The sequence below is a fragment of the Zea mays genome, chromosome 6 (genome assembly GCF_902167145.1).
Source record: "Zea mays cultivar B73 chromosome 6, Zm-B73-REFERENCE-NAM-5.0, whole genome shotgun sequence".
Taxonomy (NCBI): domain Eukaryota; kingdom Viridiplantae; phylum Streptophyta; class Magnoliopsida; order Poales; family Poaceae; genus Zea; species Zea mays.
The window spans coordinates 166783972-166846193 of NC_050101.1; the positions used below are offsets into that span (position 1 = coordinate 166783972).

At 47.5% G+C, this 62222-nt stretch overlaps 1 protein-coding gene and 1 long non-coding RNA gene across 2 annotated transcripts; one reads left to right on the plus strand and one right to left on the minus strand.

The window, feature by feature from the left end:
- The first annotated feature begins 20983 nt into the window (after window positions 1-20983).
- On the plus strand, window positions 20984-22900 carry LOC103630525 (leucine-rich repeat protein 1). Its single transcript, XM_008651583.3, has 6 exons — window positions 20984-21319; window positions 21815-21886; window positions 22006-22149; window positions 22236-22307; window positions 22432-22503; window positions 22600-22900. The coding sequence occupies exons 1-6, from the start codon at window positions 21087-21089 to the stop codon at window positions 22652-22654; spliced, it is 648 nt and encodes a 215-aa protein (XP_008649805.1). The 5' UTR covers window positions 20984-21086; the 3' UTR covers window positions 22655-22900.
- A 9712-nt stretch (window positions 22901-32612) lies between these two features.
- LOC103630529 (uncharacterized) lies at window positions 32613-32984 on the minus strand. Its single transcript, XR_002748556.1, has 2 exons — window positions 32744-32984; window positions 32613-32664 (listed from the first exon to the last, which is right to left on the minus strand). It is a non-coding gene; the product is annotated as an uncharacterized lncRNA (long non-coding RNA).
- Between the last annotated feature and the right edge of the window lie 29238 nt (window positions 32985-62222).

Below are 62222 nucleotides of genomic sequence, written 5' to 3' on the forward strand. Positions count from 1 at the left end.
TGCCTAAGTGTTAAATTGTGCCAAGGACTCAAGAAGTGCAAATCAAGATTAAAGGTATGTTTCTAAACTTAGTACATTGTTTTGAAGACTAATGTATTGTGTCTAAGTGCTAGAAACAGGAGAAACAATTTTGGAGAAGTTGGACGTGTACAGCCAAAAGGCTGCTCGGTCTGGGTGCACCGGACAGTGTCCGGTGCGCCAGGCTGGTGTCTGTCAACTGGCTGCTCTCGGAACTTCGACGGCGGTGTACGACTATAAATCACCGGACTGTCCGGTGGTGCACCGGACTGTCCGGTGAGCCAACAGTCGGCCCAGCCAACGGTCGGTCGCGTAATCCGTGCGCCACGCGTGGCAGAGCCAACGGTCAGAAGGTGGCACCGGACTGTCCGGTGTGCCAACGGCTCTGAATCTCCAACGGTCGGCTTCGCCAAAGAAGGAAAGAAATCCGCACCGGACAGTGTCCGGTGGTGCACCGGACTGTTCGGTGCGCCAGGCGACAGAAGGCAAGAATTGCCTTCCTGGAATGCTCTCAACGGCTCCTAGCTGCCTTGGGGCTATAAAAGGGACCCCTAGGCGCATGGAGGAGGACACCAAGCATTATCTAAGCATTCCTAAGCACCAAGACTTCAATTTCGCGCATTCGATTCTTTGTGATAGCAACTAGAGCTCCATTTGAGTAGAAAACCCTTTGAGTTGTGTTGAGAGCTCGTGTTGTGACTTGTGTGCGTATTGTCGCTCTGATTTTGTGTCTTGTGTGCGTTGCTCATCCCTCCCTTACTTCCGTGCTTCTTTGTGAACATCTTTGTAAGGACGAGAGGCTCCAAGTTGTGGAGATTCCTCGCAAGCGGGATATAGTAAAGTGAAAGCAAAACACCGTGGTATTCAAGTGGGTCTTTGGACCGCTTGAAAGGGGTTGAGTGCAACCCTCGTCCGTTGGGACGCCACAACGTGGAGTAGGCAAGTGTTGAACTTGGCCGAACCACGGGATAAACCACTGTGTCTATCTGTGATTGATCTTCTTGTGGTTATCGTGTCTTGCAAGAACACCTCTCTAGCCACTTGGCTTTATTGTGCTAACTCCTAATCAAGTTTTGTGGCATTAAGTTTCAAGTTTTACAGGATCACCTATTCACCCCCCCCCCCCTCTAGGTGCTCTCAATTGGTATCAGAGTCGTCCTCTTCACGTGAGAGACTAATCGCCCGAAGAGATGGATCCTAAGGGCAAGGGAATGGTGATCAATGATAAGGAGAAGGAGTCCTTCGTCAATGATCCAAAGGATGACAGGCCTACTGACTCAGGCTCGGGCCACAAAAGAAAAGACGGAAGGAAGAAGAAAACAAGGCGCGTCAAGGAGATAGTCTACTACGACAGCGACGAATCTTCCTCTTCCAAAAGGATGACGACAACGACTACGAGAAAAAGAAGACGGTTAATTCAAACTTTTCCTTTGATTATTCTCGTATTCCGCAGAGTTCCAATGCTCATTTGCTTTCCATTCCCCTCGGTAAACCCCCTCACTTTGATAGAGAGGACTACGGATTTTGGAGTCACAAAATGTGTAGCCACTTGTTCTCTCTCCATCCAAGTATATGGGAGATAGTAGAAAATGGAATGCACTTTGATAGTACGGATAGTCCCATGTTCATTAATGAGCAAATTCACAAAAATGCACAAGCTACTACTGTTCTTCTAGCTTCATTGTGCAGGGATGAATACCATAAGGTGAGCGGCTTGGATAACACCAAGCAGATTTGGGACACCCTCAAAATCTCACATGAGGGGAACGACGTCACCATGCTCACCAAGATAGAGTTGGTGGAGGGCGAACTTGAGAGATTCGCAATGATCAGGGGCGAGGAGCCAACCCAAACATACAACCGGCTCAAGACCCTCGTCAACAAAATAAGGAGCTATGGAAGCACGCGATGGACGGACCACGACGTCGTCCGCCTAATGCTAAGGTCTTTTACTGTCCTTGATCCACATCTTGTGAACAATATTCGTGAGAATCCTAGGTACACCAAGATGATGCCCGAGGAGATACTTGGAAAGTTCGTAAGCAGGCGGATGATGATCAAGGAGGCTAGATACGTTGATGATGCATTGAATGGCCCAATCCAAGAGCCTCAAACCATTGCTCTCAAAGCAACGAGGAGCAAGGAGGCGCTACCTAGCAAGGTGGCACAAGTTGAGGCGGTCGGGCTTAATGGTGAAGAAATGGCCCTCATCATCAAGCGTTTCAAGACGGCGCTAAAGGGTCATAAGGAGCATCCCAACAAGAACAAGGCAAAGGGGAAACGCTCATGCTTCAAATGTGGTAAGATTGGTCATTTTATCGCTAATTGTCCTGATAATGATAGTGACCAGGAACAAGGGAACAAGAGGGAAAAGAAGAAGACTTACAAGAAGGCTAAGGGCGAGGCACACCTTGGCAAGGAGTGGGACTCAGATTGTTCGTCGTCCAACTCCGACAATGAAGGACTCGCCGCCACCGCCTTCAACAAATCGTCCCTCTTCCCCAATGAGAATCACACCTGCCTCATGGCAAGGGAAAAGAAGGTAAGCACTCGTGATACTAGTACTTACGCTTCCTCAAGTGATGAAGAATCTAGCGATGATGAAATAGACTATTCATGTTTATTCAAGGGTCTAGATAGAACTAAGGTTGATAAGATTAATGAATTAATTGATGCATTGAATGATAATAATAGGTTATTAGAAAAGCAAGAGGATCTCTTGTATGAAGAACAAGATAAGTTTGTAGAGGCACAAAAATCCCTTGCTTTAGAAATTAAAAGAAATGAAATGCTTTCTTGTGAATTGTGTACATGTCATGACTCTATTTCTAGCTTAAAGAGCATAAATGATGATTTGAATGCTAAGTTAGAAATAGCTAATAAATCAACATCTTGTGTAGAACATGTTGTAGTTTGCAATAGGTGTAAAGATTTTAATGTTGATGCTTGTAGTGAACACCTAGTTTCAATTTCTAAACTGAATGATGAAGTGGCTAGTCTTAATGCCCAACTTAAGACTAGCAAGAGTGAATTTGACAAACTAAAATTTGCAAGGGATGCCTACACGATTGGTAGACACCCCTCAATTAAGGATGGACTTGGCTTCAAAAGGGAAGCCAAGAACTTGACATGTCATAAGGCTCCCATCCCTATCAAGGAGAAAGGGAAGGCCCCTATGGAAAATATTATTCAAAAGAACCATGCTTTCTTGTACAATGATAGGAAATATTCTAGGAATGTTCAATGCAATAATGTTGATTCATATGCTATGACTGCTTCTAGTTCCCATGTTGTGCATGGTAGAGATATGCCTAGGAAAAATATTCATCATGTGCCTAGAAAGAATATTGTTCATGTTCCTAGGAAAGTAATGAATGAACCTTCTATAATATATCATGCTTTAAATGCTTCCTTTGCTATTTGTAGAAAGGATAAGAAGATAGTTGCTAGAAAATTAGGGGCAAAATGCAAGGGAGATAAACCTTGCATTTGGGTCCCTAAGACTATTTGTACTAACCTTGTAGGACCCAACAAGAGTTGGGTACCTAAGACCCAAGCCTAAATCTACCTTGCAGGTTTATGCATCCGGGGGCTCAAGCTGGATTATCGACAGCGGATGCACAAACCACATGACGGGGGAAAAGAAGATGTTCTCTTCCTACGTCAAGAACAAGGATCCCCAAGATTCAATAATATTCGGTGATGGGAACCAAGGCAAGGTGAAAGGGTTAGGAAAAATTGCTATTTCTTCCGAGCACTCTATTTCTAATGTGTTTTTAGTTGAGTCGCTTGGATATAACTTGTTGTCTGTTAGTCAACTTTGCAATATGGGATATAACTGTTTATTCACAAATGTAGATGTGTCTGTCTTTAGAAGAAGTGATGGTTCATTAGCTTTTAAGGGTGTATTAGACGGAAAACTTTATTTAGTTGATTTTGCAAGAGAGGAGGCCGGTCTAGATGCATGCTTAATTGCTAAGACTAGCATGGGCTGGCTGTGGCATCGCCGCTTAGCACATGTGGGGATGAAGAACCTTCACAAGCTTCTAAAGGGAGAACACGTGATAGGTCTAACTAATGTTACTTTCGAAAAAAATAGACCTTGTGCAGCTTGTCAAGTAGGTAAACAAGTGGGAGGAGCGCATCACAGCAAGAATATGATGACCACATCAAGACCTCTGGAGCTGCTACATATGGACCTCTTCGGACCCGTCGCCTATCTAAGCATAGGAGGAAGTAAGTATGGTCTAGTTATTGTTGATGACTTTTCCCGCTTCACTTGGGTATTCTTTTTGCAGGATAAATCTGAAACCCAAGGGACCCTCAAGCGCTTCCTAAGGAGAGCTCAAAACAAGTTCGAGCTCAAAGTGAAGAAGATAAGGAGCGACAATGGGTCCGAGTTCAAGAATCTTCAAGTGGAGGAATACCTTGAGGAGGAAGGGATCAAGCACGAGTTCTCCGCTCCCTACACACCACAACAAAATGGTGTGGTAGAGAGGAAGAACAGGACGCTCATAGACATGGCGAGGACGATGCTTGGAGAGTTCAAGACCCCCGAGCGCTTTTGGTCGGAAGCCGTGAACACGGCTTGCCACACCATCAACCGGGTCTACCTTCATCGCCTCCTCAAGAAGACTTCGTATGAGCTTCTAACCGGTAACAAACCCAATGTATCTTACTTTCGTGTATTTGGGAGCAAGTGTTATATTCTAGTGAAGAAGGGTAGAAATCTAAGTTTGCTCCCAAAGCTGTAGAAGGGTTTTTGTTAGGTTATGACTCAAATACAAAGGCGTATAGGGTCTTCAACAAATCATCGGGTTTGGTTGAAGTCTCTAGCGACGTTGTATTTGATGAGACTAATGGCTCTCCAAGAGAGCAAGTTTGTGATCTTGATGATGTAGATGAAGAAAACGTTCCAACGGCCGCAATGCGCACCATGGCGATTGGAGATGTGAGGCCAATGGAACAAAAGGAGCAAGATCAACCTTCTTCCTCAACAATGGTGCATCCCCCATCTCAAGACGGTGAACAGGTTCATCAAGAGGAGGCGTGTGATCAAGGGGGAGCACAAGATGATCATGTAATGGAGGAAGAAGCGCAGCCGACACCTCCAACCCAAGTTCGAGCGATGATTCAAAGGGATCATCCCGTCGACCAGATTTTGGGTGACATCGGCAAGGGAGTAACTACTCGGTCTTGATTAGTTAATTTTTGTGAGCATTACTCTTTTTTCTCTTCTATTGAGCCTTTCAGGGTAGAGGAGGCCTTGCTAGATCCAGACTGGGTGTTGGCCATGCAGGAGGAGCTCAACAATTTCAAAAGAAATGAAGTTTGGACACTGGTGCCTCGTCCCAAGCAAAATGTTGTGGGAACTAAGTGGGTGTTCCGCAACAAACAAGACGAGCATGGAGTGGTGACAAGGAACAAGGCACGACTTGTGGCAAAAGGTTATGCCCAGGTCGCAGGTTTGGACTTTGAGGAGACTTTTGCTCCTGTGGCTAGGCTAGAGTCCATTCGTATTTTGCTAGCATATGCTGCTCACCATTCCTTCAGGTTGTTCCAAATGGATGTGCAGAGCGCTTTCCTCAACGGGCCAATCAAGGAGGAGGTGTACGTAGAGCAACCCCCTGGCTTCGAGGACGAACGGTACCCCGACCACGTGTGTAAGCTCTCTAAGGCGCTCTATGGACTTAAGCAAGCCCCAAGAGCATGGTATGAATGCCTTAGAGACTTTTTAATTGCTAATGCTTTCAAGGTTGGGAAAGCCGATCCAACTCTTTTCACTAAGACCTGCGATGGTGATCTGTTTGTGTGCCAAATTTATGTCGATGACATAATATTTGGCTCCACTAACCAAAAGTCTTGTGAAGAGTTTAGCAGGGCGATGACGCAGAAATTCGAAATGTCGATGACGGGCGAGTTGAACTACTTCCTTGGGTTCCAAGTGAAGCAACTCAAGGATGGCACCTTCATCTCCCAAACGAAGTACACGCAAGACCTGCTAAAGCGGTTTGGGATGAAGGACGCCAAGCCCGCAAAGACTCCGATGGGAACCGACGGACACACCGACCTCAACAAAGGAGGTAAGTCCGTTGATCAAAAGGCATACCGGTCAATGATAGGGTCTTTACTTTATTTATGTGCTAGTAGACCGGATATTATGCTTAGTGTATGCATGTGTGCTAGATTTCAATCTGATCCAAGGGAATGTCACTTAGTGGCTGTGAAGCGAATTCTTAGATATTTAGTCGCTACGCCTTGCTTCGGGATCTGGTATCCAAAGGGGTCTACCTTTGACTTAATTGGATATTCAGACTCTGACTATGCTGGATGTAAGGTCGATAGGAAGAGTACATCGGGGACGTGCCAATTCTTAGGAAGGTCCCTGGTGTCATGGAGTTCTAAGAAACAAACCTCCGTTGCCCTATCCACCGCTGAGGCCGAGTATGTTGCCGCAGGACAGTGTTGCGCGCAACTACTTTGGATGAGGCAAACCCTCAGGGACTTTGGCTACAATCTGAGCAAAGTCCCACTCCTATGTGATAATGAGAGTGCTATCCGCATGGCGGATAATCCTGTTGAACACAACCTCACAAAGCACATTGACATCCGGCATCACTTTTTGAGAGACCACCAGCAAAAGGGAGATATCGAAGTGTTTCATGTTAGCTCCGAGAACCAGCTAGCCGATATCTTTACCAAGCCTTTAGATGAGCAGACCTTTTGCAAGTTGCGTAGTGAGCTAAATGTCTTAGATTCGCGGAACTTGGATTGAGTTATAGCATACATGTGTTTTATGTCTTGATCATGTTCCTTAAGCATTTTTGTTGTTTACTTATGGTGCTCAAGTTGTACAAGCACTCCCCGGACCTTACAAGTCCATTTGCAAGTGATGCACAAATTTAGGGGGAGATGTGCTACAACTTGACCCTTTGAGACTAACTGTGTGCTTGAGTTTGCTTAATCTAGTCTCAAAGGAGATTTGAAAGGGAAAAGGTGGACTTGGACCATGCAAGACTTCCACTGCACTCCGATGAAAGAGTAACTTATTCCAAGTTCATCTTTGTACTCTTATTGCCATTTTTACTCTCAATTGAAGATTTTGGTGAGGCAATGGGGTTTAGGGGCCAAAATTGATTCCGTTTTGGTGCTTGATGCCAAAGGGGGAGAAAATAAGGCCAAAGCAAGAAATGGATCAGCTACCACTTGAGAATTTTTGAAAACGTAGAGTTAGAGTTTTTGTTTTGTCAAAATACTCTGGTTTGCCTCTTATTGTCAAAAGTTGGTCTCTTGTGGGGAGAAGGTTTAATTATGGGAAAAAGGGGGAGTTTTTTAACTCTTTGATCAATTTCTCTTGAAATATCTCTATTTATGTTTCAACAAGTGTGTTTGACTTAGAGATAGGAAATTGAGGTTGATTTGCAAAAATAAACTAAGTGGTGGCAAAGAATGGTCCATATATGTCAAATTTGAATCAAAATAATTTTGAGTTCTTATTTGAATTGATTTTGCACTTGTTCTACTTGATTTATGTTGTGTTGGCATAAATCACCAAAAAGGGGGAGATTGAAAGGGAAATGTGCCCTTGGGCCCTTTCTAAGTATTTTGGTGATTTAGTGTCAAACACAAGTGTCTAAGTGTTAAAAGGTGGACAAAGTACAGATCAAGTATAAATGTATGTTTCTCAGACTTAGTACATTGTTTTAGAGACTAATGTATTGTGTCTAAGTGCTGGAAACAGGAAAAATCAAGTTGAAATCAAAGAGGGCTTTGTTCAGCCAAAGCCAGCTCTGTCTGGGTGCACCGGACTGTCCGGTGGTGCGCCGGGCTGGCTCAGGCGAACTTGCTGCTCTCGGGAAATGATTAACGGCGTACGGCTATAATTCACCGGACTGTCCGGTGGTGCACCGGACTGTCCGGTGAGCCAACAGACGGCCGGGCCAACGGTCGGCCGAGGAATCCGCGCGCGACGTGTGGCAAGAGCCAATGGTCGAATGGGGCACCGGACTGTCCGGTGCGCCAACGGCTCCCAGGCGCCAACGGTCGGCTTCGCCAAAGAAGGAAAGAAATCTGCACCGGACAGTGTCCGGTGGTGCACCGGACTGTCCGGTGCGCCAGGCGACAGAAGGCAAGAATTGCCTTCCTGGAATGCACTCAACGGCTCCTAGCTGCCTTGGGGCTATAAAAGGGACTCCTAGGCGCATGGAGGAACACACCAAGCATTCCTTGAGCATTGTTGATCACTCACACTTCATTCTTGCGCACTTGTTCGACATTCTTAGTGATTTGAGCTCCGTTCTAGTGTGAAACTCGTGATAGTCTCTGGAGCTCAAGTCTGGGTCTTGTGTGTGCGTATTTGCTGTGATCTTTGTGTCTTGTGTGAGTTGCTCATCCCTCCCTTACTCTGTGCTTCTTTGTGAACATCTTTGTAAGGGCGAGAGACTCCAAGTTGTGGAGATTCCTCGCAAGCGGGATAAAGTAAAGCAAAGCAAAACACCGTGGTATTCAAGTAGGTCTTTGGACCACTTGAGAGGGGTTGATTGCAACCCTCATCCGTTGGGACGCCACAACGTGGAGTAGGCAAGTGTTGAACTTGGCCGAACCACAGGATAAACCACTGTGTCTATCTGTGTCGATCTTCTTGTGGTTATTGTGTTTTGCTAAAGACTCCTCTCTAGCCACTTGGCATTATTTGTGCTAACTCCTAATCAAGTTTTGTGAGTTAAATATCAAGTTTTTTACAGGATCACCTATTCACCCCCCCCCCTCTAGGTGCTCTCAGTAACCCCTACTACGAGCACACCCCCCTGGTGCGGGATAACACGAGTCGCGTTTCTCCCTTGTGTTCCATCTCGCGCCAACCCATCTAGGCTGGGACACACATCGACAAATTTACTCGTCCCTGGACCCCCCGGGGTCGAAATGCCGACAACTATATTTCTAACGCTAACCCCGGCTTGTAGTTGTGCTTAAACTTTATAAATTTCAGATTTGCTTATTCACCCCCTCTAGGCGACTTTCATAACCCAGAATACAAATGTAGACAGTGCGATACAATTTTCTGGTTCAATGAACGCAATAAATCCATGATGGGGCACAACAATTAGGAATTTGTATATTCAAAATGCTGTAAAAATGGGAAAATCATAGCACCAAATTATAAAGAACTCCCACCTTTTTGAAGCCATTATTACATCGATAGATGGATACAAGATGCATATATTTTCTGCAATAGATAAGATAATATAATAGTATGTTTGCATTTACTTTCATGGGTGCAGGGGTGAAAATGGTTGGAAACGATCGGTAAACACTTTCATCATTCTAGTTTTTATATTTTTCCTAGGAAACAAAATTTAAAACGATAAGTCCAGAAACGGAAACGACAATGGGTAATTCAAAAACATTAGAAACAAAAGTTTGGTACGGAAAACACACCGGTTACGTTCGGAATCTAAAAGACACCGGTAAAATCGTAACATGTACCTACAATTGACTTAAAAATTTTACACAAGTCATATGATGAGGACATCACTTCTATATATACAATGAATGGACCGATAACACGATCTCGTGCACGACAGCTAAATCTCCAGGTACGTTCTACCCTAGTCAATTGTGTTTCAGAGCTTACGCTTGGGGCCATGGATGTTTTGATGATTAGGTACCTTGGAGAGGACCAACAAGGACTTGGGAAAGACCAAGGTGTTGAGGAGGAGGAGGAGCAAGGGCGTCCACAACAGGAAGGAGATCAAGTTCGAGTCGGCTGCGACTCTATCTCGGGTTCCAGGACCAGTTTGCACTAAAATGGACTCCCAAGATGCATCCGGACTCCGATTGCGACGGACTGGATATGGTTGGAAAGATAACGATATTATCTAACCAACCCAACTGGTTCCACCCTAAAATTCATCCGGAGTCAACGGGAATCGTCGAAACAAGTCAGCGTTCAGATTCTGTTTTGGTGCTGCGACACCGTCTGTTGGGCCATTGGGCCGTGTATCGCGTCAGAGCCCATTAGGGGCGAGTCCAGGGCTACGCACGCCCTAATACTCTATTTATTCAGCAGCCGCCGCCACATTTAGGTTTGGGGTTTTGCTTAGATCAATTCTGTCATCGAACAGTGTCGCCGTCATCGGCTTGTGAGACCCCCCCTCCCGTAATCAATACAAGTTTGGTTGCGTTTCTTTCCTGTTCTTGCTTGTGTTCTTGATTGCGCTTGCAGGGATAAGCCTTCGTGGCGAGGTCATTCGTGTGTCACGGGTGATAACCAACGGAGCCGTGGTGTAGTGATTGCGAGGAACCGTTCGCTCGGAGCCTTGGATCATCAACGTCGAGATCTCCACTCAATCAAATTATCGTATCTCACGGAAGATCGGGCCGCGTCTACTATCAATTGGTATCAGATTTCCAGGTTGCCCGTGAGGTATAATTCTACCTTTAGATTAGTTTTGTTTCGTCCCATAGTCCACAAAAAGCCAAAAAAAATTATGATCAGTTTATTCCGACCTAAAACCATCGCCTTAGCCTTTGCACAATTCAGTTTTAGAGTCCGCAGTTCTGAGTTCGTGTTCTAGTTGAGTTTGGTTGTTGGATTAGATTTGTTTTGGTTCAGTTTGATTGTATCCATCCGCTTCCATCCTATAAAACCGACCCTATCCACAAAACAGATCCTATCTCTACAATCGATCCTATTTACAAAATAGATTCTATCTCTACAATCGATCCTATTCACAAAATAGATTCTATCTCTACAACCGACAATATCCACAAAACATATCCTATCTCTAAAACCGACCATATCCATAAAACAGATCCTATATCTAAACCAACCATATCCAGAAAACAAATCCTATCTCTAAAACTGAACCTGTGCTCCATAGCCGTCGTTTCGGTTCCTGCCGAGTTGTGCCTTTGAAAACCATAACTTGAGGTACCTTCCATAAAACAGGCATAACTTTTCGCTCGGTGCTCCGTTTGAGCTCAAATTTTTACAGCAGATTCTTGACTCCATTCTGGGGTGATCCAAACTCGCCTACGGCCTGTTTGGTTCGGTCAAAAAATTCAAAAAAAATCGGGAAGATAATTAAAAAAATTGTTTAAGTGTTTTCACGAATTTCAGAGATCCTTTGTGAATTTCTCTAGGCCACAATACAACTCTGTTTCAAGTGAAATTTTGTGTGCTTCCATCCTTTGTGTTTTTGGATCAGTGGTAAAAAATTCAGAATATTTCGAGCTCTTTTGATGGTACTCCTTTTGAAACGCGCCTTTGATTTCTACTAGTGCTAAAAAATCTGCCATATTTACAGAACTGCCATTCCCACTAGATACTTGTACCTCCTTTCTTGTGCTTTGGTCCAACTGTGCTAAATCTCCAGGTACGTTCTACCCTAGTCAATTGTGTTTCAAAGCTTACGCTTGGGGCCATGGATGTTTTGATGATTAGGTACCTTGGAGAGGACCAGCAAGGATTTGGAAAAGGCCAAGGTGTTGAGGAGGAGCAGCAAGGGCGTCCACAACAGGAAGGAGATCAAGTCCGAGTCGGCTGCGACTCTATCTCGGGTTCCAGGACCAGTTTGCACTAAAATGGACTCCCAAGATGCATCCGGACTCCGATTGCGACGGACTGGATATGGTTGGAAAGATAACGATATTATCTAACCAACCCAACTGGTTCCACCCTAAAATTCATCCGGAGTCAACGGGAATCGTCGAAACAAGTCAGCGTTCAGATTTTGTTTTGGTGCTGCGACACCGTCTGTTGGGCCGTTGGGCCGTGTATCGCATCAGAGCCCATTAGGGGCGAGTCTAGGGCTACGCACGCCCTAATACTCTATTTATTCAGCAGTCGCCGCCACATTTAGGTTTGGGGTTTTGCTTAGATCAATTCTGTCATCGAACAGTGTCGCCGTCATCGGCTTGTGAGACCCCCCTCCCGTAATCAATACAAGTTTGGTTGCGTTTCTTTCCTGTTCTTGCTTGTGTTCTTGATTGCGATTGCAGGGATAAGCCTTCGTGGCGAGGTCATTCGTGTGTCGCGGGTGATAACCAACGGGGCCGTGGTGTAGTGATTGCGAGGAACCGTTCGCTCGGAGCCTTGGATCATCAACGTCGAGATCTCCACTCAATCAAATTATCGTATCTCACGGAAGATCAGGCCGCTTCTACTATCATCATACGTACACATAAAATTTCTAATAATATATAAATATTCATAAACTCATTAACGATTAAAGCATATCTCACAAAGCATTAAACTAATATCTCACAAATATATGTGTCGGCGTTTCGAGACCGGGGGGTCCCTGGGCCGACGAGTGAATGTCGCCGCGTGTCCCAGCCCAGATGGGTCGAGCGCGAGGGCGAGCGCGAAGGGGGAGAGCGAGGCGGCCGGAGTCCGGCGTGAGAGAGGTGGGAATCCCGCGGCCTTCGTGTTCGTCCCGCGCCCAGGTCGGGTGCGCTTGCAGTAGGGGGTTACAAGCGTCCACGCGGGAGAGGGAGCGAGCGGCTCCAGGCGAGCGCCTGTCTCGTCCTCGTCCCCGCGCGGCCAACCCTCTCTAAGAGGGCCCTGGTCCTTCCTTTTATAGGCGTAAGGAGAAGATCCAGGTGTACAATGGGGGTGTAGCAGAGTGCTATGTGTCTAGCGGAGGAGAGCTAGCGCCCTAAGTACATGCCGTTGTGGCAGCCGGATAGATTTTGGCACCCAGCTGGTGTGATGTCGTGGCCGTCGGAGGAGCGATGGAGCCTGGCGGAGGGACAGCTGTCGGAGCGGTTGAGTCCTTGATGACGTCCTCTTGCTTCCGTAAGGGGGCTGAGAGTCGCCGTCATCACAGAGTACGCGGGGCGCCATCATTGCCTATCTGGCGGAGCTAGCCAGATGGGACGCCGGTCTTGTTCCCTGCGGCCCGAGTTAGCTCGGGGTAGGGTGATGATGGCGCCTCCTGTTGACGTGGCTGGCCTGCGCCCTAGGTTGGGCGATGTGGAAGCTCCTCCGAAGGCCGAGGTCGAGTCTGTCTTCCGTGGCCGAGGTCGAGTCCGAGCCCCTGGGTCGGGCGAGGCGGAGGCCGTCGGCTGAGGCCAGGGCGGAGTCCGAGCCCTGGGGTCGGGCGAAGCGGAGTTCGTCGTCTTCTGGGGCTGAGCCCGAGTTCGAGCCCTGGGTCGGGCGAAGCGGAGTTCGTCGTCTTCTGGGGCTGAGCCCGAGTCCGAGCCCTGGGTCGGGCGGAGCGGAGTTCGCCGTCTTCCGGGACTTAGACCGTGTCCGAGCCCTGGGTCGGGCGGAGCGGAGTTCGTCGTCTTCTGGGGCTGAGCCCGAGTCCGAGCCCTGGGTCGGGCGGAGCGGAGTTCGCCGTCTTCCGGGACTTAGCCCGAGTCCGAGCCCTGGGTCGGGCGGAGCGGAGTTCGCCGTCTTCCAGGGCTGAGCCCGAGTCCGAGCCCTGGGTCGGGCGGAGAGGAGTTCGCCGTCTTCCGGGACTTAGCCCGAGTCCGAGCCCTAGGTCGGGCGGAGCGGAGTTCGCCGTCTTCCGGGGCTGAGCCCGAGTCCGAGCCCTGGGTCGGGCGAAGCGGAGTTCGTCGTCTTCTGGGGCTGAGCCCGAGTCCGAGCCCTGGGTCGGGCGGAGCGGAGTTCGCCGTCTTCCGGGACATAGCCCGAGTCCGAGCCCTGGGTCGGGCGGAGTTCGTCGTCTTCTGGGGCTGAGCCCGAGTCCGAGCCCTAGGTCGGGCGGAGCGGAGTTCGCCGTCTTCCGGGACTTAGCCTGAGTCCGAGCCCTGGGTCGGGCGGAGCGGAGTTCGCCGTCTTCCGGGGCTGAGCCCGAGTCCGAGCCCTAGGTCGGGCGGAGCGGAGTTCGCCGTCTTCCGGGACTTAGCCCGAGTCCGAGCCGTGGGTCGGGCGGAGCGGAGTTCGCCGTCTTTCGGGGCTGAGCCCGAGTCCGAGCCCTGGGTCGGGCGAAGCGGAGCTTCCTATGGTGCCTTCGGCAGGGCCTGACTGCCTGTCAGTCTCACTCTGTCAAGTGGCACTGCAGTCGGAGTGGCGCAGGCGGCGCTGTCCTTCTGTCAGGCCGGTCAGTGGAGCGGCGAAGTGACGGCGGTCACTTCGGCTCTGCCGGGGGGCGCGCGTCAGGATAAAGGTGTCAGGCCACCTTTGCATTTAAGGCTCCTGTGATTTGGTCGGTCGGTGCGGCGATTTAGTCAGGGTTGCTTCTTGGCGAAGGCAGGGCCTCGGGCGAGCCGGTAATATGTTCGCCGTTGGAGGGGGGCCTCGGGCGAGACGGAAATCCTCCGGGGTCGGCTGCCCTTGTCCGAGGCTAGGCTCGGGCGAGGCATGATCGAGTCGCTCGAATGGACTGATCCCTGACTTAGTCGCACCCATCAGGCCTTTGCAGCTTTATGCTGATGGGGGTTACCAGCTGAGAATTAGGAGCCTTGAGGGTACCCCTAATTATGGTCCCCGACAATATGTGACAAGCATTGTGCACATATACATATAGTTAGAAAGGCCCTTTTGTGACCCTCGTGCAAATTAAGAATATATGTATTAAGAGTAATAGTTGGAAAGAAACTATAAATAAGATCCATAAAAGTTTTAACAACTCTAAAATCAAGATCTACCTAATGATATATATATACATACATATATATATATCATTAGGTAGATCTTGATTTTAGAAAAAAATAATAAAACTAGATTTATATTTTTCTATCAGTTAAGACGAATTTATTTTTAATTTACAAATATTAGTTCAAGTTTAATATTTTTATGAAAAAATACCAAATTCGTTACCGATGACGGTAAAATACCAAATTCGTTACCGACGACGGTAAAATACAAATGTTTCCATCAATTAAGACATAAACAATTTTTGTTTCGTTTCTATTTTTGCTCCAAACCTAAGTTTCCAATATCGTGATAAAATTGCAGTATGGCCAAAATCACAGTTTTGCATAAAGTTTTTGAAGGTGTTACAAAAAACAAATTGTAAAAAATACCATAGTATTACAAATACCACATTATTCTCTAAAAACAGATAAAGTGCGAACGCAAGGTTGACTTATCCCTTCTGGTTTGGGTTGATGATGAGTGATTGTCAACAGGTAGCACTCTAGGGTAGTTAGTGGACTGACTAGAGTGTGAGATTATGTTTGTGCAACCATGTCGGTCGTCTTGTGGTGTATAGGTGTGGAGCACAGAGACGGTGGTTGACGGCTGAGGTGAAGGTCATGCAGGCTCGTGGTGATGAACCAGGAGCGGTGGAGGGAGAGTGTTGGGTCTTGACTGATCGACCAAAATAGCTGGGTGACCAGCCATGGTGGCTGACACATGGGACACGCACTCGCGCGAGGATGTGGTGGAGTGGACCGTGTTACCGACGTGGTCAAGTACTGGCAGCACACGTGTCTGGTCGTGGAGGACGTGTATGAGGTGCAGTGCTCGCGGTGAGTTTGGTGGTTTGGGCCTCAAAACCACCCAGTGCTATGGATGGCGGGTTTTGCTGAGTTTGGGCCTCAAAACTCATCGCCAGCAGTTCCGAAGGGAACCGGTGACGGCACGTGGCGTGATCGCGGACGGTGCGTCAAGGCGAAGCAACTCCGTGTGAAGGACGTGGCCGTCAGATCAAAATTCCAGGAGTTGGTCCATTTCGCCCCGGTGGAGTGGATAGGCTCTATGTAAATAAGGGTAGTTTAGTAAGTGATAATAACCCTCTATAAATAGAGGGGGGACTGGTTAGTCTAGTATCACTGGGCGCCATTTGTTTTGGCTTAGGGCTTTAGCACTCGTATTTCCCATCTCTATACGTCTCTAATTTTAGCCAAGGATTCACGGTGATTTTGTACTTCGACTGTGTTTGTGTTCTTCAAGTTTAATCTGAGGAAGAGTCGTCGGAACGGCCTATAGGTTTCTGTCACTTCTCGATCTCAGTTTTGAATACTTGCTGAAAAATTCTGAAGTTTGTGTTCTTGGTTTCTCCCTTCCATTTCACTTGTGGATTTGTGAAGAAACTTTGAATTCTTGTGACATGGGTATTTGTTGGAGTTTGATTTTGGTGTAGATAGACTGTTTGGATCATTGCATACGCCCTCACGGAGCAGTTCTTTGTCGTGATCTGAGTTGATTCTCGTTTGAGTTCGTTTTGAGAAAACCCCATCAAAACCCTATCTTTCTCGGGATTTTCGATATGCGACTTGATCTCTTGTTTGTTCGGGTTCATACTTCACCAGATAACTTCTTACACCCCGCACAAAATGTCTGTCGAATTTGAGATCATTATGGGCATTTTTGCTTTCCCAGCACACACCGCCCATGTGTGCGGCACTGCCGGACCTAAGGTCGGCACTGCCGCTCTAACTTTATGGTGATTTTGACTATGATAATTTCCAGGAAGTTTGGCTTATAGGTCTTATGGTTTTTGGTGCATACAAACGACACTTGTTTGTGTTGCGCTCTGATCTGCTGCTCTGAGTCCCTAGAGGGTCTTCCGGGTTGATCTTTGGGATTAAAGTCATATACTCACAGGACGAGAATTTTTAGTGGCTCCCATTCATCCCCCTCTGGTCTCCTCACTGGTCCTACATAAAGTGCTCCACTCCCAAACACCCTCTTAAACTGTCTCCAACAACTATCTTATCCCATCCATTATCTCATTCGCTATTTCAAAATGCACTCTGTAAAAAGTGTAACCTACAGTGTAAATTCCTTATTTTACACTATCTACTATGAACAACATTACTTCTTTATTTGTGGCGGTTAGCCATGTTAGATCTATACACTCATATACACATCAATCTTGGCGGCGTACATTGGTTTAGCCGTTTAGGGGAAGGTTGTTGATTCAGTTGCGTTCTTGTGTTATTTATTATTTTTCTCTATTGATTGGCCTTCACTAAATTGGGTAATTACCGTGGAATTTTATAAATTATATTTAAGGGAAACTATCATTATTCTTCGAATTAACTGTACAAATTGAGTTCTACGATGTAGCAAGAAAATAGGATGTAAGGTTGTCTCCAGCAATGACCTGTATAAGGTCTGGTACTCTAAATTTAGCGTTTTTGAGCGTACGCAAGCCCTCCAACAAGAGCCTGTAACACATCCGGTAAAATAGCGGAACCTTGCAGTAACCGGCAAATGTGAAGAATCCATGTACATCCCCTATCCACACTTTTTGTCTCTCTCTACCGCTGTGGCGCGAAGGAAGACAAACAAGTCACGACACGGGAGTCAACAGAGAAGCATCGTACGAAGAGAAAAAAATGCTATTGTGCTACTACGTGAACAAGATGTCAAGTGCAGCTCTACAATATATTTTAAATTTCAAAATAAATTCCTAAATTTTATTATGTTAGTCACGCTTTATATCGGAAAATAGTATTTGTAAATTAATTAAATATACTATGTTCCGCATGATTGTTTTCTGTTTACGTGTAATGCAAACAAAACAAATAAAAACTAAATGAATGGAGAAAAAGAAGTATGTTATCACTGTAGCTTTAGAGGATCGAATTTAGGGTATGTTGCTGGAGATTGAGAAAATATAGAGAACAGAATCTTTTAGAGTGTACTGTAAAGGACAGAGAATATTCTTTTAGGGGATGAAATTTAGGGGACGTTGTTGGAGACAGCCTAAGTGGAGAAATTCAGAGGGAATCTTTGTGGATTGCCTTAGACAATGTGTCAATGGTGTGCCATGCTTTCTAGTTATATGCTAAATAATATCACGACAAATCACGTTGGCGGGGTATATACGACAATCAACGACCATCGAGCGCATCTGTAACGACGTCGTCAATTGACAAAAAAGTGCACCAGATCAACTTGATTTATGTATATCCAATAATCAATTTATAATATTTATTGCTATTTTTACGCTACAATCACCTCAAATCACTTTTTGTTGCGTTTTACAACACTTCTTTATATGTTTTAGAGCAATCCCGTACAAAGCGAGATACCCAACAACTATCCAAATCATGTGCATATTTTACGCCCGGAATAGTGGATCCCTTGCCCGATATAACGTCTGCAGTAATTTACGCTAAGTTAATTATACACAATTTACGTTTCTTGTATATCAGTTTTACTCCAAAACAGACCAAACGCGGTTGGTGCCCTGCTCGTGGACCGTGCCCCTGGGGCACTATCGACTCGCCCGACCAGGGTCAATGCTTTCCCGTGCTTCCATTACCTTGTCCCTATATATGTGTGTTTAATTAGCAAATATTTAGTGTTTTTAGATATGATTTGCAAGCAAAAAGTGAGCAATGCAACCTTACCACGTCCAACAATTCATATATTGGAATGTACTAATTGCCATGCATCGCATCTTAGCTAAAATGTTGATGTCGCCTATGGTCATCGTTGAAAAAAATGCGGATCAAGGACAGATTTAGGGCATGTTTGGTTCGTTGCCTAACTTGCCACACTTTGCGTAACTTTTTTGCCTAAGGTTAGTTCTTCAATTCAGATGACTAACCTTAGGCAAAGTGTGGCACAGTTAGTCACAAACTAAACAGGCCCTTAGCACCGGGTTAGGGCTAGTTTTGGAGGAAGGGAGGCTTTAACACAGGGATGGAAAACTCTTCAAACATAACTAAATGTTTTATTCAAATGTCACTCCCAGAGATTATTCACCTTGGAAAATGAGGGTCCTAAGAGACTTTGGGTTTCCAAAATAGCCTTAGAGCATTTCCATTAGTTATGTAAATTTAGCATCTTAAATTATAGATTTAGATAATTGCTAAAACACTTTAAGAGTAAAAAAATGTTTATACTGCAACAATTCTCTATTTGTTGGTTCAGCGGTTCTCTATTTGTTGGTTGTTAATTTTTAAAGTTGACTACATCAACAGAAAATAAGTGAGTTTTATTTTTATTTTTAATTGAGCTAGCAGTAGAAATTAGTATCAACAACATTCTATGATGTTTTGGAAGATCGAAACTATCGATGGAAGACTAGACGGTTGTGGCGATAGGCACACACCGTGCACGGAGGTCCTCGTGGCGACGAAGTGAAGGCAACACAGGATGTGTTCTAATGGCGCCTCGACACAAGAGGTTGTTGACGGTGGCAGCGTAAAGGCGTCTAGAAGGTGGGGATAGATTTATGGTCAATATGGTGGTGGTACAGCGTGAAACGATGGCTGGAGTATGCTTTTCGCGATGGACTTAGCACCAACGTTGATTTAGAGTCCCAACGAGGTTGGTAAATGTAGGGATGAAATGGAATTTTGTAGTGACTTTATAAATTTAAGGACCTATTTTTACATAACTATTGGATAATTGTTTTTTCTTGAAAACACCTTAAATTCATATTTAAATAGTTGTTTACATAACTATTGAAGATGCTCTTAGGGCGGGTTGAGCTCGAGCGCCACTAGCGCTACTCTAAGCATAGAGCATTTTAAGTCTGGCTATAAATTGGTACTCATTAGGCTGACTCCAACAGAGTACTTATCCAAGCTCCTAAACATAGACTAGCATATACCTCGTGCTAACGCTACGATCTTGTACAGGGGTCAACAGCAACAGTGGCACGAGTGAGGGAGAGGCGGTGGGGTTAGGGGGGAGGGGAGGGACGATGGATGATTCAAATAATATTCTCCATTGAATTTGAGTGAGTAAGAGAGAGGGTAATCTAGCGATCTGAACCATCGGTTTTGACGGTGTGTTAAGACTATGCAATTTGTTTAGTGGAGGTTATGAGTGTGGGGTGATTTGGTTGGTGGGTTTTACAAAAAGTTTAAACTGGTAGATCATATAGTGGTGTAGATATCTAAATAATATTATACCATCTTCACCGGGTAACATATATTCGGTACCCATTTTAGATGTGATATACGAGAGTAACTATATATGGATGACTGTCTTATCAAATGTGTATTTGGATATCGGTTGGGCACAATAATATTTAGGTCTGTTCTTTTGACTGGCTGTGTAACCTAAACATGTATTTGAATTTGTATTATTATTGCAGATTCTTGATGGAGTAAGCTTTGAAGCTTAAAAAAGGGGCTAGAGATAGAGACTATTACCAGGAGCTTACTCATCTTCATCCACATATTCAAACTCTATTATGTAAACAATGAAATGTACAATGCAAAACAACATTGTTTTAAATAATCATATGAGTGAACTGTTGAACGCGGTCTAAGGAGAAAATAATCTCCTAACTTAATTTTCTATCGAATCGCATGCACACAAAAAGTATTTACGTTTATTTACTTGTCTTTTCCAACCGCTTGGTTTGGCAGCACAATTTAGATCGTGTCCAACAATACACGTATGGTTATCCAAAACACCATTTTACATTGTAGACTACACTATTTGAAGGATACAATTTGAATATAGGGATAAGAATTTGTAAGTTGCTGAAGATAGTCTAATCGAACTAGCTCGCCCAAATAAGCAAGAGAAATCTTTGCTCTCATAATTAATGAGGCAAATTATATGAGATTTTAGCTTTTTAGGTACATGATTTACCTAATTATTTTTTATAGTGGCCAGTAACTACTCTATCCGTTCTAATTTATAATTTATTTGGCTTTTTATACCAATTTTAGTTGACTCGTCTTATTAAAAGATTTAGAAAAAATAAAAATTCAAAACTATACTTAAAGTATATTATATGCTAAAAGATATCACATTAAAAAACTTATTAATTATTATAATCATTTTTAATAAAACGAGCATGTTAAAGATGGTATAAAAAAGTTAAAAAAAATTATAAATTGGAACATAGAGAGTATTAGTTGGCTAAATCCTAATATGTCCGATCTTGCTGGGGGGTCTTTGTGAACCTACCGGCTAAATATAGTAGTAATCAATTTCAATTTAAAGCACACAGCTAGTAATATGATATGAAGTTATTGTTTTCTTTGTGCTTATCTGTGGGTAAATACATCATTTACGTTAGTGTGCCAACTGCCACCTGCTGGCTTCAAGCCTTCCTGTCAATTTTAAAAACCGCCTAACAAAGGCCACCAATAAGCACACAACACAAACATCACCACAGCCGGCATTTGCTACAACACTCGTTGCTCGTCTCCCTCCTCATCCTCAGATCACATTGCCAGACGCCATGGAGGTCACAGGCACGAGGAGAGCCTTGCCGATCACCGCATTCGCCCTCATGGCGATGGCTCTGGCGTCCCTGGAGCCGGTGCTGGCAGGCAGGGACGGCGACGCGCTGACGGCGCTACGCAAGGGCCTGGAGGACCCCGACGGCGCGCTCACGGACTGGGACCCGAACCTGGTGGACCCGTGCACGTGGTTTCACGTCGTGTGTGACGGCGATAACCGCGTCATCCGCCTGTGAGTGATCTGTGCTACGACGCACTAGCCGCTTCTTTCTTGCCTGCATGTCTTTTTGATTGCCCCCGCCCTCTTTGATTTCGATCTTGGATCGCCTATTTTCTTCGTGTAGACAGTTGTGTTGTGCGTCAATCGCACATCGACGTGAGATGTACTACTCCAACAGACGAAAATCTTCCACAGTAGATTTTGAGCATAGATTTATAACATTACCATATAACGGTTATAAAATCAACGCTATCTTTAAAAAAACACTTTCTACATAAATCAGTTGGTGCTATTTTTTGCAACCGCATACGTATACATTTTGAATTTACTGATATTCAAAATTTACAGAGTAGTTAGGGTGATTGTATTTGTTTGAGTTCTTAATTTGAAGAAAACATCATAGTTAGAATTGCATTCCTTTTTGCGCTATATAAAAGCATTTTGCGAAAACTACTACTACTACTCGATTTGTTTGCTCTAACCTCTAAACTGCATCTTTGTCGACAGGGATCTTGGGAGACTGAACCTGTCGGGTCCTCTGGCACCCGAGCTGGGACAACTGGATCAGCTGCAATACATGTTTGCTCTTCTGATCCTTCTGCTGTGCTTTGGGCCTGAAATTTTTTCTTGCCCACTGTACTGTACATGTCAATGAACGAGGTATCAGTATCACTGACCCCTGAAATTCTGAATAATAGGGAAATTTTCGGGAACAGCATCAGTGGATCAATCCCATCAGAGTTCGGTAGCTTGGTGAACCTGATCAGCCTGGACCTGTCCAGCAACAGCATCTCAGGAGCTATACCCGCAGCGCTCGGGAACGCCAAGTCCCTGAAGTTCCTGTGAGTCCCCGGGAATACGATGGTTAGTTTCGTTAGTTGCCATTGGTTGCGTTCTTGCGTGAATGTTTCTTCAACTCTGTCGGCAGGCGTTTGGATCACAATCGCCTGACGGGGCCGATCCCAAGGGAGCTTGCTGGGCTGCCCAATCTTGGAATTGTGTGAGTACTATCTACGCGAGCTGCGCAGCTGTATTTTGCTCTCTACGGCGACTGTATCAGTTGCAGCCAACCCAGTTCAACCATGCCTTAACATTCTTCTTCTTCTTCTTTTGTGCTTCTGCAGAGATTTCTCCAACAACGACCTTTGTGGCGCGATCCCGACAGACGGAGCATTCCAGAACATTCCCCGTAGCAGGTAGTCCGAGCTTCCTCCATGAGTTCATGATGTTCAGAGACTGCATCAACGCTCAGCTCTGCTAATCGTTATTATTGTCTCCTGTGTCTTGCGCAGCTTCGACAACAACCCGCGGCTGCATGAGGGAGGCGAGTTTGAACCCAACTGCTAGATGGCTGTCTGTAACTCTGTATGAATAATGATCGAACAATCACGTAGAGCGGTGTTCTGATCCATCCATGCAGACTTTCTCAGGGCAAAACCATGCTCCTTACCCAATGGCCCTTTAGATGGGCCTATATTGTACTTGATGATTTGGTATACTTGACGTCTATCTCTATTGGCCATTTGGCCTATTGCTACTCCAAGTATGCTATTTCTATAAGTTAATGCCAGCTGCTGTGATTGGAAGACTAAACTGTACTAAACGGTTAGCATGGGAGCTTCAGAGCTTTTATTAAGCATGAAACACCGAGAGAAGGGACGTATAAGCTCCATTACTGATAGAAAAACCACCCTCCAACAGTCATGCACACCTAGAGAGGGCATATGAGGTCATGATCTCCGATTCTCCGCGTGGAATCCATCCATTAGATGATAGGGATGGAAAGTTTCTTTCCACGGGGGTAAACGGGGATAGTAGATTATTCCCCATCCCCGTTCCTGGTGAGATTCACATTAATTTTACATGTGAGAATGTTTTTTTATGATAGTTAATTATAAAAATAAATAATTATCTTGTCAAAAGATTACTCAATGCACAAATGTGTTCACTTTAATGTACATATGATGACTTCTTACATCTGACAATGTATATAAGTTATAATGGTGTGCATCAATAAAAAAAAAGTATGTCCGCGGGGATGAAGATCCCCGACAGAGATTTATCTCCGTGGAGAACGGAAATGAGGAAGAAATGTCCTCCCGTAAGCATTCGTGGGAATCCGTGTAGGGAAATTTTATCGTCGCGGGGATGGGATGAGGAGCTATTCCTCAACAGAAAATTTCATGTTGACATCCCTATGCACACTCACAGCAAGCTTCATAGAGTTTTTACACGGGGCAGGTTATAAAACATGTTAAAGCATCCGGATTTGTACCAAGATCCTACACATGCTAATTTGGTCATAGGACCAAACGACAACTTAGGGGATGCCTAGTTGGAGATGAAGTTTGCACTTATCAAGATGGTGCAAACCAATCTCATTCCATAAAAAAGTCTTTAAGATGTGAGTGCACACCTTTAACACTTCATTGAGGCGTGTGACAACTTCATGATCACAGGAGTCACTTCTAACACCATTCGACTTCGCCTTTTCCCATTCCCATTGTAGGGCTTGTTCGGTTAAAGGGATTGAGAGAAATTGGAGGAGATTAAATTCGTTTCTAGTCAAAATTGAATAGACAAAGATTTAATTCCCCTCGACCCTTGTGCAACCAAACAAAGACTACAAGGGAAAGCAAACCAATGGTTCTATGTCAATAGTAAAGTTGTTACCACCTAAGATAGCTACGTTTTCCTCAAGTTATTCTTGGTGGGCAAGACCAATTCCCTTCAAAGAAATATTTATGGCTTCCAATAACAAGCGGATGGGACAATTCTCGAAGCATCAGAATATATCTAGGAGTATATTCGAGCTTGTCTTCATCATGGGATTTAAATTAAAAGTGTCTCCTTATTTGGGAGAAGCTAAGTGATAAGATCTATATGGTTAGACAAGATGAATAGCCTACAAAAATTATTCTACAACCTCACGTATATCACTGGAGCAAGATTGATTAGTACGAAAAGTGGCATATAAGTGTATACTTACTCCAACTCTAGTTTAAGTCACATGGGACAAAAGATGAGACAAAATATATTCCTAATGCTCCGTTTGGATGTCGATATTGGAGGACATGGAATTGAAATGGTTCAATACCAAATCAGACATAGTATTAAAATGAGATGTAATTCCAATTATATTATTTGGATGCCATTGAATTGGATCTTAGAATTGAGCAGTATAATTCCACGCAATTCGAAAGAGTGACACTCTATATTGGGAGAGAGAATTTCCAGTTATAGTCAAATTCTACTAGAGAATTGGGTCTTTGACTCAAAATCTCAATTCCATATGCAACCAAACAACATAATTCAGGAAAGTTGATTCCAATTCCCAATTTCGTACTCCAATTCTCTTGTGACTAACCTACATCCAAACGGGGTATAAGGTTTGATTGCTTGTCACTAACCTACGCCCTTACTGTTGCGACTTCAAGTTAGATGATTCAAATGCTAATTTACATCACACATCAATCCCACAATAAGAACACCATAAAAAGCACTCTATAGAGACACTGCAACACACCATGATTCCACTATAGTTGCTCTTTGCAAACCTCCCATAGGGAATGACCATAGGAGCCGCTCACAGTGACGATCGGTAGGGCTAGACATTTGTTCTTTAATAGCCAGTTCGTTTTTTCGTTATAAAAACATCAATTTTATAGACACCAAAAATCGATCGATTTACTAGAAAATAAAAAACAACGAGTTTGGCTTTGGATTTTTACTTTTTCCAACCTAACACCAAACTTATAATCAAGAAGGTTACATGACAACACATACAACAAGTTTACATGATAAATTACACATAATCTTAATAAGTAAACAAGTATAACCATAAGGATTTAGATATACATTATACATCACATACAAATAAGTGAATAATAAGTTCATTGTGTCACACATTCATAACAGATAAAGTTTGGTATTTTGGTTCGGTATAAGGCGAAGACCGATTATGATACAGAACTTTCGCCATGCTGTCCAGACGGCATGCTTGGTCTCAGTCTAGCACTTCCGTACCGTCCTCGAGATGACCAATAGTATGATGTGATAGTACACGACCTTTGTAGATCGGGCGACTTCCTAACCTCGAAAGCACTTAAAATCGGCGACATCATGATGCACATCGACAAAGCAGGACTAAAGTGATAGAAGGAAAATCAACAAAAGATACACCCTCAGATCTATTATCTCTCTCTTTTCTTATGGGATATGGACTTATTTGTTTGTAGAGATCTCATACGCCTACAACATGCAAATATAAAACTAGGCCTCTTAGTTTTAAGGGACCAAATGCATTCGCCTTGTTTGACCCCTCGGGGCTAGGCTTGCACATCACCGCTAAACAAAAAGTGATTGAACATCAAAGGTGTCATGGTTTCGGAAACCAGTGGATAATAAGATTTGTGTTCAGCAGGGATGCTAGCGCGGGCTCACTCTGAATGGTGAGTCGCTAGGACTCGAGCGATAGATTTGAGACGGGGGATTATACTGGTTCAGATCTGCGTCCTAGTCTAGTGTAGTACTGATCGTAGTATTGTTTTGAAGCATGTTACAACTGGTGTGCTTTGATGTGCTTGTATGTCCCTTGAAGGTGGACTTCTCCCTTTTATATCTCAAGAGAAAAGCCTTACAGTGGGGGGGGTGGGCCTTCCTTGCTGAAGAGAAAGAGAGTAAGAGAGAGAGAGAGACTTGTCCGCATGGGTCAACGAACTAGGGCCCCTTTACTATGCGAGGTTGTACTCCGACTATAGGTGTACACTCGGGCCGCCCGGCCCGGCCCGGCCCAAGCCCGAAAAGGGCCGTATTGTTTGAATTTCGGGTCGTGCCGGGCCGGCCCATGGGCCTAGACCTCGGCCCATAATTGCTTAAACGTGTCGGGCTCATTTCGGGCGGCCCGAAATTATAAAAGCCCGAAATTCAATTTTAGGCCCGAAATTCAGCTTTTGGCCCAAAATTCACATTAGAGCCCTAAATTCAAAAAAAATAATAAAACAAATAAAAGATAAGGCAAATAAATTTGAACAAAATCAAACTTAGTATATGTATTAAAGTTACCACAACTATGCAATGACTACCTCGTTTATAAATTATTTTGTTAGAAGGAAAAAGAGTATAATCAACTCTATACAAAGTTTGTAAGTTCAGTTTATTGTCTAATGTTCATAACAAAAGCAAAATTACATCACACACTCTAATTCAAAGCTACAAAAAACATCTAACTAGCATTATCTCTAGCTTTGTGTTATTTATCAAGTATATGAAAGTGTGGAATGAAGTGTGGTTTTAATAAATATATGGGCCTTTTCGTGCCTCTATATGGGCCATTTCGTGCCTGCCTTAAACGGGTCGTGCTCGTGCCCGCCCATGGGCCGTGACCTCGTCCCAAACTCGGCCCGATATAACGGGTCGTGCCGGCCCGACACTAAATTATTTCGGGTCGTGCCTGGGCCGTGCTTTTTTTCCGTGCTTCGGGCCGGCCCACCAGGCCCAGCCCAAATGTACACTGTCGGGGACCATAATTAGGGGTACCCTCAAGGCTCCTAATTCTCAGCTGGTAACCCCCATCAGCATAAAGCTGCAAAGGCCTGATGGGTACGACTAAGTCAGGGATCGGTCCGTTCGAGGGACTCGATCACGCCTCGCCCGAGCCCAGCCTCGGGCAAGGGCAGCCGACCCCGGAGGATTTCCGTCTCGCCCGAGGCCCCCCTCCAGCGATGAACATACTTCCGGCTCGCCCGAGGCCCAGTCTTCGCCAAGAAGCAACCTTGGCCAAATCGCCACACCAACCGACCAAAGCGCAGGAGCATTTAATGCAAAGGTGGTCTGACACCTTTATCCTGACGCACGCCCTCCGATCGACAGAGCCGAAGTGACCGCAGTCATTTCTCCGCTCCACTGACCGGCCTGACAGAAGGACAGCGCCGCCTGCGCCGCTCCGACTGCTGTGCCACTCAACAGAGTGAGGCTGACAGGCAGTCAGGCCCGACCTCAGGCACCATAGGAAACTCCGCTCCGCTCAACCCAAGGCTCGGACTCGGGCTAAGCCCCGGAAGACGACGAACTCCGCTCCGCCCGACCCAGGGCTCGGACTCGGGCTAAGCCCCGGAAGACGGCGAACTCCGCTCCGCCCGACCCAGGGCTCGGACTCGGGCTAGGCCCCGGAAGACGGCGAACTCCGCTCCGCCCGACCCAGGGCTCGGACTCGGGCTCAGCCCCTGAAGACGACGAACTCTGATCCGCCCGACCCAGGGCTCGGACTCGGGCTCAGCCCCTGAAGACGGTGAACTCCGCTTCGCCCGACCCCAGGGCTTGGACTCAGCCCTGGCCTCAGCCGACGGTCTCCGCCTCGCCTGACCCAGGGGCTCGGACTCGACCTCAACCTCGGAGGAGCCTCCACATCGCCCAACCTAGGGAACGGACCGACCACGTCATCAGGAGGCGCCATCATTACCCTACCCCAAGCTGACTCAGGCTGCGGGGAACAAGACCGGCGTCCCATCTGGCTCGCTCCGCCAGATAAATAATGATGGCGCCCCGCACGCTCCATGACGATCACTACACCATGACACAATATTGCCAATGGATTGTCTGATGGTAAAACACCTAAATAGCGTCGCACAGTCCGTCGGTAAAGAGCTTTGCCGACAGATAATGTGTGTCGGCGAAAGTCCTGTCGGCAATAACCTTTACCGGCATACATAGATCTACCGACAGACTACCTGTAGGTAATGTTTATATTATTGTCGACAGACATATCTTTGCCGTCAGACAAATTTGTGCCGACAGATTCTTGTGCCAACAGCTTGTGTGTCGCTAAAAGTCTATATACCGACAGATTGTCTGATGTTATTCCCTATGTGCAGTTAAAAAAAACATGTAGACAAATATATGCTAATGAAACAAATAATAAACTGATTATGATGCACATTACAGGACAACTTGAATAATATGTAGCTCAGAATATATGAAATTTGATTACTAAAAGAAAGAGATCAATCTTTGACTTTGAATTCCAACGTATATTGTTTTGGAACACAATTTGTGTGATGAACATATAAAAAAATAATAGCATACATGTTTTCTAAATTCTGAAGTGATCTTTCAGTTCAATTACATGCAAAGTCTAAAGATTCATCTAGCTAGCAAACTAAAATCTCTCCATCAGCTGGGTGATGTTACGCCAACGGCTAGCATGCATGCGAGTAATCATTTTTTCACACACTTCAAGCACTCCTGATCCTTGCTTCCAGCACCTCCCCTACAACATATTTTGATAATTTGTCAATTACTATATATATCAACAGATCTATAAACTCCCAACAGAAAATTCAAACTGAAAGTTTAATAAAAGTATTAAATTGCAAAAAGTTCGGTGATACTGCTGATGAAAGTAACTCACAAAGATGAAAGTAAATCACAAAGTTCGATGTACTGTAGATGAAAGTTTAAGGGTGAATGGAGAGATGGAGTTTTATGAAGTCATTTAGGTGGGCACATACTATACCTTGACAACAGCAGCATGCGTACTTTGTCGGTATTAGCAAAGATGGACCAAAAGATCACCGAATAAGTTCTGAAGAGGACAAAACAGAGACATGAATTTGGACATTAAAAATTAAGACAAAATAGAGACAGCATGCAAAAAATATATGAAGAAAATAGTATGAAATTTATGGAATTTCTATGTAAGGACGTCGCTTCAGTTAGCTCACTCATCCAGATCAAACAACTGAACTTTGGTTCCTCTAGAACCTCCTTCACAGATTTTGGAGATTTAGGAGACAGGGGGCGATCTGGCTCAAAGAGGCATGCTCACTGTTGGACACAAAATAGAGCCTCTCGAGCACGACAAGGGACTCCTATATATCCATAGTGCCTCTCAGGAGTATGACAACAGTTAGCTCACTCATCCAAAAGCTATGGTCACGTTTGGTTAGCTCTACCAAGGACAACTAGGCTCCTCCGGTGCAAGCACACATGATTGGTTGGGTGCGCTTGCAATCTAGCCAGGCTGAGCATGTGCAGAAGGTTCCGCCGGGCCTGGCTCTCTCTGTGCAAGATTTTTATCCGTTTCTATGGAGCCTGGCTGATCATGGGAACCAAACAAAGACTCTGTCAGACCAAGCTAATAGTGGGGGGCTGCCCATCGCAGCCGCCACCGATCTTGCCTTTGGTTGGGAATACTCCTTTTTTTGTTTCTTCGATAACTCATTAGGGACAGCAGGAGGATCTCCATCCCCCTCATCATCAAAAAGTTGATTCACCCGAATGGACACTGAACCTGCCGGTACAATAGCCATGTTGTTCATAGGCAGTTGGCTGTGACCCGATGAATTATCCGAACCCGGTTCTGACATCTTAGATTTCCTTTTCCTTGGAAGGCCCCTGGTTCCCTCTGAACTCTTCTTGAACATAACATGGCGAACATTCAGGGGGGTTTGAAGCCTGCCCTTTCCCAACTCTTAAATCATCAAACTGTGGCCCTGGGACCTCCCTATTCCCCTCTTGATTCACCTTATCCTTATGAGCATCCGAACTCCCAGATCCCCCACAGTGCCCAAAAACTCTATGCCACAGCTTCTGTCGTTGACCTGCACACATGCCAGTTGATGGGGAAAAAAAGATGTTCCAGCTAGTTACCGTCAGTAACCAAGCCAGTTGCGCTTGCTGACTCTCCTGTGAATGGACATGTGCGTACAGCCTGTGCAAATTAATCAATAAACAGACAAATAAAATAAAGCCTTGGTGTCAATTATGAGAAAGCAAACAGATTCTTTGCACGAGCGCAAGGGCTACTAGGGGCCTGGCTGGCACATGTAGTCCTGGCTACAGAGGGAAGGGAACCAATCGCGCCCTATATCTTCTCAGGCAAGCTTGGTCAGCTTGCCCAGCTGAAGTGTTTAAAGCACAATCAGTCGCTGCATCAGAGGCTATTCCTCTACTTCAGTACTTGATACAGTCTGGCCCACCGCGATTTCAAGAAAAGGCAGAATTGCTTCTTCAGTGCTTGCCTGGGACTCTTACTGTTACGATAAAATGTGGCAGAATTGCTTCAAGAAAAGGCAGAATTGCTTCTCTATCCATTATCCTCGTTCTGAGGCTATGCTTCCATCCAACACAGAGCACCAATCCTTTCAGGTTCTAAACTTTATAAAAGATCGATCCCAAGAAGGCTAAGTTACAAATCTTGATAAAACAGAACCCAGGAAGATCGATCCCAGGTACATTGATGGATAAAACATCAAAAGAGAAAAGAAACTAACCTAGGTCTAGTCAGGAATTTTGACTTAGACTAAGTAACTTGGACAGGGACCCCTAGACTTGGAAGACCGACTCAGACTTAGCTAGGTTCAAGAAAGTTTGGTCCACACATCATGATCAGAACAAGTGGCGCCTTCACAAAAAATACAAGTCTAAAACTAAACTATAAACTGTTGTAAACTATAAACTATTTACCTGCTGTAAACTAGATGTCATTTATTTCAAGAGTCTGAAAACATATTTTCAGGCAAAATATTTACCTACTGCTGTAGAACCTTGGGTCAATGTTGATTTTTTGTTACGACCCATCTAAAAATACAGAACACTAGAAGCTTGTTCCATTAATTACATAAATAAAAGACAAGGTTGTAGTATTACCTTGTTTGTTGGCCATGCAACGGGCATAAAAAGAGCATCCCCCATACTCTCTACACCTAAGTATGGTCGTGGCAGAGTACTTTCCCTTTTTAGCACGCGAGTCACAAAAACCTGTGTGAACTCCCTTCCAAGAGGAACATCTGCAACCTTAGTGGTTGGGTCGGTTGAGATAATATTTGCTATTGCAACAGGAACTTCTGATCTCATCATAGAATATAATATGACTTCTTTACCAACCTAATAAAATATGCGAAGTAAGATTACAAAGTTCAAATAATGAAACATAAATATGAAGTGATAGATGAGAAATTACATGATTATCGTCTACATTTTGAGGTGATCCATGATTTCTTTGAGGTACCATTGTTGCAATGTCTCGCCTGCGACTTTGCTCTTCAATAGTATTAACATCTTCACGATTCCTTAGACGACCCACAGTGCTTGCAACTCGCCTAGTAAGCTGCAAGTCATCTTCAACCATATTTTGTGAATAGTCATTACCATTGTAATCATGTGCCACCTCATCTGACCGATGCACCCTTGAGTTCTAAAGAAAAATAAAAAGGGAAAAAGTGTTAGTGAGATAAAGGAAACAAGCCTAATTAACTAGATAGACGGCGAACTGCTCGATATATGCTACACTGACTAAACATATGCAATATTATATCACCTGTCGAGAATTAGACCCATGTTGTGATGGGCTTTCTATATGTTTCACCCTTGAGCTGCTACCATCATTTGATAAATTTGATCCATTTTTTCTTTCATTTGATTCATATCCTGTCTTAAGGCTCTAACCTCTTGCTCAGACTGACTGCGAGCTTGCAATGCCATTTGAAGCTTTGTTGATATTTTCATTTGAGTTCCAGGGGTGCCTACATCTTGTGGAGTTGGTCCTAAGCCTAAACCACGAATACGACCTCTTGGTTCTTTCTCTCCAAAAACATGTGCATATAAATCACCATCTTCAATACTTCTGTCTTCAGTTCTGGGTTCTCAGCAACAGCTTCTTCAAATTTATTCTTAAGAGGACCACACATATGTTATATTTTGTTCACTTATATTTTAATTATTACATAAATCAAAAATATGTGTACTCACAATGAATATTTCTGCTCCAGGTAGAGGCACAATATCCCCTTCTTTGTTCTTACGCGTGTGTGTTCTAACATATATTTCATCTCTTCTCGCAGGGCGTCCTTGTTGCTCGGCCTACAAGAAAAAATGATTTGGTCCAGTAATTGACTAGATTTTTCATAAATTAAACTAATGATTATACAAACTAGTGATTATAATTTTTTTACCAGTTCATGCCCCACACGAGCATAACTCTTGCTGCCAGCTGCATGCGACATAGTCAGCTTTGAACGGTTATCTTTACCTCTGTTTGTATGAACCTACAACATAAATATGAATATATCAAAACAATAATACAAATTCATTCTTACAAAAGTTTAATGAAGGTTTATATCTCAAAAAAGAATTAAAAACAAATCAGCATGTACCTCGGCTTCTGGAGACATCCAATAAGTTATCAACCACTCCCAATCAGATTCTTTCACCCTTTCATCCCTTTTAGCAATAAGCTCTTCAAAACTCAATGTTTCATCAAAATATTTGTTCTTTAGGTCAGCCTTAAACTCTCTCCACTTTTTTTCTGCAGATGTTATAACATAATCTATACCAGATTCATCCACTTCATAGTATTCCTGTTTCAACAAAAATGTAGTTGCTTACCAAATCTACTGACAATAGGCTAAGACAAATTATCTCACTAAATCAGATTACCTTCACTTTTGTCCATAACTCAAACTTCTTTTTAGAATCAACTAGTCTCCAATCCTCACAAGAAACCGGGATATTTTTCCTCACCAAAGTTCCTATGAAATTACCAAACTCTTTGTTGTTCCTACCAACTGGTTGTCCATATTCATTAAGGGTAATGCAGATTTTAGGCCCACCACTACTTGAATATATGTTCTTCTTCAAGGTTGGGCCCCTTCCTTTCTTTATATTTCGATGCCCAATAGGTTGCTCTGCTTATTACAGGAGATAAAACAGATGAAAACCTTTGTTCATAACTATTTTCAAAATTGCTACAATAAATTTAAAGTTTGTTTGATTTTTACCTTCATCATTGATGGGGTTTTCAGATTCTTCGTAACTATTTTCAGATTCTTCATCGACAATATCTCTTTCAGTCCTTGATCGCAAAGTAGGTCCATTAGTTGAAGCTGCTAATGTCCTTGTCTACACTCAAAGAAATGAAAACATTAAAACTTAAGGTTCAGAAATTAAAGCAGTCAACCAATTGCCAGTGAAGCAGCAGAAATTTCAAGCAGTAATATAGCTGTAATATAAACTACCCACACAACAGTAATATTAAGTGCCAGCAGTGCATGGCTGACCCACACGGCAAACATGGGTCTTTGGAGAAAACAAACTACCCAAGCTCAAGAAACTGAGCAATTCGACATCAGGAGAATTGTAAATGAGTTTAAGAATACTATTTGTGCATATCAACACCGGAAAGAAGGAATGGACATTGAAGTGTCCCATGTAAAAAGAAAAGAAATCCCTTTGTTTGTTTTTCCTGGTGGGGTGCGTCCTTCTCGTACTTCTAGAACAACGCACAAGAACAGCCGTGCCATTCCAACACGTGATGTTTCAGCTGATGATCAAGTGGGAAACCTATTGGGCGTTGCCAGTTGTAGTGATGCTCAACATGTACCATGTAAAGGCAGTTATATGAAACAACCAGAACCAGATTTTGCTGGAGGCTTTCAGTTGCCAGGAAGTATTTCTCTGTTGTCCCCTAGCTTACCCAATAAAGTAGTTCTGAATGGGTCTGCTAATTTTCATGCAGAATCTATTGAGAGTGAACATCCAGAACACTATCAGGAAAGTAAGTTTGCGGCTGTGCAAAATACCGTGTGCCTTGTAGTCAAGCAACCTAACAGTTTGCTCCCAAATTCAAACAACGATTCACAATTGTATGGATCTGATTCCTCTCTTAACAGTTCAAAAAGGGAATGTGCAGGCAGTGCTGCAAACAACTTGCTGAAGTTATCCCCAGCTATTCCAACCACACCTGATGAACTTGATGAGCTGGTATCCTATCAAACTAATCAGAAAGATGTAAATGCTGAAAATAACTTGGAGATCGGTTCTGAAAATAACTTGGAACAAATATGCAGTCTGAGGCCCCAAGAATCTAATAATAATCTGAAGCGTAAAGTCAATCAAGAGCTCGAGGTATGATATGCTCCGACAAACCAATACCTGATTTTTCTCTGCCCTTCCCTATGAGCTGTGACCTTGCATTTTTCTATAGTTTCAGTTAGAATGCCCAGTTACTGTGATATAGTGGCAATTAATAAAATGTAAATACAATCTGTTTACATGGTTTCATTTTCCAATTACATGCATACCTACATGTTAGAACAGGAATTGGATGAGTCGAAAAAAGAGCAGTACTGGAAAATTCCTGTTCTGTCTCCGCAGTAAGAGGTAATCTGCCGTCATGCTGATCTGTCTCCGCCGTAAGAGGTAATCTGACGTTCTGGTGATCGGTTCCGTAGCAGTACTGGAAATTTTCGTCGTGATGCTTCTATAACTGAACTGGGAGTGATGTGACTTCTATGAGTAGTTGCTTATTAGCCTACAGAAATATAGGGATCCGGAGACTGGTTATGTCTCATGGCAGTTTTTGTTTCACCAATATCGTTTTATGGCGCTGACATAAAAACAGATATTCGTGCAACTGAAGAACGATGTGACTTCTGGTTTATGTTACTGCTACGGCACGACCTCGTGTCCCTTTTTTGACCTAATAATGGTCCATCCTCTGCTGATGAGTGCGCTACTTCGCTTACTTGAAATTACTTGATGTCTTGGTGATGCTTTCTACATTGTGTGATTGGTGGGTGAATTTATAAAATTAACTCAGCAGTTGCCATGTATTGCATCTGATTACAATTGTATATACTAGGTTTGTTTATGAGTTATGCTTCTTGATGCCTTCACCACTTATGTTCCTCTGCTTAGGCACTGTTTGGTCAATTAGAGGTGTGCTCCGTGTTTTTGTTTGTGCACTAGCAATATTTATCTTCTTTTACTACACCCCTCCTCGATTTCAGTCGTCTGGACATCAATTCAGTCAACTGCAGTTAGTGGTGGTGCGATTTTTCCTGGTGAGATACTGTCAATCATCAGCGCCATAAAAAAACTGTTTAGCATAGCAGGGTTGGCGTAGGCAGACTTGAGGATAGCATCACTGTCGGGGATGGGGCGATCTCAGGAGGGAGGGCCTGCAATGTTTTGGCTGACAATGGGTTGAAGAACACAGGGTGAAAGAACAGTAGCGCTGTTAATCTGAACAGTTGGCAGAACGTCAGATTACCTCTTACGGCGGAGACAGAACAGGAATTACACGGTCGTCTTACGCAAAAAGAGCAGGAATTGGATGAGTCGAAAAAATGAACTTTGAGTTATGCAAAACAGTGGAGTTCCTTGAGGTAAAACTAGTTAGTAAATTGGCTATGTCATCTTCAACAAAGCAAATAAGCAACTGAGTCATCTTCAAGGAACATGCCCCACACTTATCTCCTCTCTGCACTCAGGGTAGTTAAAAAATATTTCCAATACTCCACTTTCGAATCCCAAGTTAACTCTATCTACAAGCTGCCCAGAATCTGCTAGAAAGGATAAGGGATCAGGATATTCTTCAGACATTTTGAAAAAGAAAAACTAGAATCTGATCAATCGACTGAAATATTAATTTCCTCCCCACTTCCCTTCGAATTCCACATAAGGACAGACCTTGCCCATTACACCAAACTTGTTCACCAAGTATTGGTCTTCCACTTTGCTATAACATTACATATCTAATAATACATGAATTTTGTGTTACATTGCCCCAAAGTCAAGCATCCTGCCCTGGTTTTTATTTCTGTTATCTGAAACCAACTCCATCTGCACAGTCTGACAGGGCAAATTGGGAATCACTTTCCTCACATTTTGTGTAGCACCAAGCCATACAACCTATAAGAAGTTCTATGGTCTACCAACTTACTACAGAAGCTTCAGCCAAAAACTGCATGGTTTGAGTACCAAAGAGCCCCAATCTAGGTGCCACATGCAGTCCTATGGTTCTTCAGCGACTGAATAACCCTCAGTTGCCACTACCTGTCAGTCCATATGAGCATTGATTTTTCTTTTAAATTTTTTATGTAGTGCCAGGCTTAATTACCTCAGTCCCCTTATTCTTCTTGAATTAAGCTACCACTTACCAAAGATACCTTTGCCCAAATCCCTACAACTAAGCTACAGGAACTCTCCAAGGTTTGAGTCAAACACTGAAATTGGCACTGACTGCTATTTATCATCTGAAAATCACAAGGGCCTAACAGCCCATTTTCAATGGTCACTGGTGAATTTATGTGGCTATGGCAGAAAAATCTAGTTACTTGTGACTGGTGAATTTCAATGGTCACTGGTGAATTCAATGGTCACTGAGTCTGAAATTACAAGCAGTGAAGCAGCAGAAATGAAAGTCTGAAATTGGAATGGAAATATAGCAGTAGCAGCAGAACTGAAAGTCTGAAACTGAAATATTGGAAAGAAAGTACAAGCAGTATTAAATAGATTGTGGTACTATTAAATTAAATGTAAAAAACATGAACTTATTAAATAGGGAAATACATTAACCTAATGTTTCTTATTGGCTTGATGTGATCCATTTGCTTCTTCACTAACCATAGTACTAGGTACATGGAGATTAAGAGATCTCATCCGCTTCAAATTTTCTTTTATGTTGGCAGCCCTTTGTAGTTCATATTCATTGACCTCCGTTTCTTTACCCATTCCTCTTCCTCTTACAAACTTTCCTCCTAAATCAAGACATAAAGAGATTACAATCAAGATTCAAGACAAAGAGATTACAACGTAAAATGAAACATTTTTGCGTAAACAGATATAAACATATCTTACTTGCTAGGTTGGTTTTCAGCAACCATTATTCCATCTATATCAGTCCTAACACAACTACCACCAATAGATACATTCACTTGCGTGTTTGCATCCAAATCTGGCAAGAAAGAACCTATTTCTGTACTATTGTCTAGCCTTTCTTCGATATCATACATGTCACGTTGTTTTGACTTTAAAACAGCAAACCAATCAGCATCAATAGGATCTTGCACATAGTAAACTTGAGTTGCCTGAGATGCAAAAATAAATGGCTCATCTAATTCCTTGTCACCGGTGTTGAATAAATGCTTGAAGTTGACCATTGTCACCCCAAACTTGTCTATTTTGACCCATTTGTCTCGTACTCGGTTATCAATCCAATCACATTTGAACAATACTATTTTTCCCTGGTGATGGTAGTTCAGCTCAAGAATGTCTTTTATAACACCATAATAAGTTTTGCTCATTGATACTGGGTTATTATTGTTTGTCCCATCAAAACTTGTTGCATGTGCAACTAGGGCTACACCACTACACTGCACTGACCTACCCACATCATAAGAATGTGTATGGAAATTTATCCCATTTATAGAATAACTATCATAAGAATGTGCAACCATGTTAGGCTCCTTAGCTAATATTGTTATCTCCTCAGGTACTTCCTCACTCGTTGTTTCCACCTGATGATATTGAAGATTGTTATTGCACTAAAAAATAATGTGGAACTATACTCTATATAAACAGTTTCCTAGATACTTCCGTGTGACTTAAACCACTCGTGAAAAGTCTCATAGTGTAAACGACTGATTGCTCTTTGATTTTGATGACCAGCAGAGTAAATGTATTCTATATGTTTACTAAACAAACATTATAATTTAGTAATCATGAAATAAATGGATGATATTGATTATAAAATATAATGTTCAACTTACTTCAAGTAAGGCTCTATATGGTCATAGTTGAACAAGACATATCTATGTGCTTGAAGCCATGTTTTGTGGTCTAATGTGACACTACGCTTACCAACCAATCCACGACCTATGTTATGGAAGAAAGGGGTGGTATTGATTAAATCAACATTGAAGCCATCATCATTTCTTTTTTTCCGGTTAAATCTAGTTTCACCATGTAAATAGCGAGAACAGAATGTGAGACTCTCATCAAATAGATAACTTTCTGCAATTGACCCCTCTGGGTGACTCCTAGTGCGAACATGGCCCTTACATCTCATTAAAAACCTGTAAAGGAGAAATGGCATATATGTTAAACCTTCCTTTGAGTAAAACTAAGTTTAATTTATTGCTAAAATATTTTAAAATTTACCTCTCCACTGGGTACATATTACGAAATTGAACAGGGCCAGCAATTCTGACTTGAGTAGGGAGATGAACCATTAAGTGTACCATAATATCAAAAAAGGATGGCAAGAATATAGTCTCAAGAATGCTTAGAGTCTCAGCTATTTCTGACTCTAGCTTATGCATATCGCTTATACGAATAACTGGCGAATAGATTTGCTTGAAAAAATTGCTCACACGAATAAGTGCAGCACTAACTATTTCTGGTAAAATCCTTCTCACAGCAAGTGGGAGTAAATACTGTATCAAAACATGGTTATCATGGCTCTTTAGCCCAACAAGATTCTTCTCCTTCACATCCACATTGTTTCTTATATCTGATGCATATCCATCTGGAAATTTTACTCCTTTCAGTACCTCACAAAATAACGTCTTCTCGGACGCACTCATTGTATATGATGCTGGTGGTAAATATAACTTGTCACCCACTGGAATAGGATGAAGCTCAGTTCGAATGCCTAGGGACTGAAGATCCAAACGATATTTCAAGTTATCCTTGGACTTTCGTTGAATGCCTAGGAGGGTGTTGACAATGTTATCACACACATTCTTCTCGATATGCATGACATCTAAATTATGTCGTAACATTAAATCCTTCCAATATGGAAGCCTAAAAAAATAGACCTCCTTTTCCATATGATAGTAGGCTCCCCTTCCTTCTTTTTTGCTTTCTTTTTATGTTGGCAACCTTTCCCATGCACTGTGTGCATATTCTCTGTTTGCAATAAAACTTCCTCTCCAGAAAGTGGTCTAGGCGCTGGCCTGTCCTCAACTTTACCATCAAACGAATCTAGATCAAATCTATATGGATGGTTTGGGCCCAGGAATCTACGGTGTCCCATATAACAATTTTTTGTACCTTGTTTCAATCGTAGAGAACATGTATATGAGTGGCATTCAATACATGCTACTTCACCTGATGTAGTACATGCTGCAATGTACCCTAGGCCTGGATAATCAGATATGGTCCATATTATTGCAGCACGTAATTGAAAACACTCATGCTTTGCAGAATCGTATGTTCTCACCCCTTCAACAAACATATCTAGCAGATCATCAATTAGTGGCTCAAAATAAACATCTATATCACTACCAGGAGATCTACAGCCCGGAATCAGCAATGAGATAATGAAATTTGTTTGCTTCATACACAACCATGGTGCAAAGTTATATGGGATGAGAATAACAGGCCAAATGCTATAGCTAACATTCATGGACCTAAACGGATTAAAACCATCTGTAGCTAAAGCAAGTCTAATGTTGCGACTGTCAGAAGCAAACACTGGGTGCTTTTGGTCAAAATCCTTCCAGAGAGGTGAATCTGCAGGATGCCTTAGTAATCCATCTTGTATACGCTCCTCATCGTGCCACCTCATGTCACTTGCTGTCTTAGATGATAGAAATAACCTCTGAAGCCTTCTTTTTATTGGAAAATAGCGAAGAACTTTGCATGGAACCTTGTGTACACGTTTTCCATTTAAACTTCTCCTTTTTGATTTCCAGCGTGACCTTTCACATGTGGGACATGCATCACAATTAGCATACTCCTTCCTAAACAAAATGCAATCATTTTCACATGCATCAATTTTGATATACCCGAGTCCTAGACACTTAATTACTTTCTTTGCTTAATTGAAATTTTTTGGCAATGCCAAGCCATCAGGGAAAGCCTCCATTAGTAGATCTAGTAGCATATCAAAACTTTTATCTGTCCACCCTCCAAGCAATTTCAAGTGAAGAATTCTTATTAAGAAATGCAACTTTGAGAACTTCTTACACCCTGGGTATAGCTCTTGGGTATTATCTTTCACTAACTGATTGATGGCTTCTAAATCTACATCAGTTTCATCTAAACCATCAGATACTTCAAAATCCCCTTTATCATCTAGACCACCAGCCATGTGTAACGCCCTGAATTTGGGGGTAGAATTTTTTCTTCTTTTCTCTCACCAAATTCAGGCGTTACTCTTTCCTTTTTCCCTTTTCTTCTCGCTAAGCCTTGATCTTTTCCAAAGTCGCAGCGGGTTTCGGCTTTAGACCTCGTGTAAAGCAAAACCTTAAAACACTTTATTTCGTGTGATGCACCATGCCGAACCATGCATACTTTTGATTGTTTAAAAATGTAAAAGCATTCATCCAAAGAAAATTAGATTTTAGAAAAAGAAAACCCTTTTCTTTTTCTCTCCCTCCCTCCCTTTCCCATTTCGGCCCAGCCCCCCCCCCCCCTTCGGCCGGCCCAGCTGGCGGCCCAGCCGCCCCCTCCCCTCTCCCCCCGCGCCGGCCCAGCCGCGCGCCCCCTCCCCCCACTTTGGGCCCAGCCGGCCCAGCCGCCCCCCCCCCACCCCTTTTCTTTTTTCCCAAAAATCCCCCCCCCCCGCGGGCCCCGCCCGTCATCTCTCTCTCTCTCTCCCTCCCTCACCCTAACCCTAACCCTAACCCTAGCCGCCGCCGCCCCTTGCCCCCGCGCCGCCGCCGCTCCCCGGCGCCGCCGCCGCCGTTCTCCCCTCCGGTGAGACCCCCCCTCTCCTCCCCTCCCTCCGGCGCCCTCTCCCCCGCGCCCCGGCCGCCCTCGGCCGCGCCCGCCCCGGCCGCCCTCCGGCGAGCCGCCCGCGCCCGCCCCGGCCCCGCCCCGGCCGCGCCCGCCCCGGCCGCCCTCGCCCGACCCCGCTCCGGCAAGCTCGGCTGCCCCGCGCCGCCCCGCCTCGCCTCCGGCGAGCCCGCGCCCGGCCGCTCCGGCGAGTCCCCGCCCCGTCCCGCACTCGGCCCCGCCCCCCGGCTTGGCCGCCCTCGGCCGCCTCGCCTCCGGCGAGCCCCGCGCCCGCGCCGGCCCCGCCTCGCCGCCCTCCGGCGAGCCGCCCTCGCGCCCGCTCCGGCGAGCCGCCCGCGCGCGCCCGCCTCCCGGCGAGCTCGGCCGCCCCCCCCCCCCCCCCGGTTCAACCGCCCCCGTGCCCCGGCTCGGTCGCCCGTCCCCGCGCTCGGCCTCGTCCGGCCGCGTCCTCGCTCGCTCGCGCTCGCTTGCCCCGGCGTGCTTGCCCGCCCGCCCCGCCGTGCCTTGCTCGCGTCGTGTCGGCCCCGACGTAGCCTTGAGTTAGGCCCAGCGTGCCTATGGCGCGCGGCTTTGAGCTCGGCTAGCGCACGGCCCCGACGTGCGCACGGTTAGTTCGTGGCGTGTGCATGCGGCCTCGCGCGCGTGCCCGCGTAGTGCGTGTGCCTTGGCACGACTCGTCGTGCCCCGTCTACCCCCAGACGCCCCGTCTACCCCCCCCCCCCCCCCCCCCCCGTCTCCTATATGCGCTAATCACGTTGTTTATATTAATAGGGTAGGAGTCTCAATTTGGAAATTGGTTACGTTAGTTAATTTGTATAGTCAATCGTCTATCTTATTCAATGTTAATCTACTAAAAGTGATCGTGTTTACATTAGTGCATGTAGCTAATCCTTTTGTTAGGACCAACTGGAACTAGAGCGCGTGACGTCTAGTCATTCGTTTACCCGTAGTGCCCCTCGAGCATAAGCCTTAACCCCTGCGAAACCTTCCCTCGTTTCTTTCTAACCAAGGTAAATCCATTATCGTATGTGGTATTCTATGCATATTTGCTTTACTTGTTCTCTTGTATGGTGTACTGTTGGTTTCCTAATTTCAATGGATGGATGTATGTATGTTTGCACCCGCTTAGAGAACGATCCGGTTGAAGAGCCCGAGGAACCCGCAGGAGAAGCCCCTGAGCAGCAGTCGGTTGGTGGAGGCAAGTGTCCCTTGACCTATCTATGTCCTATTCATTATTTAATTCACCTCCCGCTTTACACATTTATGCCTAAGGATTGACTAGCTTTTGTTATCCATGTCCTTGTTTACCTATCTGGGTTGGATTATTATTGTTTAGCTTTATGCTATTGCTCAAACTCTAATCAATGAACATGATGAGATTATCTATGATACGCTGTTTTCCCTTCTCTTATTATGATGTGGTACTTGTGGTCATCAAGGGGGCTCGAGCGGTTTCTCGAGTGCCTCTCCGTAAGGACCTGCTCTATGGATGACCGCCCGGGAAAACAGTGCAACCATGAGGGTGGAATGGGATGCCCTTAGCTGAATAATTAGAGGATCCGGGGTGTAGTTCACTTAGCCGTCGTGCCGTCAATGGGGCTCGGTGTATGCGGCTCGCTCTGCCAAGTTTGGGTTCGCCCCTTGGGGAGGAGTGCGGTGCATTTAGGAAACCTAACGGGTGGCTACAGCCCCGGGGAATCTTTGTAAAAGCTACGTAGTGATGCCCTGCTGGGTCACCTTGGTAGTGATCAATGGAGAGTCATGGTCTCCGGGCAGAATGGGAATCACGGCTTGTGGGTAAAGTGCACAACCTCTGCAGAGTGTTTGAAAACTGATATATCAGCCGTGCTCGCGGTTATGAGCGGCCAAGGGAGCTCCAGTGATTAGTGGTACTTGATCAGAGATACTTTGGTACAGGTGGCGATGAGAATCGATGGTTTTGGTTATGGCTATGATGCTGGTAAGTGGTATTCTTTCCGTTTGGAAAGGGTACATCGGGTTAATAACTTGGGTTAAAGCTAAAACCTGGCTTTCTATTAGTAAATAATAATCTGACCAACTAAAAGCAACTGCTTGACTTATCCCCACATAAAGCTAGTCCACTACAGCCAAACAGGATGCTTGCTGAGTATGTTGATGTGTACTCACCCTTGCTCTACACACCAAACCCCCCCCCCCATCCCCAGGTTGTCAGCATTGCAACCACTGCTCAGGCGAAGATGAAGCTGTGGAAGGAGACTTCCAGGAGTTCCAAGACTACGACGAGTTCTAGGCGTGGGTTAGCGGCAACCCCCAGTCGGCTGCCTGTGAAGGCCGCGGTTATCTACGTTTCTTTTCCGCACTTTGATTTATTGTAAGGACTATATGGACGTCTCAGACGTATGATGTAATCGACTATTTCCCTTCTTAATACTATTTTGAGCACTGTGTGATGATGTCCATGTTATGTAACTGCTGTGTACGTGAATAACTGATCCTGGCACGTACATGGTTCGCATTCGGTTTGCCTTCTAAAACCGGGTGTGACATAAGTGGTATCAAAGCCGTGCTGACTGTAGGACCGCTAACCTAGAGTAGAATGGTCGTTCTAAGGACTATAGACCTCTGTCCCTGCCTTGACTTTGATATCCCTTCAAAAGTTGGTCATACCGACCAAACCTATGTTCTACTATATATTATACCTTGCTGAAAATCATGTTTTATTATAATCCTTCATTTACTTATGATTCATTATTTGCTGGTCACATTAATTCTGTTCTCACCCTTTTGCTTGCGATGTCTTTTGTAGATGGCTTGACTTAGACACACTGCACGAAAGTCAGTCATCCCCTTCTTACCCTCCCGCCTTGCTGAGCGTCCGCTTCGCCGTCCCGTGGCCGGACAGTCCAGCCACTTGGAGAGACTACACCACCGCCTGCGTGAGGAGCAGGAACGTCGACGACAGGAGCAGCAGGGCTCTTCTTTCTCGCTCCACCATGAGATAGAGTCCGTGAGGAGCTGCTCCCCCGTGCTTCCCCTGGAGGCGCCCCCTGCACCACCACTGGATGCCCCAGCTTCTGGAGTAGCTGCTGGAGGAGACCCAGACGACGGAGATGGCGACGATAGCTCGAGCCACGACACCGACTTCTCTGCTAACCCTGAGCCGGAAGGATGGGTTGCTCGACCCATCACTCGCGACGCTGCTCGCGGGTGTCACTTCCACGATGCGCTCGACACCCTGCTACGTCGGGCATTTAACCGACATACTTGGTCCGTCGAGTATCGCTGTGTGGTCTACCAGCATAGTCGCGGGGTCTACCCGGACCGCTGGGAGGCAACCTGCTTGGTGCGCTGCCCGGAGAACAGTCTCCAGGGGTGCGGAGGCCTGCTCAAAGCACTATTCTATCTCTGAGCGGGACTCAGCTGAGGTAGCCATGCAAGATGCTGCACGGCGTGCGCTTTCGCACTACTGCTCGGTTTTCGGTGGGGCAGCTGACGGTCTTGACCTGAAGTATTACCCCCGCCGTCCATCTGGCAGCACAGGAGGCGTGATTGTCTCACCTGTTGGTGAGGGCAATCCTAGGTTGAGCAGCACAGTCAACCTAGCCGCCGTGCTAAACACGGAGCTGGACCATGCATTAGACGAGCTGAGTAGGGCTCGTGCTGAGATTGCCCTGCTGCGGGCTGAGCGCGCGGAACGTCGTCACCTGGATGGTGGTTCCCCCGCTCCCGTCGGGACTCAGCACCCGTACCGCTCACCTCAGCGTGGGCACCAGTCTTATGGCAATCCCGACTGCAAGACCAAGATAACTCTAGAACCATAGATCGTTAGAGTTGGATCTTGTAATTAATATGAAATATATATACGTAGAAGCTACAGTCTTAGCGTTAGTCTCGGTCTTAGTTAGTCTTAGTTAGACAGGGTAGTTTGCTATATCCTGTGCATTTATGATTGTCATGATGAACTATGTTTGGTTTGGATCTTTGTAATGACTGTCACCAGAGTGTGGGTATCCCCTGCATTTTGGTTTACCTATTATGTTAATGGAGTTAGTTATATAGTTGGGAAACCTTTTCATTCCACTTTCCTCTTTATCTGAGAAGCTGTGTGGTTTGTGTTGGAGATCAGTGAAGATGCTCATCTGTTCAGTGCTGTTGAAGAATTCTATACTCTTTTCTTATGCTGCAAGATTTGCCAGATCAGTTCTGATGTGTGGTTGCATTCTGCAGATGTCAGAGAACAGGCGTAGAGGAGGAAGGCGTGCTCAGCAGGAGCGAGCCGCTCAACAGGATGAGGTGCCCCAGCAGCAGCACCTGCCGCCCCCGCCCCCGATGTCGATCGAGCAGATGTTTCTGATGCAGACTCAGGCAGTTCAAGCCATCGGTCAGACTTTGGCCACCATTCAGCAGCAGCAACAACAACAGCAGCAGGCCCCACCTCAGCCTCAGATGCCTCAGATGCCCAGAGACAAGCGTGCTGAATTCATGAGAGGTCATCCACCAACGTTTGCTCACTCTTCCGACCCCATGGATGCTGAAGACTGGCTGCACACTGTGGAGCGGGAGTTGCATACCGCTCAGTGCGATGACAGGGAGAAAGTCCTGTATGGTCCCCGTCTGTTGAGAGGAGCAGCCCAATCATGGTGGGAGTCTTACCTCGCCACCCATGCCCACCCTGACGCCATCACCTGGGAAGAGTTCAGAGGTAGCTTTCGTTAGTACCATGTGCCTGCGGGTCTGATGACAGTGAAGAAGGAGGAGTTCCTGGCCCTCAAGCAAGGGCCATTGTCTGTCAGTGAGTACCGGGACAGGTTCCTGCAATTGTCTCGCTATGCTCCTGAAGATGTCAACACCGACGCCAAGCGACAGTACCGTTTCCTGAGAGGCTTGGTTGACCCTCTGCAGTATCAACTGATGAATCACACCTTCCCGACATTCCAGCACCTGATTGACAGAGCAATCATGACAGAGAGGAAGCGTAAGGAGATGGAGGATCGTAAACGTGAGATCAGTGGACCCTAGCCTGGAAGCAGCAATCGTCCTCGTTTCTCAGGCAATCAACCTCAGCAGTTCAGGCAGAACCAGCGTCCACCTCAGCAGCATCAGCAGTTTCAAAGGCAGTATCCTCAGCATCAGTACCAGAACCGTCAGAGCAATCAGTCAGGAGGTCAGTTTCAGAGGCAGAATCAGCAAGCACCTCGCCTTCCTGCCCCCGCAAACCCGCAGAACAGTCAGGCAGCACCAGCTCAGGTTGGAAACAGAGCATGTTTCCACTGTGGAGAGCAAGGCCACTGGGTGATGCAATGTCCGAAGAAGGCAGCCCAGCAGCAGTCAGGCCCCAATGCCCCAGCAAAGCAGAATGTGCCTCAGCCTGGAGTAGGCAATCGCTCTCAGCCGCGCTACAATCATGGAAGACTGAACCACTTGGAGGCTGAAGCAGTTCAGGAGACCCCCGGCATGATAGTAGGTATGTTCCCAGTCGACTCCTATATTGCAGAAGTGTTATTTGATACTGGAGCAACACATTCTTTCATTACTGCATCATGGGTAGAAGCACATAATCTTCCAATTACTACCATGTCAACCCCCATTCAAATTGACTCAGCCGGTGGTATAATTCGAGCCGATAGCATTTGTTTGAATATAAGTGTGGAAATAAGGGGGATAGCGTTTCCCGCTAACCTTATAGTAATGGGTACTCAGGGAATAGATGTCATCCTAGGGATGAATTGGCTAGATAAGTATCAGGCAATTATCAGTTGTGATAAGAGGACAATCAAGTTGGTGTCCCCACTAGGAGAGGAAGTGGTGACCGAGTTAGTCCCGCCTGAGCCAAATAAAGGAAGTTGTTATCAGATAGCTGTTGATAGCAGTGAAGCAGACCCAATTGAGAGTATCAAGGTTGTGTCCGAATTCCCAGATGTGTTTCCAAAAGACTTACCGGGTATGCCACCAGAGCGGAAAGTGGAGTTTGCTATAGAGCTTCTTCCTGGAACCGCCCCTATCTTCAAGAGAGCTTACAGAATATCTGGACCAGAGTTGGTTGAGCTTAAGGAGCAGATTGATGAGCTGTCAGAGAAAGGTTACATTCGGCCAAGCACCTCGCCTTGGGCCGCCCCTGTCCTATTTGTGGAGAAGAAAGATGGCACCAAAAGGATGTGTATCGATTACCGAGCTTTGAATGAGGTCACGATCAAGAACAAGTATCCCTTGCCCAGAATAGAAGATCTGTTCGACCAGTTGAGAGGAGCCAGTGTGTTCTCCAAGATTGATCTGAGGTCAGGTTATCATCAGCTCAGGATCCGACCTTCGGACATTCCGAAGACGGCATTCATTTCCAAGTATGGTTTGTATGAGTTCACTGTGATGTCTTTTGGTTTGACCAATGCGCCAGCGTTCTTCATGAACTTAATGAACAGTGTATTCATGGATTACCTTGATAAGTTTGTGGTGGTATTCATTGATGACATTCTGGTTTATTCTCATAGCGAAGAAGAACATGCAGATCATTTGAGGATGGTATTGCAAAGATTGCGAGAGCACCAGCTGTATGCAAAGTTGAGCAAGTGTGAGTTCTGGATCAGTGAAGTCCTGTTCTTGGGTCACATAATCAACAAAGAAGGATTGGCTGTGGATCCGAAGAAAGTGGCAGACATTTTGAACTGGAAAGCGCCAACAGATGCTAGAGGAATCAAGAGCTTCATTGGAATGGCCGGATATTATCGGCGATTCATTGAAGGGTTTTCGAAGATTGCGAAACCAATGACAGCGTTGCTAGGCAACAAAGTTGAGTTCAAGTGGACCCAGAAATGCCAAGAGGCCTTTGAAGCGCTGAAAGAGAAGTTGACTACAGCGCCTGTCCTAGTCTTGCCTGATGTGCACAAGCCCTTCTCGGTGTATTGTGATGCTTGTTACACAGGTTTGGGATGTGTGTTGATGCAAGAGGGAAGAGTTGTGGCTTACTCGTCCCGACAGCTGAAGGTTCATGAGAAGAATTACCCAATCCATGATCTAGAGTTGGCAGCAGTGGTTCACGCACTGAAGACATGGAGGCACTATCTGTATGGACAGAAATGCGATGTTTACACAGATCACAAGAGTCTGAAGTACATATTCACCCAGTCAGAGTTGAACATGAGGCAACGAAGATGGTTAGAGTTGATTAAATATTACGAGTTGGAGATTCATTACCATCCAGGCAAAGCAAACGTAGTGGCAGATGCTTTGAGCAGAAAGAGTCAAGTCAATCTGATGATCGCTCGTCCGATGCCTTATGAGTTGGCCAAAGAGTTCGACAAGTTGAGTCTCGGATTTCTGAACAATTCGCGAGGAGTCACAGTTGAGTTGGAACCTACCTTAGAGCGCGAAATCAAAGAAGCGCAGGAGAATGATGAGAAAATCAGTGAGATCCGGCGACTGATTCTAGATGGCAGAGGCAAAGATTTTCGAGAAGATGCAGAAGGCGTGATATGGTTCAAAGACCGCTTGTGTGTTCCCAATGTCCAGTCTATTCGGGAGTTGATTCTCAAGGAAGCTCATGAGACAGCCTATTCGATTCACCCTGGCAGTGAGAAGATGTATCAGGATCTGAAGAAGAAATTCTGGTGGTACGGAATGAAGAGGGAAATCGCAGAGCATGTGGCTATGTGCGATAGTTGCCGAAGAATTAAGGCAGAGCACCAGAGACCTGCTGGATTGTTGCAACCATTGCAGATCCCTCAGTGGAAATGGGATGAAGTTGGTATGGATTTCATAGTCGGATTGCCTCGCACTCGAGCCGGCTACGATTCCATTTGGGTAGTAGTGGACCGTCTGACCAAGTCAGCCCACTTCATACCTGTCAAGACCAACTACAGCAGTGCAGTATTGGCAGAATTGTATATGTCTCGGATCGTTTGTCTTCATGGTGTGCCAAAGAAGATAGTGTCAGATAGAGGAACGCAGTTCACCTCTCATTTCTGGCAGCAGTTGCATGAAGCTTTGGGCACGCATCTGAATTTCAGTTCAGCTTATCATCCGCAGACAGATGGCCAGACCGAAAGGACCAATCAAATTCTTGAAGACATGTTGAGAGCCTGTGCGTTGCAAGATCAGTCCGGATGGGATAAGAGATTGCCTTATGCGGAGTTTTCCTATAACAACAGTTACCAGGCCAGTTTGAAGATGTCACCATTTCAGGCGCTTTATGGAAGGAGTTGTAGAACTCCGTTGCAATGGGATCAGCCTGGAGAAAAGCAAGTGTTTGGGCCAGACATTTTGCTTGAAGCCGAAGAGAACATCAAGATGGTCCGAGAGAATCTGAAGATAGCGCAATCGAGGCAGCGAAGCTATGCAGACACAAGAAGAAGAGAGTTGAGTTTCGAAGTCGGAGACTTTGTCTATCTGAAAGTGTCACCGATCAGAGGAGTCAGAAGATTCGGAGTGAAAGGCAAGCTAGCACCCCGCTACATTGGTCTGTATCAGATTCTTGCAAGACGTGGAGAAGTGGCCTATCAGCTCAGTCTGCCAGAGAATTTGTCCGTGGTGCATGATGTCTTTCATGTGTCTCAGTTGAAGAAGTGCTTGCGTGTGCCAGAAGAGCAGTTGCAAGTGGAAGGTCTTGAAGTCCAGGAGGACTTGACCTACGTTGAGAAACCAGTGCAAATCCTTGAGGTTGCAGACAGAGTCACCCGAAGGAAGACCATCAGAATGTGCAAAGTCAGATGGGATCATCACTCAGAGGAAGAAGCAACCTAGGAGCGTGAAGATGATCTGATGGCCAAGTACCCTGAGCTCTTTGCTAGCCAACCCTGAATCTCGGGGGCGAGATTCTTTTAAGGGGGATAGGTTTGTAACGCCCTGAATTTGGGGGTAGAATTTTTTTCTTCTTTTCTCTCACCAAATTCAGGCGTTACTCTTTCCTTTTTCCCTTTTCTTCTCGCTAAGCCTTGATCTTTTCCAAAGTCGCAGCGGGTTTCGGCTTTAGACCTCGTGTAAAGCAAAACCTTTAAACACTTTATTTCGTGTGATGCACCACGCCGAACCATGCATACTTTTGATTGTTTAAAAATGTAAAAGCATTCATCCAAAGAAAATTAGATTTTAGAAAAAGAAAACCCTTTTCTTTTTCTCTCCATCCCTCCCTTTCCCATTTCGGCCCAGCCCCCCCTTCGGCCGGCCCAGCTGGCGGCCCAGCCGCCCCTCCCCTCTCCCCCCGCGCCGGCCCAGCCGCGCGCCCCCTCCCCCCACTTTGGGCCCAGCCGGCCCAGCCGCCCCCCCACCCCTTTTCTTTTTTCCCAAAAATCCCCCCCCCCCGCGGGCCCCGCCCGTCATCTCTCTCTCTCTCTCCCTCCCTCACCCTAACCCTAACCCTAACCCTAGCCGCCGCCGCCCCTTGCCCCCGCGTCGCCGCCGCTCCCCGGCGCCGCCGCCGCCGTTCTCCCCTCCGGTGAGACCCCCCCCCCTCTCCTCCCCTCCCTCCGGCGCCCTCTCCCCCGCGCCCCGGCCGCCCTCGGCCGCGCCCGCCCCGGCCGCCCTCCGGCGAGCCGCCCTCGGCCGCGCCCGCTCCGGCCGCCCTCCGGCGAGCCGCCCGCGCCCGCCCCGGCCCCGCCTCGCCGCCCTCCGGCGAGCCGCCCTCGCCCGGCCCTTCCTCGCCCCGGCCGCCCTCGCCCGACCCCGCTCCGGCGAGCTCGGCTGCCCCGCGCTGCCCCGCCTCGCCTCCGGCGAGCCCGCGCTCGGCCGCGCCCCTCGGCCCCACCCCCCGGCTTGGCCGCCCTCGGCCGCCTCGCCTCCGGCGAGCCCCGCGCCGGCCCCGGCGAGCCGCCCTCGCCCTCGCCCGGCCCCGCTCGGCCCCGCCCTCGCGCCCGCTCCGGCGAGCCGCCCGCGCGCGCCCGCCTCCCGGCGAGCTCGGCCGCCCCCCCCCCCCCGGTTCAACCGCCCCCGTGCCCCGGCTCGGTCGCCCGTCCCCGCGCTCGGCCTCGTCCGGCCGCGTCCTCGCTCGCTCGCGCTCGCTTGCCCCGGCATGCTTGCCCGCCCGCCCCGCCGTGCCTTGCTCGCGTCGTGTCGGCCCCGGCGTAGCCTTGAGTTCGGCCCAGCGTGCCTATGGCGCGCGGCTTTGAGCTCGGCTAGCGCACGGCCCCGACGTGCGCACGATTATTTCGTGGCGTGTGCATGCGGCCTCGCGCGCGTGCCCGCGTAGTGCGCGTGCCTTGGCACGACTCGTCGTGCCCCGTCTACCCCCAGACGCCCAGTCTACCCCCCCCCCCGTCTCCTATATGCGCTAATCACGTTGTTTATATTAATAGGGTAGGAGTCTCAATTTGGAAATTGGTTACGTTAGTTAATTTGTATAGTCAATCGTCTATCTTATTCAATGTTAATCTACTAAAAGTGATCGTGTTTACATTAGTGCATGTAGCTAATCCTTTTGTTAGGACCAACTGGAACTAGAGCGCGTGACGTCTAGTCATTCGTTTACCCGTAGTGCCCCTCGAGCATAAGCCTTAACCCCTGCGAAACCTTCCCTCGTTTCTTTCTAACCAAGGTAAATCCATTATCGTATGTGGTATTCTATGCATATTTGCTTTACTTGTTCTCTTGTATGGTGTACTGTTGGTTTCCTAATTTCAATGGATGGATGTATGTATGTTTGCACCCGCTTAGAGAACGATCCGGTTGAAGAGCCCGAGGAACCCGCAGGAGAAGCCCCTGAGCAGCAGTCGGTTGGTGGAGGCAAGTGTCCCTTGACCTATCTATGTCCTATTCATTATTTAATTCACCTCCCGCTTTACACATTTATGCCTAAGGATTGACTAGCTTTTGTTATCCATGTCCTTGTTTACCTATCTGGGTTGGATTATTATTGTTTAGCTTTATGCTATTGCTCAAACTCTAATCAATGAACATGATGAGATTATCTATGATACGTTGTTTTCCCTTCTCTTATTATGATGTGGTACTTGTGGTCATCAAGGGGGCTCGAGCGGTTTCTCGAGTGCCTCTCCGTAAGGACCTGTTCTATGGATGACCGCCCGGGAAAACAGTGCAACCATGAGGGTGGAATGGGATGCCCTTAGCTGAATAATTAGAGGATCCGGGGTGTAGTTCACTTAGCCGTCGTGCCGTCAATGGGGCTCGGTGTATGCGGCTCGCTCTGCCAAGTTTGGGTTCGCCCCTTTGGGAGGAGTGCGGTGCATTTAGGAAACCTAACGGGTGGCTACAGCCCCGGGGAATCTTTGTAAAAGCTACGTAGTGATGCCCTGCTGGGTCACCTTGGTAGTGATCAATGGAGAGTCATGGTCTCCGGGCAGAATGGGAATCACGACTTGTGGGTAAAGTGCACAACCTCTGCAGAGTGTTTGAAAACTGATATATCAGCCGTGCTCGCGGTTATGAGCGGCCAAGGGAGCTCCAGTGATTAGTGGTACTTGATCAGAGATACTTTGGTACAGGTGGCGATGAGAATCGATGGTTTTGGTTATGGCTATGATGCTGGTAAGTGGTATTCTTTCCGTTTGGAAAGGGTACATCGGGTTAATAACTTGGGTTAAAGCTAAAACCTGGCTTTCTATTAGTAAATAATAATCTGACCAACTAAAAGCAACTGCTTGACTTATCCCCACATAAAGCTAGTCCACTACAGCCAAACAGGATGCTTGCTGAGTATGTTGATGTGTACTCACCCTTGCTCTACACACCAAACCCCCCCCCATCCCCAGGTTGTCAGCATTGCAACCACTGCTCAGGCGAAGATGAAGCTGTGGAAGGAGACTTCCAGGAGTTCCAAGACTACGACGAGTTCTAGGCGTGGGTTAGCGGCAACCCCCAGTCGGCTGCCTGTGAAGGCCGCGGTTATCTACGTTTCTTTTCCGCACTTTGATTTATTGTAAGGACTATATGGACGTCTCAGACGTATGATGTAATCGACTATTTCCCTTCTTAATACTATTTTGAGCACTGTGTGATGATGTCCATGTTATGTAACTGCTGTGTACGTGAATAACTGATCCTGGCACGTACATGGTTCGCATTCGGTTTGCCTTCTAAAATCGGGTGTGACACCATGTCTTGAACCAAATTGGCTATGTCATCTTCATCTGAATTGTTTGCAGCCTCTATATCACTATAGTCATGACTATTAATAGGCATAGAGTCTGTTTCTCCATGATAAGTCCACCTTTTGTATCCCTCTTGAAAGCCATCACATATCAAGTGCGCACGAACTTCATTTTCATCTTTCCATAGAGAATTAACACATTTTCTACAAGGACATAGAATTCTATTTCCACCTATAGAATTGCTAAACGCAAACTCAATAAATCCAGCTATCCCATCTATGTAGACCTTCGTGTGCCTATAAATATTAGGTACAAAAATGATATGTTGGTCAAAGGTGATTACTACAAAATAATGGTTTATAGAACATTGTCAGAAATATACCTAGGTTCATTCATCCACCTTTTATCCATGTTGTACCTTAACAAATAATAAGATGAAATATACCCTTCCCAGCTTCACAATATTTGTGCAAAAAGGCTGGAAAAGGGGGAATCATTACAAGTATCAAAGATAAAAGCCGAATTTGTGACAAATAGTGTGATGGTAATATTTTAGCTTTCAATTTCAGTTCAATAAAGATATGAAGAGTCAAAAGAGACCAAGAACAACACTTCATCATTTCTTTAAGCCAGTTGATTCTAGCACTTTGGTAGCTCCTGATGTCCATGCTGACTTGACATGTGGGCTAGTTAAGACAGGTAAAAGTGCTTCTTATCCAATGGTGGAAAGGTTGCTAAGATTAGTCATAACTCTTACAGTATCAACAACGACCACCAAAAGAGCTTTTTCAGCTATGAATAAAATTGGAGATGTCTTTCTCCGCGATTACTTGGTTGTTTACATTGAAAAAGAGTTGGCTGCGACTATCAGTTCTGATGACATCATTGATTCCTATGATCTTGCTAGTTCTCGGAAAGCTAAATTCAAGTTAATAAATATGTAATTTATTGGATAGAAGCTGGAACATATTGAACAGGTGTCTTTTTATCTCAAAACATATATTGGCATATTTTTACTTTTGTCAAGGCATTAAATAGTTCTATATATCTTGGCGCTGCATCATTTTGCACTATGTTGTTTTAGACATTTTTATGTTGATAGTTGATATTCGAAGGATTGGTCTCGTCCCCGTCCCGCTGTTCGGCCTGTCCCCCCCCCAATCCAAAATCCTAATTCGTGCCTGCCTACAGACTACAACAGAGCACACTACAGAAAACAGGGAGACCGGAGACTCGACCCCGTACCTGCACGCTGGCTACTGGCGCCGCCACACCGGAGATGGAGGAGGGGCCGAGGGGGACGATGTCGCTGTATCCCCGTCACCGATAGCGCGCCGCCGTCTACTGTTCCGCGCGCTAGGGCTCCTCCCTCGGCAGCTGGTTGCCGCCGTGCCGGAGATGGAGTTCCATCACATTATACAACCCTACTAATAATGCTAAAACCAGGTATCCAATCGCAACCAACACACAAGCAAAATTTCAGGGAGCTAACACTAGTAGGCTACCTCTCAATCGCCGTCGCCTGCTCGCCCGCGCCAGCATTCCAACTAAACAAACGGGGCCTAACAGTTGTCTTCTTCGAGTTTTTTTTGCTATTATAATATTTGTTTTAACAGGCTTCTCTATTAGAGTACTCTGAACTCCATCGTCTCACTAATAGTATTTAGAAGTGATATTGTCATTCTTAATAGCAGTCTAATATTTTTTAAAATTATTTCAATTATCTCCTACTCCTTTCCCTTCGTCTTCTCAGCTGACCACATTGCCCCTGCAATCTATCCATCGATACGTCTTTCCATCGCAGAGTTGAGATTTCCTGTTCACTGCCGCCAATCGGAGATCGCCTTCCTCGCTGCCGCCACAACAGGTTCGTCTCCCTCCCGCCACTACAAAGTTCTTGTTGGTCTGCTTCATGGACGTGTTTTCCTGCTCGCTATACATACACCATGCGTCTCTCATGCGAAACTTTGCTGCCATCACAAGCCATCACATCTCCCCATGCGAAACTTTCGCTGGAGTCTAGAGAGGCTGCTTCCCTAAGAAAGGACAAGAACACTTTGACGAACACCTAGCGGGCATGCATCGCAAGGAATGGCCACACTACATGCCGACCAATGACAAACACAGAGATGCAGAAAACTGGGGAGCAGCTTACGGAGTCGAGGAGGGAGAGCGCCTCGCGGGTGGCCTGGTGCTCGCGACCGTCGTCGCAGGTGATGAAGAAGCCTGCACGCCGGGGCGCAGTCGCTGCTGTTAGGTCTAGGGACGCACGCACGGGTGACGGCGCGCCGGTCTGCTCGCCCGCCGGCCTGCTCGCCCGCGCCGGTCTGCTCGCCCGCCGGTCTGCTCGCCCGCGCCGGTCTGCTCGCCCGCGCCGCCCTCGACCCTCTCAAGCGCCGCCGCCTGTTGCTAGAGTCGCGCGGGACACGTACGACGCCAGGTTTTTTACTGGGCCGATGTGTTGTATCCCCTTCAATAACTAATGTGTACATGTTTATAAAAAACAATACCGAAAGCAGATTGAATAATCATCACTAGTTCAATGGTTCTGTGTCTTCTCTTTTTGCAAAGGGTCACGGGTTCGATTTTTGATTCCTACATACGTACTCACGCTCGTTTATTTTTTTTCCTATAGGATCGTGACATCCATTTACCGACAAACGATCTAATGCTACTTTTTTCCGACAGACTGTGCGCCACGCATAATAAGTTTTACCGACAGATGGACTGTCACAATAACTCGACATTATTGCCGATAGATTTGTTGACTCCAATACAATAAATACCGACAGATAGTGTGATGGTAATATTTTGTGACACACTGTGTGTCGCAAAACGTCTATTTTTACCGTTAGATGTTTGACGCTAAAATTGTGTCATGGTGTAGTGGATGGCGGCTCTCAGCCCCCTTACGGAAGCAGGAGGACGTCAGCAAGGACTCGACAGCCCCGACAGCTGTCCCTCCGCCAGGCTCCAGCGCTCCTCCGACGGCCACGACGCCACACGAACCAGGTGACAAGACCTCTCCGGCTGCCACGATGGCATGTACTTAGGGCGCTAGCTCTCCTCCGCTGGACACGTTAGCACACTGCTACACCCCGCATTGTACACCTGGATCCTTTCCTTGCGCCTATAAAAGGAAGGACCAGGGCCCTCTTAGAGAAGGTTGGCCGCACGGGAGGACGGGGCGACGCGTAGAGTCCCTCGCTCTCTCCCACGCGGACGCTTGTAACCCCCTACTGCAAGCGCACCCGACCTGGGCGCAGGACAACACGAAGGCCGTGGGTTTCCCCTTTTTGCCTGTCTCCCTCCTTTGGTTCCCCCCTTCGTGCTCCGTCTCGCGCCGACCCATCTGGGCTGGGGCACGCTGCGACATTTCACTCGTCGGCCCAGGGACCCCCCCGGTCTCGAAACGCCGACAGTTGGCGCGCCAGGTAGGGGCCTGCTGCGTGTTGACGAACAGCTTCCCGTCAAGCTCCATATGGGCAGTCTTCAGCAACCTTTCCAGCCCGGGACGGTGCTCCGTTTCGGGAGTCTTGAGTTCATGTCCCTCGACGATAGCTACGACATGATACTCCTTCCCCCGCCGTGCGACAACGACAATGACGGCCGACAGCCCGCCCGCCGGCGGCGGAATCGACGACGTCTTCCCCGCGTGGTGGAAGAACAACATTCGAGCTCACCCCGTCCTCTCCCCCGCCGACGGAGGAGGAGGCGGGGCAACCAAGGCCAAGCAGGAGGCAGCACCTCGTCGGCTGTCGAGCGAGTCGACGGCGCCGACGGCCCAACGGGGGGCACGTTGGGCATCGACCTCGCGTCTGAGACGAAGACGAGCGTCGTCTCCCCGCAACGCGCCAATCCCAAGCAAACGGACGACGCCAGCACGCTCGCGAAAGGCTTGTTGGGCGTCACCCTCGTACCTAAGACGACGGTGCAGTCAGTCCCTGACGTGACTTCGTCACCGCCCGTCGACCAAGAGGTACCCACCGATTCCCATCTCACGCCTTTCGGATTCAGCCTCAACCCGCCAAGCGGCTTCGCTTTGGCGGACGCTCTCGTAGAGGCGAGTCCAAACCCTCTGGGGTTTCGTATGCGGTCAGCCTGGGACCGGCTAACGGACGTCTCGACCTACGGGCCCTCTGGGTCCGAGGAAGACGACGTGCCCGACTTCTGTTGGGATTTCTCCGGACTTGGTAACCCCAGTGTCATGCGGGACTTCATGACCGCGTGCGACTACTGCCTTTCCGACTGTTCGGACGGTAGCCACAGCCTCGGCGACGAGGACTGCGGCCCAAGTCATGAATGTTTCCACGTCGATCTAGGGGGTCCCTCCGAAGGCAACCATCTTGGTATGCCAGAGAACGGTGACCTCCCTAGGCCTGTGCCTCGCGTTGACATCCCACGGGAGCTAGCAGTGGTCCCCGTTCAGGCGGGGGGTCATGACCCACAGCTCGAGCAAATCCACGGGGTGCCGGCCAGGCTCGACGAGGGAGCAGGAGCACTTGAGCCGATCCACCGGGACGTCGGGCAGGAATGGGCGTGCCAACCTCCGGCCGGAGAAATGCGTCATCTACCCCAGGGCTTCCAGCACCGCATCGCCGACGATGTCAGGATGAGGCCGCCACTCGCTTCTAGTGGAGTCGGCCAGAACCTGGCTGCAGCGGCAATGCTCCTCCGCGCGATGCCGGAGCCATCAACCACCGAGGGGCGGCGAATCCAGGGAGAGCTCAAGAATCTCCTGGAGGACGCCGCGGTCCGACGAGCCGAAAGCTCTGCCTCCCGAAGTCAGGGGTACCCCTCAGAACATCGCGCCGCGACTTCCCGATTCATGCGGGAAGCCTCGGTCCACACCGGGCGCACGCGTCCCACAGCGCATGCAACCCCGGGTCGCCTCGGCAACGAGCACCATCACCGCGACCGTCGGGCCCACCTCGACGAGAGGGTGCGCCGAGGCTACCACCCCAGGCGTGGGGGACGCTACGATAGCGGGGAGGATCGGAGTCCCTCGCCCAAACCACCTGGTCCGCAGGCTTTTAGCCGCGCCATACGACGGGCGCCGTTCCCGACCCGGTTCCGAACCCCGACTACTATCACAAAGTACTAGGGGGAGACGAGACCGGAACTGTGGCTCGCGGACTACCGGCTGGCCTGCCAACTGGGTGGAACGGACGATGACAACCTCATCATCCGCAACCTCCCCCTGTTCCTCTCCGACACCGCTCGCGCCTGGCTGGAGCACCTGCCCCCGGGGCAGATCTCCAACTGGGACGACCTGGTCCAAGCCTTCGCCGGCAATTTCTAGGGCACGTACGTGCGCCTTGGAAACTCCTAGGACTTCCGAAGCTGCCGACATCAGCCGGGAGAGTCTCTCCGGGACTACATCCGGCGATTCTCGAAGCAGCGCACCGAGCTGCCCAACATCACCGATTCGGATGTCATCGGCGCGTTCCTCGCCGGCACCACTAGTTGCGACCTGGTGAGCAAGCTGGGTCGCAAGACCCCCACCAGGGCGAGCGAGCTGATGGACATCGCCACCAAGTTCGCCTCTGGCCAGGAGGCGGTTGAGGCTATCTTCCGGAAGGACAAGCAGCCCCAGGGCCGCCCACCGGAAGATGCCCCCGAGGCGTCAACTCAGCGCGGCGCCAAGAAGAAGGGCAAGAAGAAGTCGCAAGCGAAACGCGACGCTGCCAACGCAGACCTTGTCGCCGCCGCCGAGTACAAGAACCCTCGAAAACCCCCCGGAGGTGACAACCTCTTCGACAAGATGCTCAAGGAGCCGTGCCCCTACCATCAGGGGCCCGTCAAGCACACCCTTGAGGAGTGCGCTATGCTTCGGTGCCACTTCCACAGGGCCGGGCCACCCGCGGAGGGTGGCAGGGCCCGCGACGATGACAAGAAGGAAGATCACCAGGCAGGAGAGTTCCCCGAGGTCCGCGACTGCTTCATGATCTACGGAGGGCAAGCGGCGAACGCCTCGGCTCGGCACCGCAAGCAAGAGCGTCGGGAGGTCTGTTCGGTGAAGGTGGCGGCGCCAGTCTACCTAGACTGGTCCGACAAGCCCATCACCTTCGACCGAGCCGACCACCCCGACCACGTGCCGAGCCCGGGGAAATACCCGCTCGTTGTCGACCCCATCATCGGCGACGTCAGGCTCACCAAGGTCCTCATGGACGGAGGCAGCAGCCTCAACATCATCTACGCCGAGACCCTCGGGCTCCTGCGAGTTGGTCTGACCTCGGTCCGAGCAGGCGCTGCGCCTTTCCATGGGATCATTCCCGGGAAGCGCGTCTAGCCCCTCGGACAACTCGACCTTCCCGTCTGCTTCGGAGCACCCTCCAACTTCCGAAGGGAGACCCTCACGTTCGAGGTGGTCGGGTTCCGAGGAACCTACCACGCAGTACTGGGGAGGCCATGCTACGCGAAGTTCATGGCCGTCCCCAACTACACTTACCTCAAGCTCAAGATGCCGGGCCCCAACGGGGTCATCACCGTCGGCCCCACGTACCGACACGCGTTCGAATGCAACGTCAAGTGCGTGGAGTACGCCGAGGCCCTCGCCGAATCCGAGGCCCTCATCGCCGACCTGGAGAGCCTCTCTAAGGAGGTGCCAGACGTGAAGCGCCACGCCGGCAACTTCGAGCCAGCGGAGACGGTTAAATCCGTTCCCCTCGACCCCAGCAGCGACGCCTCCAAGCAGATCCGGATCGGCTCCAAGCTCGGTCCCAAATAGGAAGCAGTGCTCGTCGACTTTCTCCGCGCAAACGCCGACGTTTTCATGTGGAGTCCCTCGGACATGCCCGGCATACCGAGGGATGTCGCCGAGCACTCGCTGGATATCCGAGCTGGAGCCCGACCCGTGAAGCAGCCTCTGCGCCGATTCGACGAAGAAAAGCGCAGAGCCATCGACGAGGAGATCCACAAGCTAATGGCGGCAGGGTTCATCAAAGAGGTATTCCATCCTGAATGGCTTGCCAACCCTATGCTTGTGAGAAAGAAAGGATGGAAATGGTGGATGTGTGTAGACTACACTGGTCTAAACAAAGCATGCCCGAAGGTTCCCTACCCTCTGCCTCGCATCGATCAAATCGTGGATTCCACTGCTGGGTGCGAAACCCTGTTTTTCCTCGATGCCTACTCAGGGTATCACCAAATCAGGATGAAGGAGTCCGACCAGCTCGCGACTTCTTTCATCACGCCCTTCGGCATGTACTGCTATGTCACCATGTCGTTCGGCTTGAGGAATGCGGGTGCGACGTACCAGCGGTGCATGAACCATGTGTTCGGCGAACACATTGGCCGGACGGTCGAGGCCTACGTCGATGACATCGTAGTCAAGACGAGGAAGGCCTCCGACCTCCTTTCTGACCTTGAAGTGACATTCCGATGTCTCAAGGCGAAAGGCGTGAAGCTCAATCCCGAAAAGTGTGTCTTCGGGGTACCCCGAGGCATGCTCTTGGGGTTCATCGTCTCCGAGCGGGGCATCGAAGCCAACCCGGAGAAGATCGCAGCCATCACCAGCATGGGGCTCATCAAGGACTTGAAAGGCGTACAAAGAGTCATGGGATGTCTTGCGGCTCTGAGCCGCTTCATCTCACGCCTCGGCGAAAGAGGCCTGCCTCTGTACCGCCTCTTAAGGAAGGCCGAGTGCTTCACTTGGACCCCTGAGGCCGAGGAAGCCCTCGGGAACCTAAAGGCGCTCCTCACGAATGCGCCCATCTTGGTGCCCCCCGCTGCCGGAGAAGCCCTCTTGATCTACGTCGTCGCGACCACTCAGGTGGTTAGCGCCGCGATTGTGGTCGAGAGACGAGAAGAGGGGCATACGTTGCCCGTCCAGAGGCCAGTCTACTTCATCAGCGAGGTACTGTCCGAGACCAAAATTCGCTACCCACAAGTTCAGAAGCTGCTCTACGCGGTGATCCTGACGCGGCGGAAGTTGCGACACTACTTCGAGTCTCATCCGATAACTGTGGTGTCATCCTTCCCCCTGGGGGAGATCATCCAGTGCCGAGAGGCCTCGGGTAGAATCGCAAAGTGGGCGGTGGAAATCATGGGCGAAACAATCTCGTTCGCCCCTCGGAAGGCCATCAAGTCCCAGGTCTTGGCGGACTTCGTGGCTGAATGGGTCGACACCCAGCTCCCAACAGCTCCAATCCAACCGGAACTCTGGACCATGTTCTTCGATGGGTCGCTGATGAAGACAGGAGCAGGCGCGGGCCTGCTCTTCATCTCGCCCCTCGGAAAGCACCTACGCTACGTGCTACGCCTCCATTTCCCGGCGTCCAACAATGTGGCTGAGTACGAGGCTCTGGTCAACGGGTTGCGGATCGCCATCGAGCTAGGGGTCCGACGCCTCGACGCTCGCGGTGACTCGCAGCTCGTCATCGACCAAGTCATGAAGAACTCCCACTGCCGCGACCCGAAGATGGAGGCCTACTGCGATGAGGTTTGGCGCCTGGAAGACAGATTCTACGGGCTCGAGCTCAACCACATCGCCCGACGCTACAACGAGACTGCGGACGAGCTGGCTAAAATAGCCTCGGGGCGAACAACGGTTCCCCCGGACGTCTTCTCCCGAGACCTGCATCAACCCTCCGTCAAGATCGACGACACGCCCGAGCCCGAGGCACCCTCGGCCGAGCCCGAGGTACCCTCGGCTTGGCCCGAGGCACCCTCGGTTCAGCCCGAGGTACCCTCGGCCCCCGAGGGTGAGGCACTGCGCGTCGAGGAGGAGCGAAGCGGGGTCACGCCTAATCGAAACTGGCAGACCCCGTACCTGCAATATCTCCACCGAGGAGAGCTACCCCTCGACCAAGCCGAAGCTCGGCGGTTGGCGCGGCGCGCCAAGTCGTTCGTCTTGCTGAGAGATGGGAAGGAGCTCTACCACTGCAGCCCCTCAGGCATCCTCCAGCGATGCATTTCCATCGCCGAAGGTCAGGAACTCCTACGAGAGATACACTCGGGGGCTTGCGGCCATCACGCGGCACCTCGAGCCCTTGTCGGAAACGCCTTCCGACAAGGTTTCTATTGGCCAACGGCGGTGGCCGACGCCACTAGAATCGTCCGCACCTGCGAAGGGTGTCAGTTCTACGCGAGGCAGACCCACCTGCCCGCTCAGGCTCTACAGACGATACCCATCACCTGGCCTTTTGCTGTGTGGGGTCTGGACCTCGTCGGCCCCTTGCAGAAGGCACCGGGGGCTACACGCACCTGTTGGTCGCCATCGACAAATTCTCCAAGTGGATCGAGGTCCGACCCCTAAACAGCATCAGGTCCGAACAGGCGGTGGCGTTCTTCACCAACATCATCAATCGTTTCGGGGTCCCGAACTCCATCATCACCGACAACGGCACCCAGTTCACCGGCAGAAAGTTCCTGGA

What these genes read in the sequence shown, in the direction of transcription:
- LOC103630525 (XM_008651583.3), top strand. Translation starts at nt 21,087, where the DNA reads ATGGAGGTCACAGGCACGAGGAGAGCCTTGCCGATCACCGCATTCGCC. An exon ending in GATAACCGCGTCATCCGCCT is followed by an intron (nt 21,320 to 21,814) that starts GTGAGTGATCTG and finishes CTTTGTCGACAG; the next exon opens with GGATCTTGGGAGACTGAACC. An exon ending in CTGCCCAATCTTGGAATTGT is followed by an intron (nt 22,308 to 22,431) that starts GTGAGTACTATC and finishes GTGCTTCTGCAG; the next exon opens with AGATTTCTCCAACAACGACC.